This window comes from Schistocerca gregaria, chromosome X, assembly GCF_023897955.1.
Source record: "Schistocerca gregaria isolate iqSchGreg1 chromosome X, iqSchGreg1.2, whole genome shotgun sequence".
NCBI classification, from domain to species: domain Eukaryota; kingdom Metazoa; phylum Arthropoda; class Insecta; order Orthoptera; family Acrididae; genus Schistocerca; species Schistocerca gregaria.
Window position 1 is genome coordinate 182,796,019 of NC_064931.1, and position 72,089 is coordinate 182,868,107.

A 72,089-nucleotide genomic window follows, 5' to 3' on the forward strand; every position below is an offset into this window, starting at 1 on the left:
CGCCCTTTTCAGAAGTACTGCTGTGCGGTGTGGGATCCTCATCCGCTAGCATTGACGGAGGACACCGAAAAAGATCAAAGTGTTGTATTATCCCAAAATAAGGGAGAGAGCGCCACGGATGTGATACACGAATTAGGCTGGCAGTCATTAAAACAAAGGCGTTTTTCGTTGCGACAGGACCTCATGAAATTTCAATCACCAACTTTCGCCTCGGAGTGGAAAAATACTTTGTTGGCGCCTACCTACATAGGGAGGAATGATCATCATAATAAAGTAAGAGAAATCAGAGCTCGTACGGCAGGATTTAGTTCTTCGCTTTCTACACGGGCTGCTCGAGAGCAGAGCGATAGAGAAATAACTTGAAAGTGATTCGATAAACCCTCTGCCAGACACTTACATGTGAATTGCACAGAAATCACGTATATGTAGATGTACAAACTCCGGTTAGTACCAGTTGTTTAGCGTGATAACTACAGAAGAAGAACCGTTGTATGTCTTATGTAAGTCACTGGTAATCAATGCCAAATTAAAAATAAGTATATGGTTAAAACTTTGCCACTATGTAAGCCGAATAACCTGCCGAAACCTGCTACCACCTATCGCGTAACACCGAAAAGGAAAGATGGTGGATTTGGCCTTGGCATTTGTAAAACTAGTTCGGTACGACTGCCAAACGTGGACTGGGCTGGCAGCGTGCCCATAGAAAGTGCCATACACCAACAGCTCGCCAAAAGAAGAGCCCACGTTAATGATACCCTCACTGAATATATCTCCCTTGAGACGTACGTTTTCACTTTAGAGACACATAGCTACACTGCTTTAAAAGTGTCACAGAGAGACAGAATGTGTTAGTACGTGTCTTCTGAAAATTTACCGCTTTTGATGTTGCAAGAAGACTACGTTACTTTAGACTACTTATTTTAAATCATGTAGGGATGAGCACGCAATGGCTGTTACTTCTAGCTTTCTGTTATGTATATAATTTAATTATTTTGCCCACGTATTCAACTTCATCAGCAGCACGAGCTGTGGCTTAAGAATCAGATGGGAACTAGAGATCACCGAGCTCTCTGCCAAACAACAGCGAGCCTAAATTTTTTTGGCGTTTTGGGATACACTACTGAGTTAAGCAACAAACCCAATGATAGCAACCCCTCACAAGAATATTATCAACAACAAAACCCACAGGACAACACAAAATAACAAGAAGAAAAATCAGGCTACTAACAATTAAAATGGTATGTAGTCAGGGGAAATGACTACCATTGAGAGTTCAGTTTATGTGGAATCTAATCTTTACTCATAACATACTATCTAACGACAAATTACGGAAAATTAACAACAGTGCGACTTTTAATTACGAAATGGTTGCTCTTGAAGATGCGGCAATTCAGAGATTTTAATCTCAGTGTACGTTTGGAGAAGATTGGTAGTCTTCGATAAGACCGCCTGAACGTGGAAATGATACGCTGTTGAGAAATTGTGATACTGGCATTTAGAAAAGAGCTTTCTTGTTAGAACGGCTGACCACATAGCCACATATACTGCTATTCGTAGTCCAGTATGAGCACCATACAATCAAATGCCAGAAGTACCAGCAAATTGTTGAACATATTAGTTCAGCTTCCTTAACCAGTTTAATGAAATTGTGTTTAGTGTGAAAGGGTTATTTCTTGTAACATATATATGTATTGCATGATAGTGTATGCAGTATACAATAAATTCAAGATGTTTGTGTTATTTAGAAATATGTTGTCTTTCTCCAATAAGACACTGGTATGACAAGCGCGATACGCTTTGTAATCCGTGATAAGCCTGTCAACAGCTGCAGCCGAAAGTTGAATGTTTTAGACTTGATGCAATTTCATTACGAACTACACAAATGAAGGAAGCAAAGAACCTCTCGTTAGAGTGATATGACAGTCGAGTCACTGAGATACTACACGAACTGCAGCAAATATGAGCACCGAAATCACGCTTGTGAAAGCTAATAGTGCTGTAGCAGAGACACCCGATACAAGTGAACAGAGGCAGACATGAGAATGCACTCACGACTGAAACCTCCTGAAAGGTGAAAGGACTGAATAAAGTACCCGAGGCCTAGTGTTTGTTGAAGCTAAGTGAAAGACATGTACGAAATGGTTTGCTTAGAGAGAGAGTGACTTAATCAATACGGTCATGGCGACTGCCAACGGAACGCATTGGCTGTTACACCCTGAATCTCTGTGGCCGATCTTACATCGTTGCCATTTTCCGTATGTAAGCTGCATGCAGGACTTGAGTAGTAGCAAGTTTCTGTGTGGTAAATTGCGGTGGGTTTTCATTCATCATGGCGCAGTCGGTATTAATGCTTCAACAGTTGCGTGTCTTTTTGATAACATGCATTTCGACAGTGAAAAGGTAGCGATTGGTAGTAAAAATCGGACGTATGTGACGAGTGCGTTGAAAACTTAATTAACTCCACATGATTTAACAGTACTTAAACAGAGATCATTTACTGCAGCGAAAATCTTCTAATGTTAGAACGTTTTCTACCAAACTGCAAACCATTTCTGTATAAGTATCTATAGTTTCTAAACACGACGACTTTTTTTGTTTCTGTTAAAAAAAATAGCAGGATAAACGAATACTTTTGGGTTTTCGGACCACAAACGAAATATGGGAGTCCTGAATTACTTCAGAAGTTGAACAATGTTAGTGTCTGAGTCTAAGAAATTTGTATTGTTTTACAAATCCATTTGTAGCACATAGAGATTGCTATCACAAAAATAAAATTATGGAAGTGTTGTGTACATTCCCGTTTCGTGTTCTCTACCAATTACTGCTCCAGTAAATCACTCCTTTACCATCGGCATAATTGTGGGTATTTGAAGATTAAATAGCTGATACAGCTGACATAGGAAGCGCAGTGTAGTGATGTATTAGTATTGTTATAGAGGGAAGGAGGGAGAAGGGCGAAAACCTGTGCCGGCATATAAACCATTCCCTCTAAGAGTACTAAGTAGGCTGCCGAGCTTAACGACACCATCCGTCGTACGGATTGTCATCAACAGTGACACGTGTCATCATTTCCTGAGACACTGCAGGCAGCACTGGAACTTGATTCATGATATTTGGAAAAATTTTGGTAATCAGGACCATGACAACAATCAAAATAATATGCTTTACAGGTGCTATGGCTTCTGCTCATATTAATAACGTTCTTTGAGAGGCACCATCATGACAAATTGACAAGCAGACATAGACCAGTTCCTATTCCTGGTCATTCCCGTGACCTCAGTGCTTTGGATTTCTGTCTGCACGAACATCTGAAGGAATTTCAATTGTATAAATACAGAATCTGCGTGTCATGGAATCTTACAGAATTATCCGACACTATTTCAAGATAATTGAAAGCGTGCGACAGCCTTTTATCTGTTTCAACCGTAAAGCAAGTGGACGATATCTTGAAAACTATCTATAATCTTATCATATTGCAAAGAGATGATTTGTTTTTATACAGTATTCTTTCAATAACGAAGCTTTTGTGGAGTTACGTGCGCATTACACTATTTTTTTTATTTCGATTTAATGAAAATGCTTATCCAAGTATTTCTGACACAGTATGTACATTAGAGGAACAGAAAGGCCAGCACGATAGCACACCAGAATTTCTATTGACTACAAGTGGGATGCTCTCGGCCGTAGCCTGAGTTACTTTACCCACTCCACGATGCCAGCTACAGTTGAGAAATATTCTCGAAAACAATGGACGTAGGTATCTGTTACACTGCTCCAAATTTTTACTTAAGGCAGGTTGCGTTGTCGTGAGCCACAGTACTGGATGATTAGTTGTTTATCTGCCTTTTGATTACATTTTTGTTCAGTTTACACTTCGCTTTCTTCAGATATCAGGCTCAAAAAATGTTTCTCATCTAAAAACGTTATCTAATATTAAACGTGCATAGTATTAATTTAATGATAACACATGAAGTGCAGTAGAAATTGTTGTGTTTCTTTTCCACGGATTTGTATTTGTTCCATAGTCACTGATAAAAATAACAGCAGATCAACCAGATAAAACGTGTGAACTTATTTTGTGTCTTTGTATCCAGGCAACAAAGGACAAGATGCAAAAGAAATCTAATGTGGACTGCAGTTGCAATCCAGACGCTTTTATTCTACGTTCTCAGAACGGACATGCTATAAAACTGTTATAGGAGCGACTATAATAACAAATTAAATAAAATTCACAAAATTCTGATGAATGTTCTAATATCATTCGAACTGTTTTCAACAACTGCTATGCAGCATGAATAAAAAAAGTTTTGGACTGTTAGACGCGTTCAAATGATGACGCAGTTTTCCACACAAATATTCAGGACACTACCAGATTCTTAGATGTACTGATGCCTAAATTTCGTAATTCTTTGAAATATTTTGCCCAAGAATGCTTTTCTTCTGAAACGTGAGACACATATGACGAAACATCTAGAGTGAATGCTGTATCGTAAATATGGAAGGCGTTTATACTCTGTGGAGTGATATCAAAGTTTCCCATAATAACGATCAATCAGAAACACAAATGCTAATAATGCATATGCTTCACTTATAGCCTGCCCTCAAGCACAAAGTTTTCTCGGTGCAACTTTTATATATTTTTCCTGATGTTTTTACGTTTATAAGAAAGATATTCGTGGACGTTATTCTGCATAGCGTGAGGAGGAGGATCTGGATCCATCAGACCCCTAAAAATCTCTATCAGATGGGAACTGAAAAGTAAGTCTCAAGTTGTCATAAACGTGCTATCAGTTAAGCAGTAAATTTTGATATAACAGGATCTTGAACAACATAGTTTGATAGGTAATCCGTTTTTATTTATTGTCCCCAGTACAACACTGACTGCTGTTTTTCCTACGTCGAAATACATTACCCCACACGTCGCCTCGTTAAATGTCAAGCCACCTAGTCGAATCAATTAAGCAAAATTAGGAGCAAAAAAGTCGCATCGTCGTAATTTTTCTAACAGTGTGGGTAGGGGGTTCGGTCGAGTTCCATGAACAACATATTAAAAACACTGACTGGTGTGCTGTCAGCGTAGGTGTGAGTGTGTGGAGGGGGTGGGGGGGCATGGGCGTTTACAGGTCACCTTTTTAGATTTTTCTTGAATAACTTTAGTTCTTGAATAACTTTGTTTCCTAGGACAAAATTGAATTACATGAAATTTCCAAAAAAAAAGATTCTATTGAGTTTTTCTCTCGGAGTAATAGTTTCAGGTTAACAGTGGGTGTAAAAATAGCAGAATAATAAAAAATGTATTAATGGATAAAAGTACTGTTCATTTTTAAACAAATGGGGTTAAGAGCAAATATTAAACGTGTGTACCACGTCTAAGTGCAGTAGAGCCATATTAAGAGATAAATTGTGTTCTGGGAGTGTATCAGGTTGGAGACGGGACGAGGGTGGAGGGTAGGAGCACAAGGGAGCGTAGGTGGCTGGATTGTGGTCATAAACGTCATTTCTTCATAATCTGCAAACTGAAAAACGACCAGGTAATTCCCCACTCTATCTATCCCACTACGTCACAAGAAGAAACTACACAGCGTATCACAAACTTAAACCTGCTCTTCCGCAGCCTACCTTATGAATCACTGACGATGCGGTGCAAGATGCCTGATGCATTAGGAAGGAATTAGACTCGCAAGAACACCGAAACTGTGGGCGTCTTACACTTCTCTCTTTTATAACGGTCTTCCAATAGCTTAGATTGCTGAAATACGCCCCAAGGCGAATCGTTTTTAGATAGTGGATGAAATGTCAACAAGTGAATATTCCACGAACTTTATCAGTAACAAAGCTACAAAATTAAATTGATTCAAATGACCGTAGTCAAAATCTCCAGAGAATCAAGTGTTTGGGATGCTTTAGAAAGTACGGTCTTTTGATTGTACAAGGATTTTGTGATTATTGTTAGAATGATTCATGTTTAATAGATTCAAAGACTGTTTTATAATAATTCTCCGTGTTGCAGATGTACTACTCTTCGCCGAGCGGAGTGGCCGTGCGGTTTAAGGCGCCATGTGACGGATTGCGCGGCCCCTCCCGGCGGAGGTTCGAGTCCTCCCTCGGGCATGGGTGTGTGTGTTGTTCTTAGTATAAGTTAGTTTAAGTAGTGTGTACGTCTAGGGAGCGATGACCTAAGCAGCTTGGTCCCTTAGGAATTCACACATGTTTGAACATTTTTTGTACTACTCTTTGACATAGTTTCAGCGACATGGAGATCAGCTTTGTCACTCTATTTTGCAATAGCGACATAAATCCCAATATTTTTCTTAGTTCTGTAATCCAATAACTTCAAATCAGCAGATACATGAAACAGTAACCTTTGAAGGTTGGAAAATTTCCAGACATGTGCTTTTCTCTGTTGTGACTTCTTGACGTATATATCTCGTAGTTTATTTCTGCTACTACTCCTACAAATCAAATCAGTTCTTGTGCGATTCTTTCTTGGGTATATATGGTGAACCAGAACTCCATCGACAAGCTTTCAGAGATGGTCGTGTGGGTCAATACAAGAAAAATTTTCGAGGAAACATGGGCTTTAAAATGCGTACATTTAGAGCTATGAGCACTTGTTCATCTTCGACACTGTGAAACATCTTTTCTACTGCAAGTTCTTTGCTTTCCATGTTTTAGGAGGTAGTACACAACAAAACAAAACAAGCCTAGTTAATTGTATGTGCAGCTGTACAGTAGAAGTGTTCCACTGTAGCAAACTCTTCAGGCGAGCATTTTAGAGCACACGTTTTATAGCCTTTTTCTCTTGTTTTATTTCATACTACCACCGCTGAAAGTTTGTCGTTGGCGTTCTGGTCCACCCTGTATCTTGCAAATAAATGCAATGTGGCAAATTGAGTGCTCAGTGTTGTACATCAGTCTAGGAAAGACTCAGCCGTTCTCATGACAATTAATATGCGCCTGTCAATGAGAACAGTGGAATTAAAGCATCAGACTTCAACAGATAAGGGCGTTCACCATATGAGAGCTTTTATATTACAATAGTTGTTGTCGTATAACAGTACAGGGAAACAAAGAGCCCTTTGCACTTACTTTGTACCCGCAGTGTCTCTAACGTTTTAGGCACGAGCCATATAAATTCCCCTTTTCCTGCTGCAAGAAATATAAAGTAATAGAACTTATTTATCAAGGGCTCTGTAATTTCCTAGTATTTTCTTTTTCTCACTTACTTATGTGATGGGTGTCGTTTTTTCAAATAGATTTCTAAAATTGCTATGTACATACAGAACGGCACGTTCCGAATTCGTATCTCCTCGGCACAAACACTTTCAAAACAGGTCCGGCATGCAAACCTACAAACAGTACATGGCACATAAATAATGAACATATGTAACCAGCTAATAGTAAGCGCATCTATAACTAGCTCTTTCCACTTGTTTTTTTTAAGTACTGATGTTATAGGACACAACGTCGCAAAGTGATGTTTGTTTGTACAGATCCTGTAAAGGAAACATTCATTTATGGCCATACTCATATTTTGAACTGTGAAGATGTAAGATAGTACCATTGGCAAGTAATAAAAGGAAAATTTATTAAATAAACAAGGCATGAATGGCTGTATATTGTTTATATTTTATTTAGGAAAATGTACATCTTGTTGCTTCAAACAGACAATTTCATAAAAATCTCGTACTTAATATAGAAGGAAATATCTCTATATTGATATATCTGCTACAATTCAGTTTAATAATTGATTTAGGCGCATCAGTCAAAAAATGTAGAGCCTTATTAGTATTTCGCTCAAGATTGAACGGGCTTTCACGCCTTATAAATGTCTCTCAGTTCTTTTACTTCTGTAAAAATATGGTTGTGATTGGAATCATTGCACAAATAGAAATCGAACGATTTCTTTCACAGTATATTTCTTGTTGCTGTTTAACTTTATGTAACTCAAGAGGCAGTCAGGTCACTTTCAGTAAACACTGACGGTTCTCCCGAGAGTGGGAACCATGGCTCTGTTTCCTTCAGTTCTCACATTCACTCACTTTGCCCAGTCCGCTTCTGACTCGTCGTTTTTGCAATGCTGAATGTTGAAGTTTGAAGGCTGGTGAATATCTCGAGACCCGATAGCCCATTACAGAAACTATTTACAAGTGGGTTCCCACAGCAGATGTGCTGAAGATTTATGACTTCTTGGGCTTCGGCTTCACGTCTGGACTGTCCTTGTACCAGTCCTCGCTGTAAAACAAGAACCATAGTCTTATTAATCAGTTTCAGTCTACACAGAATCATTCAAGTGTTATTTTCAAGGATATGAACAGCTTTTAGAGATAATGGCAAATCGTAACAAAACAGGTGGAATTATATGTGTGAACTTATGTCTGTTTTCAAATACTGATTATGGTGAACTAACTATCCAAGATTTCTATGTAAGACAATAACTGCACTCCATAAAAGCAGACTTGACACTGTATATATACGTCACACACAAAGTATCTGAAGAAATGACGCTAGTGATCAGCAAAAATACAGTTTGCAGTGCTGTGAAGTCACAGTTTTTTACAGTATCATTAGTCAAGTACCTGTTTTAAGGTCTTCCTTGCCAACAGAGAGCTTGAACCCAGTTCCGACCAGGCAGATCATGTTTAACCAAGTTTAATTTTTCGTGATTCTTAACTAAGGACTACGCTACGCTTCAAAGTGAGAAGTGTAACCTTGGTCTAAATGAAGCTGCTTATAACTACAAGAAGTTCCTCAAAACCTCATGTTGTGCTCGAATCAGATAAAAATACGTCAAAAAAAGTTGTGTCACACTATTTGCAACACTGCCATTAGCGTTTCTGAAAAATTTCCATTGAATTCATAAAGAAAATTTCTCATTGATCAGTTTCAAACACAGTACTAGCATTAGTATAAGTTCCCAATTTATTAGATAATATAACATCACACAAAAGCTACTGCATACTACTAACATATCATAGTATAGTTCGCATTATTCGTCGTTGTGGAGTACTCTTGGTACAGCGTACAATTTGAAATAAGTAAGGACAGAGGAACTGAAATAATGTCATAAACAACAGTCTTAGTAATTCGCTTTTATCTAGCATGAACTGAACACAAAAGATGCAGACGTACAGAGTATAAAGTGACTACTGCTTGTCATTTATAAAATTCACTTTCAACATGTGTTCCAACTTTAATTCTTTTTTCTTACGCATTGCAGGTACTTCATCACTTCGGAAGTCTCGATAGTGATCACCAGAGAGTGAATAACTATCTTTCTAAAGTATTTTGTAGGTACCTTATAGGATGATGAGGATGTTAGTCCGTTCTACTAAAAATTTCGGAGAAAAACATAAATTTATTTCTGAATAACGTGCGAATGTCCTTTAAATAGGAACGGCAATCCCTAGAGGGAAGACGACGATCTTTTTGTGAGACACTTCGAGAAAATTTAGAGAACCGTCACTTGAACGATTCTAACACCACCAACGTAAAGACCACGAAGATAAGATACGTTGCGACTCGTACAGAGGCATACTGACAATCGTTTTTCTCTCGCTCTGTTAACGAGTGAAACAGGAAAGTAAATGACTAGTAACGGTACAAGGCACCTCCTGCCATGCATCATACGGTGGTTTGCGGGGCATTTAAAAAAGAAATCCATCACTATTGTATCATGGAAGTTGCTTTTCAGCTATCTCTATTACTAACTATACAAAAAAGTGTTTCATTACGAGACTCCCTTGGACGTCTTGAACGTATCTTAGAGCTCACATTTGCTTTGCTCTTTTGTCTAAATTCCTGCTTCAAAGGCGTTCATTTTCAGTGCAAATTTTGTTTGTGATACAAGAAAATTACAAGTTTCGCAAGGTGCTGGTCACACTAGAAAGGATTCACGCAAGAAACAGTGAAGATAAAATATTATTAGTGGAGTGTATGCATTCAGTTCAGAAAGTAAAATGTTGTACTTCTATAGTAGCTGAGCTTTTTTGTCATGCGTAACTGTAAAAAATATTGTAGGATTTGTAAATAAAAGGAAAATAGTTTCAGAAGCGGAAAAAATTATTGACTATAAATTTTGTAACCAAGAGAAAAATACACTCAAACACACAAACTCTCTCTCTCTCTCTCTCTCTCTCTCTCTCTCTCTCTCTCTCTCTCTCTCTCACACACACACACACACACACACACACACAAGCGAAGCTGTAAGCGATCATCTTTTATATCAGATTACATTCAGGCTATGAAACAAATACGAGTATAATGTAACTAATTTGAAAACAACAGACTAGTTTTCTTGATTGTCCGTTTTGGTGGAACAGCGTTATATTGCACTCAAACGCACACTTTGTTTGACAACAAACTTTTTATTGGAAGGCGATTTATGTTTTGAGTTATGAGTAAAGATATTTCTGGAATACGCTAGTGTGAATTTGAGAAAAGATCGAGAATTCTGTGCTGCAGTTAAGCCTTGACATCGACAAGATATTTTTCAAATTCCTTTGCAGAGGTCTAGGGATTATAGAGGGTGAGTCAGTAGGAAAGGTTCATGTTTTGAGGGGTGATAGCGATTCTGAACAAAAAACGTCATATGAACATATGTCCTGTTCATAAGAGTTTCCAAGGAAACTAATAAAACCGATGGAGAACAGGACAGATGCAATCGAAACATTTCGATCTAATGTTTTGGTTAGCTTTGTACAAATAATGTTCAAAAAGTACAACGTTAACTATAATGCAATTTGCAGCTCTTGTAGACAATGTCTACAAGACAGCTGATCTGAGCTCATTCGTACGGTCTTTACTAGCACACGCGCATGTGAAATACGAACCAGGCGTTTCTTCTTCATGTCCACTCTGTGGTTGTAGACTTTGTTCTTAAGCCAATCCCACAACCAGTAATCTAATGGAGTAAGATCGAGTGACCTCGATGGCCGAGAAATGACTCCACGGCGACCGGTCCAACGCCCAGGATACGTTTCAGTGAGATACTGTGTCACTGGCAGCGCGTAATGTGCGCACTGAAATTGTCAGTAAAAACAATACTCGTACTCTAATGTCGCTTTTATTGTACTCGGATTTTAGTGTTGGTGAAGAAGAAAATGCGACTGACGCCCGTGATTTTCAAACAGCTGTATGTCGGATAAGGCTACGAAAATGGCATGCACTGATAAGCCAAAACATATGACCACTGCCCGCCTCGATGCTGGATGCGGTCTGGTGACGTTGCGGTCACGTGACGCGCTATGACAAGTATGTAAGCGTAGCAGAAATACATGGGGATAACCCTTGCCAAGATATGGGCTGCAAATGGGGAAAAACATTGAGATTAGTGACTTTGACAAAGGGCAGATTGTTATTACGCAGTGCCTGTGAACGAGCATCTCGAAAACGGCGAAGCTGGTGGAATGTCCACGTGCTACTGTCGTGAGCATCTACGGAAAGAGGTAACAGGACAGGGAAACTCTCACTAGGCGCGAAATCGTTGGACGTCCACGGCCCTTCACGGAACGAGGGGTTCGGTGGTTTGTCTGCCATGTAAAGTGGGACAGATGGTGATCTGTGGCATCTCCGCTGAAAGAGTACAGTGCTGGTGAACGAACAAGTGTTTCGAAGCACACCGTTCGACGTACATTGTTGAACATGAAGCTTCGCACAGACCACCCCTACTTGTTCACATGTTGACCTAATGGCAGCGACAGTTACGATTGCAGTGGGCACGGGACCATCCTCATTCGACCGTCTATCAATGGAAATGTGTGGGATTTTCGGGTGAATCACGTTTTTGCCAAACTAGGTCGATGGTTGTCTCGGCAAACGCCGTCATCGTGGTAAACGGCGGCTTGAAACGCGCAGCATGCCACGGACATAGGCTGGTTGGAGCGGTATTATGTCATGGGAGACATTCTGCTGCACTAGCATGGGACCTGTGGTAGTACTCGGAGACACGCTGACAGATCGAACCACCTGAATCCCGTATGCTTGATGTCTAACCCGACGACGGTGTCATATTTCAGCAGTATAATTGTCCGTGTCTCGGAGCCAGAACCGTGCTACAGTGGTTTGAAGAGCATTATAGTGAACTCACGTTAATGTCTCGGCGAGCAAATTCGCCTCATGTACATCCTGTGGACTCTTCCTGGGACGCTGTCGGGCGCAATCACAGCGTACTAAAATCAGCGGCTCGCTATTTACGCAAACAACATGACCAGCACGCAGACGTCTAATGTCACATATCTCCACAAACCAACCAACAAACTGTCGTATCCTTGATACACAGAATCAGTGATGTATTTCGTTCCAATGGCGGACAAATCAGCTATTAAGCAGATAGTCATAATGTTTTGGCTCATCAGTGTATGTCCATTTGCAGTTCTTTTGTTCGGAATCACCAATATTGTCTCCCCTCCAAGCATGTACCTTTCCTCCTGACCCACCCTGTAGAGAGGACTTTATTGCACAAAGTTTTGATAAAAAACGCATGTCCGGAAATTTACTATTTGGACATAAATTGAGTTTTTAAATTGGATCACTGCCAAATCTTCCGCTTCACGGTACGCACTGGGAAGAGGGTGCAGTCATCAGTCCCTGAAGTATGTGCCCTCTGTTTATACTCACAACTTCAGCGTTCTGCTCAATTTTATTTAATCGTATGGCTAGGGCCCCCGGTCGGGCAGGCCGTTCGCCGGGTGCCGGTCTTTCAATCTGACACCACTTCGGCGACCTGCAGTCGATGTGGATGATAGATAGAACGATGATGAGGACAGCACAACACCCAGTCCCTGGGAGGAGAAAATTGCCCGACCCAGCCGGGAATCGAACCCGGGCCCAGAGGGCTGACAATCCGCCACGCTGACCATTCAAATACCGGGGGCACACTGGTCAATCATCAGACCGTCACTGAGCAGTAACAACGACCGAAACAGTACAGCATGGTGGAATACAAGTATGAAGAGTACGGTGAAATGTTGCTAAGTTACGGTGAAGTTGTATGTAATGGTAGAGCTGCACAACGCCCGTATAGAGAATGGTCTCGGTTTACCACATATAATTTTTTTCCGCTTACAACAAAGGCTGCGAGAAACTAGTACGTTAGCAGCTAGGAGGGTCCACTGAGGTGCTCCACGTTCGCGCCGCACCCTCGACTTTGACGAGGACGTCATTCGTCACGTAGAAAACAACCTGACGGCGAATACTAGAAACAATGCCCATGCCATGGACGTCAGAGCTCATTGTCTCCAGGGTGTGCGAACCGTGAAGCGGGAAATCTGAAAGTGATCCGATCTTCAAATGGCTCTGAGCACTATGGGACTTAACACCTGAGGTCATCAGTCCCATAGAACTTAGAACTACTTAAACCTAACTAAGCAACGGGCATCACACACATCCATGCCCGAAGCAGGATTCGAACCTGCGACCGTAGCGGTCGCGCGGTTCCAGACTGTAGCGCCTAGAACCGCTCGGCCACTCTGGCAGGCTGATCCGATCTTCAAATTTCTTTTACATCCGAGTGGTACATTTCCGAACATGGGTTCATAATGACAAATTTGTATACTAAGTCCATTCTACGAGCCGTAGAAGCCTGTCATATCAATTACAAAACAACCTTACATGATTCAATTTCATGGGACCTTACAGTTCAACTTAAGTTAATATACCATCACAGAACGTAGTGCCTTTCCTCTAATGGACAACAAACTGATGGAATACCATTTTTGTTCTCAACTGTAGCATAAAATGGTCCCTGACGCGAAACTTAGGCCATCTGTTAATAAAACATTTGTTTGTTAAACGAAAATAGAACTTAGGAATATTTTAATGTGATCAAAATAGTTACTGAGATCAGAAAAAGAATAAGGGAGACAACTCGAGTTTAACAGAAACTACGCGTAGTCTGCTGGTATGAAAATAGTAACAGTGTTCTTTCTTAACCACTGTGCCTGCAGAGGCCCAGGGACAATGTTTCTTTTACTATCAGAATTCAAAATATTACCGTGGATTAGAAGTATACGAAATGACCTAACGATAATAAGTTGCCATGAAAGGTGCAGTAACAATACAAACGTTTGTAGTTCTTTCAGTCAACGACTAGTGCATGTTAGAAAACATAGTCTCGCATGAACATGTCTACGTGAAGTGAATTATGGAGGTATGGACAGGAGATATTGTTGTGTAATTTAACATTACTCAATACGTAGTGTCAAAATTATAGCGGAGGTATCTCCCCGAAGGCATTACTTCTTATCACTAATTTCACAGTTGAAAACAAATTCAGATTAAGGATCATCACGTCCCAGCGCAACAATATTTAATCAAGATTTACGTTGGTAAGGGTGTATATAACAGTTCCCTCAAGTAATGTGCAGTAAGGATCTTTAAAAGACTGCAGCTCTGCCATGCAGTGAGTGGTTTGCGGATGGTTTGAATGCTTTACTGTAACTGAACCAAGCATTCAGTGCAGTTTTCTGTAATCCACTGCTAAATGATCATCTACTCGCCTTTATACACTTCGTAATCTCAGTTAACGTGACATGCTCCAGTGTGACAGGGCGTTTTTTTGGTCAGGTTGTAGTAGTGGAAATCCCTGTATCACCATTTTAATTCCGATTTTCTGCGTTTTCTCTGCATCACCTAAACTCGGTCTCGATCCATTTCCCTAACCATCCTTCTTCAACCGGAAAATATGCTCCGTTTCTAACGACCTCGATATGAAAGAGCCGTTAAATTCCAACGCACTTTCCTCTTCTCCTTACCCAACACATGAAAAATGCTCGGAGCCTTATCAAACAATTTCAGTGAGTGATTTGGGCACCCAAAACCATCTAAGTTTGATTTAATTTGATTTGATTTTAACAGGGAAACTAAAACAGCTTAGGTCTAACCCGCCACTGCCCGCGCCGAAACTAAGTTTATTGTGCGGTATCGCTCCATGTATAGCTAGTAAAGCCAACCAATGCCCTTAAATAGTGCAAGGAGTCCCTCTACCAGTTTTTTGTTAGACAAAATTTCTTCAGGTCTAGTTGTCATGAAGAGTCTGTATCTTTTACTCTCCAATGCCATGCATTCGAAGATTACGTAGTAGTAGTAGTAGTTTTATTCATCCGTAGATCTCTTTTTACAAGGATATAGGACATGTCAAAGTATTTACAAGCTTAGATCAATTTACAATAAGCTAATTCGTATACACATATATTTACAGACTTCTAGTTAGAGACAATCATCAGATTTTACTCCTGGTATACAATAATTTATTTACAAATAACTCATTAAATAATGTAATGCCACACTATTCACTCATATTTCCCTATCAGTCACTGCACACACTATACACACATTGTTTCATAACACTTCACTCACTACATACACACACACACACACACACACACACACACAGGTGATCCTTGGGCCATTTTCTGTACTGCAAGTTCCCATTTGCTATCCTGAAAAACTGAGTCAGCATCCCTTCATAATGAGTGAGATGTTGAGCTCAGAAAGAGGAAGAGGTGTTAGTATTGTGCTATGCATAGCTTGAGGGGAGAGTGTCTCTAGAAAGGAAAAAAGAAGAAAAATAATAAAGTGAAGGTGTTATGTGGAATATTGGATGTTTTATAATCATCATTATTATTATTATTTGTTTGTATAACATTTTTTTATCAAACCCCTACTCTGCTTTATCTAAGTAATCCTTCAATGTATAAAATGTATTGCATAACAGGTACTTTTTAGCTGCCTTCTTAAATAAGTGTATTTTTGAAATTTCTTTAATCTCTTTTGGTAATTTATTGTACAGTTTTATTCCTTGGTAGAAAATGCTGTTTTGTGTTTTATGTTTATTTTTTCTTGGTAAATGTAAGTTGAGTCTATCTCTTGTTGCATGGTCATGGACAGAGCTGTTTGTGCAGTAATTGCCAATGTTGCTTTTGATGTGTACAACTGACTGGTAAATGTGTTCACATGGAGCAGTTAAAATTCCCAGTGTTTTGAACAGATCTTTACAATGAGCTCGACTACTATTTCTGGTTATTATTCTTATGGCTCTTTTCTGGAGTTTGAAAATTGTGTTCATATTTTGTGGATTTGTTCCCCAAAAAAGAATGCCATAGCTAAGAATTGAGTGTACATATGAATAATATGTAACTAAAAGACACTGCATGTTACACACAGATGATAGAATTCTAAGGGCATAACATGCTGATGACATTCTGTTTGCAAGTACCTTTGTGTGTTCGCACCACTTCAGCTGAGAGTCAATATTCATTCCTAGAAATTTTGCATTTGTTACACAGTCTATAGAGGTGCCATCTACATTTAATTTAACATTGTCATTTTTCCTCTTCAAACTGAAGTTCATGGCATTAGTTTTCTTTATGTTTAATGTCAATTTGTTGCTTATTGACCAATCGTAAACTTCCTTGAGAGTTTCATTTGCTTTCTCGGTAAGGAGTTCTCTTGTTCTCTCAGTGACTATAATATTGCTGTCATCAGCGAAGAGAAATTTCTCACCATGAGTAACACTACTGGGAAAGTCATTGATGTATATCAGGAATAGTATTGGTCCTAATATGCTACCTTGTGGAACCCCTATATTAATATGTTTTGGTTCTGATAAGTATTTTACTAAATGTTTAGATCTATTTGAAGTATGTGTTATCTCTACTCTTTGTACCCTATCTGTTAGGTATGATCGAAACCAGTCATTAGCTACCCCTCTTATTCCTAATGCTTCTAATTTATTTAATAGAATCTTGTGGTCGACTGTATCAAAAGCCTTAGAAAGATCCAAAAATATGCCTGTGACACACTCATCTTTATCAAGAGCATTAAGTACAACTTTTGTGAATTCTACTATGGCTGACTCCGTATTTTTGCCACTTCGAAAACCAAACTGTGATTTGCTTAAAAGATTGTATTTATTCAGATAATTCATTAATCTGTCTTTCATAATTGCTTCTATTATTTTTGAGAATGCTGACAGCAGGGAAATGGGCCGGTAATTTTCTATGTCTTCTGCATTACCTTTCTTAAGCAAAGGTACAACTCTTGCCTGTTTTAGCTGCTCTGGAAATGTCCCTGATGTGAAGGATTCATTTATTATATTTGTTAATGGGCCTTGTATAATCCCTATGCATTGTTTCAGTACACACATTGGTACATCATCTAAGCCTTCTGACTTTTTATTTTTTAGCTTTTGAACAGTTTTATTGACTTCATTCTCTGTGGTTGGAAGTAACATCATTGTATCTAGTGTGGTGCAGTTTCTTCACACTCATCACAGAGACTACATTTAGGTTCCTACCCATTGTGTGTAGGTGTTTTTTGAAGTTCCCATGGCCGGTCGTCAGTCTAGTCATGAGTTTGATCTCTTTCCTGTTCAATCCCAGGATTACAGACCTTCTTTTAAAACATGGCTTGGGCATCATTACCTTACCATGTTTTGTTTATGGAGCTTGGTCCATTATCCTACGTGCTGGTTCCTAAGCCAGTTCCGTAGTTCTAATCTGATCATAGCCTTGGTGATTGTCAGTACAGGTTCCGGTCCAAGAAATGGAGTTGTTGCCCCCATCGTTGCCCATCTGTCGTGTTCATTGCCACAAATCCCTCAGTGGCCAGGGATCCACACTAGGTTTACCCTATTGCTTCCCCCTAGCTCCACCAGAGCCCTGTGGCATTCTGCAACAATCTTAGATCTTGTTGCAGGAGCTTCCAATGATTCCAGGGCTGCCTGTCTGTCTGAATAGATGTTAATGCTATTGTCCTTGTAGCACCTACGCATATTCTCCTCCACACATGCCCTGATTACAGTAATTTCAGCTTGGAATACAGAGGCCAGTTTTCCTAGAGAAATGATGCCCTCCAGTCTTGGCTGAACCTCGTACACCCCTGCCCCAAGGCCTTGGTCTATTTTCGACCCATTAGTGAACCAAACAATGTCTCCCTACGGTGTCGAACTTTTTTTTTCCCACCGGCCGGTGTGGCCGAGCGGTTCTAGGCGCTTCAGCCTGGAATCGCGCGACCGCTACGGTCGCAGGTTTGAATCGTGCCTCGGGCATGGATGTGTGTGATGTCCTTAAAAATGGTTCAAATGCCTCTGAGCACTATGGGACTTAACATCTATGGTCATCAGTCCCCTAGAACTTACAACTACTTAAACCTAACTAACCTAAGGACAGCACACAACACCCAGTTATCACGAGGCAGAGAAAATCCCTGACCCCGCCGGGAATCGAACCCGGGGACCCGGGCGTGGGAAGCGAGAACGCTACCGCACGACCACGAGCTGCGGTCTGATGTCCTTAGGTTAGTTAGGCTTAAGTAGTTCTAAGTTCTAGGGGACTGATGACCTAAGATGTTAAGTCCCATACTGCTCAGAGCCATTTGAACCACTTTTTGTTTTTGTTTTTTCCCACTGCTATCTGCTTCCAATTATTATATTGTAAGGCTTGTCGAAGCAGTTGGGAATTATTATATAGTCGGTAGGCATTTCCTCAGCCATTCCTATATTTACCTCATTCACTATGTTAGAGTGTGATTCTGGATATCCCAATGAGACCCCTAGTCGTATCTTTTGGACGCAAGAAAGTATTTAACTTATCCTCTAAATCACACACTTCACTAAGCAAGGAGCTTTAGGAGGCTATCAAACAGAGTCTATATCTCCCAGAGACTTCCTTCGAGTTTTGAATCCCAGGTCACATTGAGCTACAGTACTTGTAGCGGATAGACGACTTGCTACAAGACACTAGGTAGAAACGACGTGACTTGGGAGAAAGCCACTGCAGGAAGCAGATTTGTAGCTACTGACCATCCAGGCACGTTGTCGGGCTGGTCGCACTTCTGGTCCTCGTCATTGTAGACCTCTCCGACAGAGCAGCCCAGCTCTCGGGGGTCGACGCCGTTGAGGCAGACGTAGAACTTCTGGCAGTCCGTGGGATGCGCGTACTTGGGGTGCGCCACCGCCTGTCCGTTGCCGTCAGCCTGCGCCTCCTTGGGGCACGTGAAGCCGTCCTTCAGCTTCTCTGTAACAAAACGTGCGCATTAACACACTGCTAGACTTTCATCGATATACACTGAAGCCGTCACCACTGTAATGTGAAAATACTTTTACAGTAAAACACTAGCGCAGTTAAACAACGTATGGAACAGTTTAAAAGAATCAACTGCAATAGGAGTGAAGTAAAGTACGTGGTGTCCATAAAATATCTTTGCAAAATTAGACATTTATAGCTTTAAAACTATACTAGATAACAGCAACTGGCTTTCAACGTGTGACAAGATAATTCAGAAAGCTTTTTTTACTTTTCCAGATCCCTCAGAACTGACGAAAAATGTGGACGTCACAGGAAATCTCATTATGTCATCGGGCTCGCAGAGACGAAATCATATTCACAAGTGTAACGAATACTTCTGGAACACTATGGAAGGGGATATCAAGGTACCGTCGAACTATTAGGGCTTGGCATACGTAATTCATGAAAACAGTTAGTGTTCTATATAAACAGGGGGCAGGTCGTCGGTCTGTTACAGACGCCAATTTGAACGAAATGAAGGTACATCTGCTTCAGGCATTAAAGCCGAGGGACAAACCTCAGTGCGAAGTGTTTACCGTGGATAAGGTAGTCAAGACAGACGCAAACAATAACTTTTAGAAAAATATTTCCCTTGACTCAACTTCTCCTATATTCGGCAAAATGAACGGTCACAATGTTGACATATAAGGATTAGAGTGTCCTCATGTTACACATGAAATGTCGGTGCGTGGACTTATGCAGAACTGTATCATTGGTCCATTATTTTTTAGCTAGTCTACTGACAACATCGATGTTTATCTGCACATATTACGTGAGTCAGTGTACCACAATTGGGAAACATTAACCGGCAATCTTATTCCAGCAGGATGGGACACCACCTCATTGATCCACAAACTTTGCCAGTTCTGGATGAAAAGTGTCCGAATAGGTGGATCGGAAGAGATGGTCCATTTCGGTCATTACTGCCATCACCTGACCTCACACAGCTATAGAGGATCAGGTGCACCGAACCATATTTACAGACCTACATCAATTGAAGACACACATTCGCAATTTATATGAACATGCCACCGTGTTCCTACAGCGTACATACAGAGAAATTAAATACCGAATGGACGTTGTCCGTGCCACTATGTGTGCACGAAGTTGTAAGGTGTCAGGCAAACCCTACACCTTCCATGAAAACCCTGACATGATAGCAAATCCGGCAATATGTCACATAGCTCCGAATAAATCCCGACATTAAATTAACCAACGTAATAGGATCAACGAGTGAGCAAATGGAATACCACAGACTAACACAAGAACGCCTAAATGCATGTCATACCTTCCTACAGTGAAACAGACGCAGTTCCGAGGGGAGAAACGAGAACAGAAGCCGAGAGCAAAGCCGTGTGGGCTATAAGGCCCTATGATAAGAGTGGGACAATGGGACACCCACATCGCTGGCCGATTGCCGGGAGGTCCAGCCCCAGCCCATGTTAAAGGATAGAGACCTCCAGAAGAACAGTATGATCTTACGATAACACTAAAAGGGCCACACCAGGTGCAAGTTTTAGCGTAAGAGGATACGCGTCTCTGTTACGTATCAAACATTAAAAACATTGCCCCACCACGAAAAATATAACGTTTCTCATTGGATAGACAGATTTTTTTAGGTGGAGCTTAATGTTAACATTGAGACCCTGATTGGTCGCGCGAAAGTGGTAGGGAGACACGACTTAGAACAGACAGACACCACGCAGAATGTTAGAAAGTGACCCATTTGGACGGGGAAAAGAAATTTTGAGTGCCAGCTTGTCACATGCAGAAATACACTCGTTATACTTAGCACAGTTTTAAAGTTATTGAAGTTTAACGTTGTAAAGACAATTTATGGAAACACTGTAAAATCTACCGAAAAGAAAAGAAAATACACATTAACAGTGAAATCATAAACCCAGTTTGGAAGCTTTCTTATTTTGGTGAGTTGAACTTTTACACAGAAGAGTAAAAATGTTCTCACGGGGTTTTGGTAACGTACAGTCAGTGTGTTCTACAAGTGTCTATACATGTCCGTGACATACAGACTTTTAATGCGAAAAATATTCAAATGTCGATGGTAACTGAACGAGAAATGGAAAAAATACATACTGACAGTAGAAAAGAGAGCAAAAAAATATTGGACCAGGGAACGCTCTGGCATGGAATACTTAAATATGACTGCAATGATAATGAAATGAAAATAGGTGGCTGTGCGAGTAGACTTCAGATGATAAAGACAGCTCTTTGGTCGACTCCAGTAAATAAGAAAATACTAAGACAATGTTATGGAGGGCGTACAGTCAGTTAAAAGACACATTGGAGCAACGTAAATACTTATCACTGAAGGTTCTAAGGACAAAGGTCGAGAGGAGGTTTATGCAGCAAAAGATGCCTATTGGCTTATAATGACAGTAGGGCAAGGAGAAATGTTTTCGCTCTGACACAGACACAGAATTGATTTAGATGAAAAATTTTAATTTTTTTAAACTTATACATTTTTTACAATAACATAAAATAAGTGGTATCTTGATTTGGAGAAAAAAATTATTTTTACTTTTTACTCTTCTGCTCTGTGCGTTTCTTTCAAATAGAACTGGAATATCGTTCCACCATAAAATTCTATGTTTTGTAGGTTTGTCGCCAATACAACTTATTCAAAGTCACTGAAGGGTTATAAGGTGTCTGATACTTTATTATCAACAGTTAATAAGTTGAAAGGTAGTTGTAAGTTTAAACATGTTTCATTATAATAGAAATTTGTGGTATTAACGTTTTGCCGGCTTAAAGCAGACGCTAAACACGATAGAGTTTCATACTATTATGGACCAATTTATGCTCATTTCTGTCCCTTTGTTTGTTAATCCCCCTTCTTAGAGTTTCTTTCGCGAAGTTTCTTTCTGTTTGAAAACTGGAAATTCCCCGACTTACCAGATGGACGGGTCAACTTGTGCCAGACTTGTGAATGGGGGTGTTTATTTTGGTTTGTGACATGACGTGAAGTAATGTAGGCTTCCACCAGTTTGCAGTCAGCTGATGATGTCGTTGGCGGAAATACTCTCCTATGGGAATAGTAACTGAAATGGGGGTGTGGATAGGGCCTCCCGTCGAGTAGACCAGTAGCCTGGTGCAAGTCTTTTTAGTTGACGTCATTTCGGCGACTTGCATGTCGATGAAGATGAAATGATGATGACAACACAACACCTCGTCCCTGAACGGCGAAAATCTCCGACCCGGCCGGGAATCGAACCGGGGCATCTCGCATGGCTTCCTGCGGCGCTGACCATTCAGCTGTGGAAGCGAAGTTCTGTGAGTAGTTAGACGAGCAGACGCAGCCATCGTCAAGTGGGGTCGACACCATGCAACAGGAACTTCAGGTTTCCATCCAGTTTCAGCTATGTAATCCGAAAAGTAAACATAGATACGAGAGGTTCAATTGTTACTGCCGCGATATAGTTCTCCGATTACCTAGTGGAGCTTATAATTTTTGTAGGAAAAAGTCGTTTCATATGTGGGGGGATGACTAACTTCAGTTCGTCGACAAATATTTTGACCGATACGTGAGACAATTAAGTGCAACTCCATGTTCATGGAATGAACGCTGTAAGTTGTTTCTGTTCCTATTATATACGAGAGATTTGCACAAATTCAAATTTAATGTTATTCAAATCGACAGAAAACGATTATTTCAAATTGTCTTGTGCGACAAAGGTCAGTTATGTTAATATCATTCTACATTCATCTGCGTCTGTTACGCATATGACTATCATTACATGTCTTACAAGTTTTAATGAAGGGAGATAAAATGAAAAATTACATTTGAATAAGATCCGAGCTTGAATTTACTGTGAAATTTGGTGTGAGTGTTCTGAGATCACATTGGCAATTATATTCAAGTAACACCCAATAAGTCAGAGAATTTTTACAGTTTGTGATACTGTAAGGATAGTGTTTCATGGGATATTGTGATTAATAATTCTTTTCTTATGCGCTTGTATCATATCTGATATCATATGACAAGAGTAAAATAATGTAACATGTGCTCTGCCTGTCAAAACTGTGGAAATAGCAATTTGTACTATACCCTTTTGTCTCACATTGCCCTTGCACTTTCCATTTAGATAGATAAAATCTGCTGAAGTTTTGAAGTAAAGCATGACCCACGTGTGCAGTGAGATTTTCCTACTAAGATTAAAAATTCCACTAGCTAATCGGAAAACTAAATAATGGAATGAGAAGTAAATCTGTCGTAAACAGCAGATATATCTATACCCCGCTAATTACATAGCTGAAACAAGATGGAAAAGCTTACTAAATTTCCTGCTGCATGCTGCCGATCGCACTCGACGATGGCTCCATCAATCCGCCTAATTTCTCCCAAAAGGGCCTTTCCACCAAAGACACAGAAAGTGGTAAAACTAGAGGAAGTGCGCATGACATCACATCATGTGAAATATGAAAACAATAATCTGAATTCAGAAAATTGGCTTGGGATGTCCCGTCCTTTTTGTAAGTCTGAGATGTTCCAGATTTCCAAAGAGAATGCTTACTTGTCGAAAGCAGCTGTAATAGTAACAGAAGGATGTGGATCGAAAATGAAAGAGACTGAATACGCATGCCGTGTTCTATGCAGACATCGATCATTGCTACGTTTGTCTTCTACTCCAAGTAGACAGACAATGTTCTATATTTCTGTTATGATGAGAAATTGCGGAATTAACAACCATTTTCAAACTATGTTTCTAGATTCAAACACAAAAGTGAGGCTGTGGAAGATGATCGATGAGAAGGGCATCAGGAAACTACCACAAAAGATGAAAAAACAGAAAAGGTACACAATTTGAGGTATTTGATGGTCGAAATTGTAAGATACGGTATATTTTACATGAAGAGTCAATTACAAAAAATGGTTATGGAAGATGTGAACCGCATTTCAGGATTCTTCACAATGATCTAGACACTGTCAAGTGACTGTAAAAAATGTTTTCATTGGGACAATGTATTATGTAATTATGTGTGTGGAAACAGCAAGTCAAGAAGGTTTTATTCCAGTGATCTCCAGTAATATGGCTGTCAAACTAACGGAGCAGACATTTTGCGTAATTCAAGCAGCAATTGTAAGAGGACATCGATAATTTAATTTTCCAACAGGATGACACTCCACTGTACTTCCACAAGGATGATCGTGTGTTTTTGGATACTGAGCTACGACGACGATGGGATGGACGTCCGTCGGCTGGCAATCTCTAGTTGCTGGGGTGGTCCTGTGATTTTTACTTCTGGGATTACATTAAAGACACTGTTTTCGCACGTCCCCTTCCCTCCAACATCGCTGTCTTATGAGGACGTCTAGGGCAGCTGTGACTAACATCGATGCGCACGCTTCAGGGCTTGTAGGCCTAAACAGATCATTAGATTAGATTAGAATAGATTAGATTTAATTTTAGTTGGACAGACAGAAAAATGAGGTGATTTCCGTGGATGTTGCGCATGTCAGAAAGTATAACATACATAACAAAGAACTCACGTCCCTTATCGTTTGTCAGCACATTGTCGAGATAGGTGAATATATTACAGTAAACTGGAACTTCTAATATGTACAGAATTAATATACTGTCAGAATGAAACCTAGTTATACACTTTAATAAATTTATCATACACAAAGTACCTGATGTTGACTGTGCTGTTAAAATTGAAATCTAACATATTTTTACTTAAGCTGGTCCAACAGTCCCTATTAAGATACCACCACCACCACCACCATCAACAACCGACGGTATAGCATTGCAAATCTCATATTGTACTTTTAATCTTTAAACTAAGGTGGCCAGACCTCAATTCATGCTTTGTCCTCAATTCCTTTATTTTTTCTCCTCAATTTCTTAAATATCCCAAAATAATTGAAATAGGAAATACGTGCTGAATACCTCAAAATCTAGGACTCAATATAGCAGTGCTACCAAATTTTGCATCAATTATTTATTTTATTTAATTGCAAGAACATGGACTAATAAAGGCTTGGAACGATTTCCTGGAGAGACTGAATTTTTCCTTGAATTTAGAAATTAAACTATATTGATGGAACATATGCCGAAGCATCAAACTACGCCATCTGGTGGTGTTTTTTCGTTTCTGTTTTAGATGAAATACTTTTCGAATGAGGAATAAATCTGAACTATTTCAATATCCACTTTCACCAAAGTAAGTAAATACTTATTAAGTAACTGTTCCATGTATTTTGTGACCAATTCGGTGTTTTAATTTTTCCTCTTTTTCCTATTTTTCTCCTAATTTGCTCAGATTTTTCGCTTTTCAATTCGAAATTAATTTTTCTGCCCTTTGCGACCCCTAAAATGTTGCCGCCCTACATCTACATCTACGCTATGCTCCGCGAGCTACCTAATGGTGGGTGGAGGAGGGTACGTTTGTACCATTAACTGAGCCCTCCAACCCTGTTACACTCCTAGATAGGTGGGAAGAATGATTGTCGGTAAGCATCTGTATTGGCTGCAATTTCTCTATTTTTCTCCTCGTGCTCATTACGCGAGACGTGTGTAGGGGGAAGTAATATGTTGTCCGACTCTTCACGGAAAGCGAAAGATCTCGAAATTTCAGTAGTAAATCTCTCCGTGGTGCACAGCGCCATAGGCGGCTCCTTAGTCATGCCTAATGGTACAAACAGCCCTGTACTTGGATGATTTGTTGGACATTACCACAGCCAACTTGGTTCTCCTCCCTTCTCTGTGAAGCATGCCGTGTGCCTTGGGAAATAAGAGTTGTGCCAGCAGGACTCACTCTCAGAAGCGCCACAGCCCGTTCTGCCGGCGGTGTCTGGCCACACGCAGATCCCCTGGTATTCGTCGAAGTGCAGGCCCGGCGTGCACGCGATCTCTGTGTACTCGCCCTCGATGCAGTTGTAGAACACGTTACAGATGGACGGGTCCGGGTGCGCGAAGAAGCCGTTCCTCCTCGGGCAGTTTGCGTTCGACTTGGGCGGTTCTGGAACGTAATACGGCTTACATTAGTCTCAGTTACATCACATTAAATTTTCTTACCTTACCTTAGCTAGATACTTAGGACGTAAAAATGAAAAGCATAGTCACGTCTTGCAGGAGCGAGTTTAAAGCCCCCGAAGGGTTTGATAAACAGCAGGATAACAGAAGACTCCCTTCCAGACAGGTACTAGAAATGTAACTGATTTCCATTTCACAAGTACATTGCTGAGCGTAAAGCAGCACAAATTACCAGTTCTGAATCATATTACATCTGTGTTTAACTAATGACCAGTCCTAACTTCGCATGTATAGCTGGGCGACTTACCTGACGTAGTGCCGAGAACTTATACATACAAACCTTCCTCGTGAATCAATCTAGCTATCAGTGGAAACCACTCCCCTACTGTAGTTTCTGCGAGCCTTCACAAACAGACAGTAAAACGCCGATGGATACTTAAATTTTAAATATGCTTATATGTGTATATATACATGCAATGCTCGACAATAATTCGTCTGTGATGTTGAGATCCGTATCAGCTCCTCCACAAAGTCTAGAGAGTTCTGTTGCGTCGCGGCCACTAGAACTGTCATTCAGATTCTTGTGTTCAAACATTTTTCATGCCTCAGTCTTGACAATTGTTCGTCTGAAGAAACGAGTGTTTTGAATTCTCTTTCTCGTTTCCACGGCACAATATGTCTGTAAAATCTAGCAAACATTCTTTGATTCCTTGAATATATGACAGAATATTTAGTAATTTTCTTTTATTTATAGCATAAATTGGCTTTGACAGTGCTGTGATGCTGCCTCCTTTGCTTGTTGAACATTGCTGCTTGATATACGATGTATTTTCCAAATTGTGCGTTCAGTCTTTTCATAGCTGATTATCAATTTTTTTTTTGTCATTTGTACGTTTCGACTTAAAGAGTGTCTTCATGTTGTAGTCAGCTTATGGACATGTCTTTGTCGTGAAGCATACATTCTGGCAAGCCTTTAATAGGACCAAATAAAAAATTTGATGCTTATGGTTTCCAGAATCTGTTTTCGCTTTCTTCACATATACTGAACGATGAAAAACGATAAAGCACCCAGAAGGGGAAGGAGAAACGAGATGGAAATTTCACTGGTCGAGAGAATATGTGGTGCTATTTGAGTGACTGCAAAAATCAAGTAAATTTACAAATAAATTGGTAGTATGAGCCCAATTATCAGCAAGACGTTGACCTCCTCTAGCCAGGATGCAGCTAGACTGCTGCTAGACTCCAATGAATGGTGCGATATGACACAGAATGTTATAGAGAGTATATTACTTGTTCTCTGATGGCAGGCGCAGAGGTGAAAGAGTCATTATGTGTTTGGTGCGTAGTACAGCGATCCTTCCCTGTGGGGGTCAGACATGGTCAATCGGTTCCTTGACGAGAGTATGTCTGCCCTCACGTTCCCACACAATCCAACATCAGACCGCTGTCACATCCAAATATCCCTCAAATCTGGATATTTCACGATTCGAACACCGTCTAAGTGGAAAACGATAATGAGGCCATTTTCTAACTCTGTCATGCGCTTTCAAGATTGTCTCACACGAATAAGCGGCACCTCCAAGATTCTTCACAGTGATTACTCAATATCTGACTCCGTTCGCGCCCATTATATACCCCAACAAGCATGGTAACAAAACTAAAGATGAAAAACGTAACTGTACTTTGGTGGGTGGTCTAGCTGTCACAAAGCACAGCAACTCTAATGATCTACATACCAATCGAAAGTGCATTGAAATCAATACGATGTCTTGCGAGTACTTGACTTTTTTTGTCAGATAGCATAAAACCTCAAATTGACCAGAATTTTGTAAGAAATACTACCAAACACAGCCGACTCCCACACCACAGGTTCTGCATTTATGAGTTTGGATGGGAAATATTGAGGTAAGAAAGAAAAAAAATCGTGGTCTGGCAGATTCTGTCCGTGAAGTGTGTTATTAAAAGTTCTGTAGAATACCCGTCTACAACTGCTTTAACCTCTTCATTGCAACCAAAATAACAGCAAATTTCTAAGAGAACTCAGAGAATGTCAAACCTGATTATCAGGTAACTGTCCCCACAACTAATTTTCAAATAGCGTCAGTTTTTCCGTTGCCAAAACACTATTCTAGGTAGTTGCATTGTCATAAAATATGAAACTTTGGCTTAGAACAGAAGCCACTCCTCGTGTATTCGTCGTGTCCTGTTTTATCCTTGCATTCCAAAAACATTTGCCGTCAGATGTCCGGTAGAGAAAGTGAACTTCATCTTTTTTGGTGTCGAATCGTAGGTTTCCACAAACTATTTTGATTGCAGTTTCTTTTCTGTTGTGATATGATGGATTCATCTCCCGTTCATATTAACAATGGACACAAAAATTTCTTTTAATTCTTGTTAAATGCTGCAAAACGTAGCAGGGATAATTTTTTTCGCATTTTTCTCATATTTTCGTCATAAAACCAAACAGGGACCAAACTTTCACTAAACTTTCCCATAGTTAATCCTCCATTCCACATGTGTGTCTATGGCGTCAGCGTCTGTCGACCAGTACCATATTGGCTGGCTGGTTGGCTGGCTGGTTGATTGGGAGTTAAGGGACTAAACAGCAACGTCATCAGTCCCTCAGTCAAGAGACACTTCCTCTGGAGGTATTGATGTTAATCGAATTATGAAAGTATGCAGGAGAGGTAAAATCTGTACACTGAAAGCAATACTAATGCCAGAGCTAAGAAACTATTTAAAGAGAAGTGAAAGTACATGAGTCAGATCAGTACTTATGTCAGAGAGGACATTAGGAGTCCCCAGAGGCTCATCTGTGACGAGAGAAACGCTGTCAACCCTATTAAAGGCAAAGACAATTACAGAGTAAAGAATGCCTTCTATTCGGAAGATTCGGAATAGTAAAAGTGAGAAGGCTAAAAACGCAGTGGATGTCAGTTGAAATGGTAATAATAAAGTGAGGTGAGAGAAATGATTAGATCAGTAGGTGAGTGGGACAAGGTGAATGTCCCCTGAGGCTCTGCATTCGATGGAGGCAATTCCTCCCATAACAATCCCACACATAGTTCATCAAAGTGCTACACCTAGAAAGAAAAAAAATAGCGTGTGGCAGAGAAAAAGGGCAAACTGTGCCTAAATGCAACTAAAACAGAGTAAAACGGGGACGTTCAAATAACCAACGCAGTTAGCAGGTAGGGTCGAGGGGCCCCAGACCCAGCATGCTGCAGGAGACACACCAGCCCCAACTGCCCTACCCCACCCCGATAACAAAGGGAAACATGGGGAACTCAGGGGGTCGATGCCCCTTGTATCCAAAAGAATCTAAAAAGTTTGATGTTTAGGAAATCACATCACTGCGGTAAATCGTGAATTTGGGACCGAGTTTGCCTTGACAAAACCAAGAATGATTGCTCCAGTGTCAACCTTTTTGTCTGGCGGTCCTCGTCGTACGCGACACACGAAATGGATCTTATGCTTGTGCAAATAATTGTATAATTCTTCACTCGACTGCAGCGTTAAGTCCTGGTGAAAAATGGTACCCTGTACCGTGTCTACAACCTTATGGGGTGTTACAGCAACAGCTACATCACCAAGCTGTTTCAACAGAGTAACGCACGAGACTGAGTATGATGCGCCGGTTTAATTGAGATGAGACCACTTCGTAATTTATTAAGCGAAGAGATTTTGCTGAACACATTTTAAATATTCTCCACAAAGAGAGAACGTAACTCATATTAGCCCGAGTGCAAACCAGGAACTGATGGGAAGTTTCTGCTAGCCGCTCTGTTTTGTTTCCCTCTCGTGACGTGACCATGTAGAGAAAATTACCATGGTCGTAGCGATCAACACTGAATTTCAGTCTATCTGTCGAGAATGCCTGTGCTTCGCAGCCACGGGCTGATGACTTTTGTCGTTTCATGACGCAAAACAGTCTCCATGACGCCACCTACTCCGAACGAGGGCTCCCTGTTCTCCAGCAATCACCACCTGGCTTGATGACCATCACTACCCGAGACCCAGTGCCCCGAAATGGACGGGCATCTACTCCTCGACGGGCGTAAGGAGGTAACACCTCGGGCATCAATAGAGCGTTCCCCACCATATAGGTACCCGACACCCCCTCGTCACCCCCTCCCCAACCCCACAAACGCTGGCTACCTCGTTGGGGGTTGGGGGACGCACCCCTCATGGCCCACACTTCTGAAAAAAAATTGAAAAAGTCGAGGTCAAGCCCAGGCATGGGAACTGAAATTAAGTTAATCGAAGTACATGGTGTAAAATAATGAAACGAAGTGGGAAAAGACTTCATAGACATCCTTACGAGCAAGCTAGGTAGAAAAAGGGAATGCACCCTAGAGATAAATTCGAGAAGGAAATTAGTGAGAGAGCTTTAAAAAGTCTTAAAGGACATAATTATTCATCAAATCTAGTTGACACTTGGCTTACGTTATTGCGCAACATAGTAAAACCTAAATTTCATTCATATCAACTCAATCACGGTGTCCCTACGGGTAATTTCTTCGTTGTCCAATATGTGCAATGAAATGTGACTCCTGGTTCGTGTTACATCTCACACTAGCGAACAGTTGAGGTTTCTGTTCACATATCACGTGCATCCACTGTTTAACTACAGCACTAGCCCGACGTCTAAAGTATGAGGAAGACAACAAACCTTCAAACCGCATTTAAACTGTGTCAGAATGGCTAGATGACATTCCACATAAATGCGTGTCTTCGGAACAAAACTAATCTTTATCTAGCTAAGCACAGCTAGTACACTGAAGAGGAATTTTGTGCCTTTAATCCTGGCCTATTTTCGTGGCCTTTGGGCAGTAATTGTGTGATTGTGCGTGTGTGTATATTCCTAACCCTGAAGTGTGACAGTGATGAAAGAAGGAGTTACTACGGAAGTGTCCCTCACTTAATTGCACATTACCTAACGACTTTTAGAATGTCTTTGCATAAATCTGTCAAATCCCTACTCTTCCTTGCTGTTTGCAAAGCACTGATTATGTCATAGCGCTATCCTTGGAGTCTTATTTAGACTATGTATAGGAAGCAAAACTTTGTCTTTCGTCTTAATGTTTCCTTATGACTAATGTTATTTACTAAAAACACAATGTATCGTGACTTGTCTATACGTACGTTATCATCAACAATTCTAACTTCGCCCTCTTGGCGCTTTCTTCTTATAATCGTACGGGTACCCTGACACTGAGGTAAAGAAAAAAAACAGGTGAATAAGTTATGCAAACTGGGGAGGTGACGTCTTAATGACAATAAAACACTTGAGGTTCATGTAACGAGATTCATTGTAGTAAACTTATCATCATTTGTAACTGTTACTGGAGGCGAATTTTCGTAGAGCCCTAACACACCTAGTCATGAACAAAACATCTTACTGCCTGAAAGCGAATTGCATAAGATAATACTTGTACATAAGGGTGGTATAGTCTCAGAGATTCTACACAAGACCTCCACAGTTGCAGAGAAAACTGCATATTTGTTAAGGCATATAACAATAAAATGTTTTGTTTACCTTTTCGATATCTCAAGATGAGTACCAGTGCATCCAAATGGATAGGTACTTAACAAATATGCAACTTACCCAGTTGCAGTGTGACTTGATGCGGGTCGGTGTATATGACTTCCACTGAGGTTCTCCTCTCATGAAATGAATCAGGAGACTGCTCCGTTTTGCAGAATAGCTTAACATAATGAAAAATCGCAACAGCTTCTTAATTACAAACTTTGCGTCACCTTACTGAGCAAATTATGCTGGACTGTGATGTCAAGCGTACCAAACATTTGCTTTCGTCGTCGCGTACCGAATTCGAAGCGAGCCACGTTATTACCAGTTGGCGAGTCGTAACACGCGGCGAGGAGAACGGATTGGAAGACGTAAAAAGCGCCGACATGCTCCATCACTTGGCGAACGCTTTCTCTTTCCTTCCTCCGCTGCAGGTCGCGTCTGGCGGCAAAAATGAAGCGCCGCGGCTACTGCGCCGTCTACTGGCTTCTTCCCGCTACCTGAATTTCTCGGCCTGCCTGCTCACAAAAACGCTTCCGCCCACCCGCAGAGGTTCATTGTCGGCTTTCTATGCGAGCTTATCTGGGAAGAGAGTAGATGCTTTTTGGTCCTGCCATTCAGAGTGAAACACAATAGAAAGTACGATACACTGTGTAATAAACAAAACAATTCCACATCTCGCAGGAGCGACATAATATGTTTGCTGGTGCAGAAGAACTGATTTTCAAACTGTACAGATTTGGTATAAAAAGGTCTATCACTGTACTTGTAACAGCCATCCAGTGTCTAACATCAAATGTAAAGCGCAGCTATACAAAGACCCACTACAGTTATGCCCTAGGTCCTTAACTTCTCGATAAATAATCTCTATCTGAGCTACGGAGTGTTGTCCGCTCTCTCTATTTGCTCCTTATATTTTCAAGTAGAGTTAATTAAAGAACTATTTTAAAGCTCACTTCCCTGACTCCGCAACAAGTAACACGTTTTATGTTCAGTGTTATCGCGAGAACCCACAACACAACAATATTGTATTGTCTCTTCCCACAGAAGAGAAAATTTTACCGTGTTTCGTGCAATAAACTGTAAAGAGTGCACTCATAGACAGTCGATCCCGATATGTAACTCTCTTACACTTTGGAGGATGCCTAAAAGCTGTACTTTATTGAAAAGTTTTCATCTCTTGAAGTTAGCGAAAGAGCTGCCTCACTTTGCTTTCGTAATTCCTCCTGACACTACCTCATGGACGAAATTTTTGTCACAAGAACAGTTTGCCGCAGTTTCAGTTACATGTTACTGGAATGATGTCTTTTTCCATAATTTTATTATCTCGTACATTTTTCGAGTGGGAGAATATTTTGGCATGTACGCCTCCTTCCCATGTCTCCTCTTTTCTCCCCCGCCACTTTTCGCGCCCATTGCTAGGACTATTCATCGCATTTCCTCATTTTAGGAGTCTCCGTTGGTCGAATATCATCGTTGCATCATTTAACGGGTGCAACGATAACAGTAAATTGTAACTAGGTTGGAGGAATCGAAGTTCAGTCGAAGACAACCAACGGCTGTCACTTTAGCTGCAGAACGTTAATTATTATTTTGTATTCGGGGGAACAGTATTGCAGGCCCACCTCACCTTTCTTAAACATTGCAAGAACGATTCAATAGAGTGCTGTGTACAAAAGTCTTTTTCGTATTCAGTATATAGCGAGTCCGCAGCTCGTGGTCGTGCTGTAGCGTTCTCGCTTCCCGCGCCCCGGTTCCTGGGTTCGATTCCCGGCGGGGTTAGGGATTTTCTCTGCCTCGTGATGACTGGGAGTTGTGTGATGTCCTTAGGTTAGTTAGGTTTAAGTAGTTCTAAGTTCTAGGGGACAGATGACCACAGATGTTAAGTCCCATAGTGCTCAGAGCCAGCCAGTATATAGCGAAACCGGCCTGCTCCCTGTGTACGCCTTACCTTCCATCACAGCAGCGTTTACAGTGGACACGTCAGTATCCAATCTGGATCGTGTATCAGTGGTAAACCGTTCACTACACGGACACCTCCCGGTTTAGTTTCCAAACTGACTTTACTTCTATCTATACGAGGCGGCTCGCCAGAACCTGGTATCACTTACCTAATTTACATCAACTGGAAACCTTCTCGGGAGGCACTGTCTGTGTGCGAGTTATTCTTAGATGGACTCATAGACATCCAAGTCTCATCACGTAGTATTGCGCCTGCGTAAAGATGACATACATTATGCTTATCTATGCCTTTCTGCCTACAGGATGATAAATCTTACAAGGAGATGTCCACAGCGAACTGAATGACTTTTTGAAACCATCTGTACGATGATGTAGGTTAAGACCCTAGGTATCACTGTCTGCAGCCAATCATTTGGTAGGCTCTCGTTTGCAAGTAATCAATTTCAGGAATTCACTGAAATTTTTTTGTCGATTAATTACAAACGAGGGCCCACAAGGGGTTCAGGGTGTGATACCTTATAGATGTTTTCTAAAAGTACACTACTGGCCATTAAAATTGCTACACCACGAAGATGACGTGCTACAGCACTAGCAGTCGAGATGACAGGCACCTTATCCGCATGGCTGTAACGGATCGTGCAGCCACGTCTCGGTCCCTGAGTCAACAGATGCGGACATTTGCAAGACAACAACCACGAACAGTTCGACGACGTTTGCTGCAGAGGCATGGCTGCGGTTATCCTTGTCGCTGCATCACAGACAGGAGAGCCTGCGATGGTGTACTCAACGACGAACCTGGGTGCACGAATGGCAAAACGTCATTTTTTTGGATGAATCCAGGTTCTGTTTACAGCATCATGATGGTCGTGTCCGTGTTTGGTGACATCGCGGTGAGCGCACATGGGAAGCATGTATTCGTCATCGCCATACTGGCGTATCACCCGGCGTGATGGTATGGGGTACCATTGGTTACACGTTTCGGTCACCTCTTGTTCGCATCGACGGCACTTTGAACAGTGGACGTTACATTTCAGATGTGTTACGACAGGTGGCTTTACCCTTCATTCGATCCCTGCGAAACCCTACATTTCAGCAGGATAATGCACGACCGCATGTTGCAGGTCCTGTACGGGCTTTCTGGATACAGAAAGTGTTCGACTGCTGCCCTGGCCAGCACATTCTCCAGATCTGAAAACGTCTGGTCAATGGTGACCGAGCAACTTGCTCGTCACAATACGCCAGCCACTACTCTTGATGAACTGTGGTACCGTGTTGAAGCTGCATTGGCAGCTGTACCTGTACACGCCATCCAAGGTCTGTTTGACTCAATGCCCAGGCATATCAAGGCCGTTATTGTGGCCACAGGTGGTTGTTCTCGGTACTGATTCCTCAGGATCTATGCACCCAATATGCGTGAAAATCTAATAAGATGTCAGTTCTAGTATAATATATTTGTCCAATGAATAACCGCTTGTCACCTGCATTTCTTATTGGTGTAGAAATTTTTAATGGCCAGCGGTGTAGATGGTTTTCAAAAGTCGATTCTACTCCTGGGGAGCTCTTCTTGTTAGCCATAGATGGTTCGTGTCGTTCACTAGTTCAGCGCATGAAGTAGCTACCTTAATCTCCTGGTTTTAAACTCATGGAGCACGTTTTCGGAATGCGAGGTGCTGCTCGCAGTACTTCTCTGCACACATGCAGCAGTGACAGCAACATTTCAATAATACTAGCATCCACTGACTACGCATGTCATAGGCACCATCATATAACGATGTATGTGTTCCATTTCTGCTCAAACTAACCACATTTCATAATGACATCATATGTGCCACACTAAACTGACACATAATACTTTTCTTTTTAAAGAAAGTATCATGTATTCCTACGGGAGGTATTACTGGTCAAGTATAGAAGAAACATTCCTATAATAACTTCGAGAAGCCTCTACCTGATGAGATAAAGGCCAATCTTTCCTCTCATTCCCATCTGTCTGTTGTTTGGAAGTAGCACTATAGGCAGCGCTGCAAATGGTTACCACACATCCTGACACATGCTTCACCCGTTCTTCGTTATGAATCAAGCACTCTTTCAAATACACCTGGCTCCATCTATATGGCGTCACATGAATGGCCACACGATCCTATAATGTCTGCACACTGTCGGTGGGTTGGGCACACACCTATGCCTTTAAATGTCGCAATAGTCATAAATCCAACGGATTCTAATGCGCTGAATGGGGAGCTCATGCAACCTGACATCCTCAACCAATCCATCACCCACCACACTTCGTGGTGTGGTACTGTCGCACCATCCGTTGTAAACGGAGTGGTGTCCCGTCGTGCATAACCCACAGTCGTCTATCTGCAAGGGTAACTTTCTCCAGTAGCACTGGTAATTTGTCACACAGAAATCAGTGATGCGAAGCACCTGTTAATCTATATGGTATATACTGATGCTGAAGCGATCCTAATGCCTCACATCCACGATTGCTCAAGGATTTACATCTGCACACATATTTATATTGTGGCAATTTATATGCCATCTCTTGTGAATCCTGCCTTCACCATCGACTGCTATACATTGCACCTCACAAGTAATATTGCTCATAACTAAAGAGGTATTGGTTTCTGGACATATAAGTATATAAACTTTTGTTCTAGTTTTAACTAATACTACCCCCAGTAAGAATAATTGACACCTTTACTAACTATCTGTATGTTTTGCTCATTTTAAATCTGCTGTGAGTTAGAAGATACATACTGAATTTTGGTCTGAGTTTTCACGTTTTACTGTTACCTCCATGGTATAAACGTAGATTAATTTGTGTTGCATTCGATACTTAAGTTTCTGAATTTGCCTTAAATTTGAAATTTTTTCCTCTTCCCCTCGCAGTGTAGCATTGCCCTCACACTGGAGGAGTCAGCATCGTAGTATGGGACCAACTTGATAGTTACAGTTTCTGTGGAACTTGTTCATTTAAATGTAGACCATTGTACTGCAAGAGAACAGTTTGTTAATCTGTGCATCGGGTGATACTTTAATAGTCTATAACAGTTGTAAACTATCATGCAATCTTTTAGCAAAGATCTGTGTCAAAACACCATCTCATCGAGCAATCAAAGAACCCACAGTTGTGGCCAGACCATTATAGTATAAGTTAGTCACAACTATTTTAACTAGTATTCGTTCATGAGAGAGCAAAAAGCAATTTCCAGTATGCTCATCGCCTTAAATATCATATGCATCCAGACTTTAACAAAGTGCATCGCTTCATATGTGAAACTAAGCAAGATGGCGCAACAGTGAAGGTATGAATCCCAAATTCGGGGGCTCAAATTCCCGTTCTTCTATCGAGATTTACCTTTCCCTAAATCTCCTGAAATTGCTGCCTCAATGGTTCCTTTAAAATGATTAATGTCAATTTACTAGTTCATCCTTATCCAGTTTCATCTTGTGCTCTATGTGTAATGATCTCATAAACGTATTTTCCTTCCTTCCGGTTATCAACACACGTGGCTGCCAGAGTGTTTCACAAGCTGAATGTATCACTTTTTTATGAACATCATAATTACTATTTCCATTTTAGTCTCATTACTTACTATCTACAAAGTAACGTAAAACGAGACTGACGAACGTCCAATGGCCGACTTGTCAACAAGAGTTTGTGTTAGTGTGAAAATATCGTAACAATTATTTGCTCTTTGCCAATTCACACAAATTCTTTGCAGTAATTCTGCTTAGAAAATTTCTACGTTAAAACTCAATACTGAAAACAAGTGTTTCTGCAATGATTTATGATAGGCTAAAAACTATTAAACAGAACAGAAGTAGATAAAGGGACATTACAACCACTTCTGTTCGTTTCCAGGGAATAGTTAAACAGAAATGGCAATAATATGTGAATCTTACGCAGTTCTATTCTGTCACCGCAGTCGACGTTGAAAGGCTGGTCGCACTTGTTGATCTTGCGGATGAGGGGGTCGAAGACGAGTCCGTCCGGACACAACTTCTCCGTGGCGACGCCGTCACGGCATTCGTAGAACTTGTCGCACTGGCGCGAGTCCTCGAACACGCCGTCTTTCTCCGGGCATTTGAAGTTGCTGGCCGCATCTGAAACATTTTTTGTTCGTTAATCCTCCTCCACCAACTGAGTATACTTCAGACACCATAGCTACAACACATTGTAACAATACTTGTCCTCAACCCAATGTGTCTATACCATTGCATAAAACTTCATTGTCAAAGCGTGTTTCACTGGGATCACTCAAATAAAAAAGGTAGAGGAAAAGTGATAAAGGTATTCTTAGACGAAGAGGATGGCAGAAACATAGGTTATGACCATTCATGTAAGACGTGCTAACACCAAACATATCTAACAAGACGTACTACTAAAACAGAAATCGCGCAAAGATTTTGTCTTTCTACATATACCATCAAGACCAGTAATTTACAGATTTTAGACTTTGCTGTTGAGTTAATATTGTCATTTTCTACCACAGACTATGATATCTGCCCCGTCAGAGGTTCGAGTCCTCACTCGGACATGGGTGTGTGTGTCGTCCTTAAACGTAAGTTAGTTGAAGTTGCATTAAGTAGTGTGTAAGCTTGGGGACCGATAATTTCAGCAGTTTGGTTCCATAAGATCTTACCACAAATTTCCAAATTTCCTATGACATCTGCTACAGAAAGGCATTAAGAAATCCAATGTTATGCATTCTAAGTTAAAAAAAAACGTGTTATGCAAATTAGTCACAAATTGACACTCATACAGGTATCAATGAAAAATTAAAAACTGTAGATTTTGGCGTCGACAAATGAATGTGCGGAGGTGCAGTGCAGTTTCACCACGCAGATTTGCGAGCACAGTAAATCGAGAACATGTCGCTACCACGGCATAAAATCTTTCCGGACTTCACACCGTGTGCTCAGCTGGACAGCAACTATTTCTCATAGACAGGCGTGTGAACAACATACGCAGATGAAACTTCCTGGAAGATTAAAACTGTGAGCCGGGCCAAGACTCGAACTCTGGACCTTTGCCTTTCGCGGGCAAGTGCTCTACCATCTGAGTTACCCAAGCACGACTCACGACCCGTCCTCACAGCTTCAATTCCGCCAGTACCTCGTCTACTGCCTTCCAAACTTCACAGAAGTTGTTCTGCGAACCTTGCAGAACTAGCACACCTGGAAGAAAGGATATTGCGGAGACATGGCTTAGCCACAGCCTGGGGGATGTTTCCAGAATGAGATTTTCACTGTGCAGAGGAGTGTGCGCTGATATGAAACTTCCTGGCAGATTAAAACTGTGTGCCAGACCGTGACTCTTGTTCCAGGAGTGCTAGTTCTGCAGAGAAGAGCTTCTGTGAAGTTTGGAAGGTAGGATACGAGGTACTGGCGGAATTGAAACTGTGAGGACGGGTCGTGAGTCGTGCTTCGGTAGCTCACATGGTGGAGCACTTGCCCGCGAAAGGCAAAGGTCCCGAGTTCGAGTCTCGGTCCGGCACACAGTTTTAATCGGCCAGTAAGTTTCATATCAGAGCACACTTCGCTGCAGACTGAAAATCTCATTCTGGTAATATACGCAGATGTCATCATTTGAGAGAGAACGCGTAGTTGGGCTCAAAGAAGTCTGTTGGAGTAATCGACGAATCTCTCGACATTTCAGTAGGAGCGATCCTACTGTTCTACGATATTCTCAGAAATAGGTGAGCCATGGCCGAACATAGCATCAAGAAGGAAACAGTAGACCTAGAGAGACGACAGAAAGTGGGAAACGAGCAGTCGTCAGAGAGGCACTCGGGGTCCCGGATTCATCATTATCATCGATCCGGCGTGCAACTGACGCTTCAGTGACCACAGCGATTATTAGTAGGTGACTCAGAGAAAGCGGGCTGAGCTCCTTGTGCTAACTACCATTGACCTCTGTGCACCAACAAGCTCACTTAGAGTGATGTTAGGCTCATTTGGCCTGGAATCTCGCCGACTGCAGTAGAATTCTCTCTCACGCTTCGAAGTGAGCCCAGATGACCAGAGGAGACATGTCTGGAGACGCCCCAGACAGCGGTGAGATTCCAGTCTCACTGTCCCCCAACGTGTAGCACGACAACCAGGAGTGAGGGTGTGTGGTGGTGTTTCGTTTCATAGCAGGACCCCTTTGGTTGTCATCCGCAAGATCCTTCCATTACAACGGGACGTCGACGGTATTGTACGCCCAGCTTTGTTGTCTTTCATGGCAAGTCATCCTGGGTTTACATTTCAGCAAGTTAATGACCTTCTGAACTAGGTAAGAGTTTGTACTGCTTGTCTTTGTGCTTGTCAAATCCTATTTTCACCAGCAAGGTCGCTGTATCTAACCCCAGTCAGGGCCCACCAACCATCTCGGGATTTTGTGGTTGGACTAGCCCAACTGGACAGAAACTCGCGTTTTTTTCTTGGAGTGTACTTGACTCAAACAGCTAATTGCATGAGCGGTCGCCGAACTCTGCATGCCAGGAAGCATGACGACATGAAATACTAAGGTGCCAGTATCGGGATACTGTACCTGAGCTTCTGGGACCGCATTATTTAGGAGCTGATCGATATTAAAGTATCGAGTAATTTCACGAAAGCGACGAACCCTTAATGATAAGAGGCGCAAGAGCTAGCAGTCGGGGAGGGATAAACCAATTTCGGCCATTGAAAACAAGATATTTCCGCTGAAATAAATACTGGAGAAAACTGGTGATAGGTGAGCACTGATTAGGAACAGTTTATAGGTAACTGAGTACGAGTAAAATTAGTGAATTAATAATCAATCTATGTTCAAACTAAAGTAAAAGATTCTACAGAGTATTTACGGCACAAAACTGACAATGCATTGTAGGGTGGTTTAATTAAACTTTCTCTACTTGAGAGGGCCCCCAAGAAAAACAAGTGATCGTAGGACAATGAAACTTTGTAGGGACATGCGGAAGAGGAATAACGAACAAACCATTGATAGCAACTCAACTTAATGCCCACATGAGAGCGTTCAGATCTGGTGATCCTGGTGGCTAGGAACGATGGGCTGGTGATTCGATCTTTTTTTCCAAAAGTGTTACAGAGTATCAGAGTGATCTCAGTGTGAGCTGGAGGTCCCTCATGCATCAAAAGAATTGAGTCCAAAGCACCTCTCTCCAGCAGAGCAGGGGTCTCCTGCTGGTGAAACAGAAAACAGTAACATGTGTCTTTCACGCTGCATATTCTTGGTCCTTGGGGTCCGAGTACCTAAAAGATAAATGGACCAATCATGAACTGCGGCGTGAAGCCACACCAAACAGTGACGCGTTCGCTATGTGGGGGAACTTCGTGGACGTTCGTTGGCGGTGACGATCGCCAAATGCGACAGTTGTGAGTGTTCACTCCCACAGTAAGCGTAGTGTGCTTCCTCACTCCACAAAATCTTCCAAAGTCACATATGGTCAACTTTCAAGAACCGCAAGAGCAAAGTCTACTCGAATGTCTGTACCACGTGGCAACAGTTGTTGAGCAACGTGAAGTTTCTACGGATACCATTGCACTACTGTTCGCAGCAGTTTTCTAACGGTAGACAGCGGAATGCTCAGCTCTCGTGCACAGCTTGAAAATCGCACATTGTGTTCAGCATTCTGAGCCCTGGCAGTATTAACTTCGCCAAGAGTCTGTGGCAATCGGGGGCAAACCGAATCACTGACCGATCGTTCCAAACTGCGTAACCACCAAGATCACCAGATTTGAACCCTCTTATGTGGAAATTTGTTTCTTTCAATGGTTTATTCGTTATTTCTCTTCCATGTGTCCTTACAAATGTCTCTACACAGTTTCATTGTCATACGATCATTCGTTATTCAATGGGGCCCTCCCAAGGAGCGACAGTTTAATTATAAATCACCCCCTATGTTTTAGGTTCCCTTTATACCTGCGAGTAATTTGATAGCTTACTTAATAATGCCCTAAATCTTCTTATCGTGAATCTTAAGAGTGTTACCTTACAGATCAGATAATTTCTGCTCTGTGTCGTTGCGCACACAAGAAAAGTAATTTTAAATCAAATTTCAGTATACCTAAGATGAACTGCATTATTAGGTAATTACATTGTTCTTCTTTTGTCATTCGGACTAGGTGTCAGGAGCTATTATTTCACTGCTTCTCAGAGAATTTCTTCGAAGTTTAGCTGAACCACGCGACGCTACTTAAATCTCAGCAATTTCCGGCACTCCGTTTTGAGTGTTTTTAGTGTATGGCAACGTTTCGTTCCTAAAAACCATTACAATTTATTCCGCTAAATTCTTTTTTTTTTCATAATGCATGCATCGAGTCCCTCCAACACTGACTGATAGACTTATCGTTTGCTCAGATTTTTGACAACAGGAAGACACACAAGTATTACACATACGCCCTTACATGCCTTCACGAACCCTGGCATTGAGCGTGATGGCTCAGTGGTTAGGAAATGGGACTCATATTCGGGAGGATTGGGGTCAAAATTCCATTCGGCAGTTACGAATGGATATCAAATATAAGTGAGTCATAATATGCAGTGTTTCTTGATGGTCTGTGTTGTCGGCCAACGAACATGAATAGTAATGAAGAGCACTCTGAGTGTATGTGAAAACATGAAGAACAAATAAGTGTTATTCGTTGGAGCAGGACGGTGGAAAAAAACTGTTTCAGGTGGTCATTTCACGGCAGCTCACTTGCAAACCGACATGTATATGTGTCTATGTATGTGTTTTTATAGAAGTTGTCTGACGATGAATGAGTAAATTCGAAACCGGCAACAGAGTTTTTTGGATACTGTTAACCAAAATAAAATTGTAGCTGGTTGTCTCTGTACATGACATTAAAAGTCTGCGGTAACTATGTTAATGGTGAGTGAACTTGATTCACTAGTCTAAAAATTAAAACTTGATAAATTAGAACTTTCTGATCTGGGATACAGTGCGGTGAAACCAGAATCTCAAGAATCTACGCCTCTCCTCCCCCACGCCCGTTGCACGAGATCATGGGAGGTGCGTAGATTCTGGTTTCAGGGAGGTTCGAGTATGCATAATGGTTTCATTTAATATAGGCACTTTATCAGCAATTTTTTAGAACAATAGTCATCTATAGTAACTGTCGTGGTTTGTTGTTACGTATCTCAGAGCCTGCTGGTGCCATCTGCTGAGTTCTGCGTGCACTAGTCTTAGGGGTCTTGTATGTTTTCATATCCAGTGTGATGTGTGCAACCAGAATATGCTCTAAGCCTCCGGCAAGTTTATGATAAGCTTTACTGTAGGCCTGATCCCGTTTGGTTCATATAGGACTGTGACACTTCCCGTAATAAGGTAACCTACCGCTTCCTTCTTATTTCCAGTGTGGGTTGTCAAATGTTCAAATGTGTGTGAAATCTTATGGGACTTAATCCAATCCAAAGCCCACAACCGCCTCCAACTCCTCAAACTCCTTTCTGGCCAGATATTGGGGTTGCACCCCTCTACCATCCTCCACACCTACAAATCCTTAATCTGTCCCATCCTCTGTTATGCCAGTCCAGCCCATGCACTCCGCTTTGTCTTCCGTATACGTCTCCCGTCCCCCATGCGGATCCTCTATGACCTTATTCCTTTCCCCCATCTGCTCCTGTTACTCGAACATATCCGCATACTCTACACCTCCCGCCGCCTTGATCCCCCTCACCCCCTAGTTGTTCCTCTCCTCTCCCATCCCCGCCCCCTGCCACACGTCTTCACTATTGTGTCCCCCCTACCCTCCATCTCTACACCCTTCATCTCCTTTCCCAAGGTGGCTTCCATCAACTCACCCTCCTGGATTATGCCCTCTCTCCCTCCATTTATCCCTCCTATCAACTCTGATCCTCACCCCCCCCCCCCCTCCTTTCCTCCATCCTTTTCTTGGGCTCCCTCTCCCCTGCTTCCATCCTCTTTTTTCCTCACCTATCCTCTCTCTACCCCCCTTCTCTCCCCCAAGTCCTTTTGCATTTCCCTCCTCTGCCTTTTCCCATTCCCTCTCGCATCTGCCCCGCCCCTCCCCCCTTATGGGTCCTCTTCCTCCTTTCGTTCCCTCCTTTTCGTTTTTCCTCTCCTCCCTCCTTGTTTTCCCCCTCATCTGTCCAGGTGCACCCTCCATCTGCGCTTGGCTATGGTGTGTCCTCTTTGTGCCGACATTTTAGTGCAGTGTTTACAGTGAGTGTTCAGTGTTGTGTGTCTTTTCCGAAGAGTTGCGAACGGCCATAATACTGTCGCTGGGTGTGATTTCATATCTCTTGCGAATAGAAACCAGACTGTCGCCATGTTTTTTAATTGTCTGTCTACTATATTACCTGTCTGCATCCCGTGTATTTTTATTCGCTTTGCCAACCCTTTGCTTTATGTTTTAACTTTCCCCAATTTTCCACCGATTTACAATTTAAGTCCCCGTTTTATCGCCTGCTTTTATTGTTTCTTAACTTCGCTTTACGTTTTAAAAAGTATGTAGGCTGCAGAGCAGCGTAATAAGCTGCTGCTAGCCCGCCCCCTTCGGTTGGAATCAAAATACAATAAAGGAAAAAAATGGGACTTAACTGCTAAGGTTATGGGTCCCTAAGCTTACACACTACTTAACCTAAATTATTCTAAGAACAAACACACACATACCCATGCCCGAGGGAGGATTAGAACCTCCGCCGGGACCAGCCGCACAGTCCATGACTGCAGCGCCTCAGACCGCTTCTCTTTTCTTTTCTTTTTTTTTTAAATCTCATGTTGTTCGTTTTCGTTCGTATTATCTGCTCGGTGCGGACGTCGAAAGACGCCCGTTTCAGTTCGTTGTTTGATCCATTAACTCAGTTTTTTTTATTACAGAGGGCAGATAACCCTCACACCGAACACGCTGAGTTACCATGCCGGCTTACCACTCGACTAATCCCGCGCGGCAGTGTGGGATGTCAGTTTAGGGACAAAGTAGGTTACCTTTTTTTTAACATCTTTCGGTCATCTTCTGTTTTCTTCTATCTATAGGACACCGAGCAGTGTTTGAGAATGTTGACTGGACTATACTCTTTGAAATTGTGAAGGTATCATGGATAAAATACGGTGTCGAAAGGTCTTTTACGACTTGTACCGAAGCCAGACTGCAGTTACACAGGTCGAAGGACATGAAAGGGAAGCTGTGGTTGAGAATGGAATGAGACAGTTTTTTAGCCTTTGCCAGAAGTTATTCAATCTATACCTTGAGGAAGCAGTAAAGGAAACCAAGGAGAGATTTGGAAAGGGAATTAAAGTTTGTCAGAGACGGCAAAGGATTTGGAAAGACCTCTGAATGGAATGAAGAGTGTCCTGAAAAGAGCGAAAGTAAAACAAGGGTAACAGGGTGTAGTCGAATTGCATCAGGCGATAATGATGGAATTAAATTAAGAAATGATAAAACAAAAGTAGTAGGTGAGTTTCGCTATTTGGGCAGTAAAATAAGTATGATGGCAGAGTAGAGGAGATATAAAATCAGACTGACAACAGCGAAAAAAGCATTTATATTTCTGAAAAGGAGGAATTTGTTTACAATTTCACAAAGTTGCATTGTTATGGAGATGTGGTCCTGTTAAATGAAGGAAAGAACAACATTTTATAAATAGAGCTCTGTTGCTATAACACTTCGTTCACATTAATGGAATCGCGCCCAGGAACTGAATGCGTGAGTTTAATGAGTTTAATAATTTCATAACTCGCATATGTCATAAGCTGCAATTTTAACAATCTCTAGATGGTTTAGCTGTGATATAGACCGCTATATAAGCAATATATAGACTCTAAAAATTTGCAGCATAACATCAGTTTGAGTTTGACAGCAGCAGGTAAGGAACTGTGCTCTTCCGGAATGTAAGAGACACTAACTTCTTGGCATTAGCAACTAAGATACTATCAGAGACGCTTGAGAAATTAATCAAATTAATCTAACGCTCAGCTGTCAGTATCTCGCTCACAGGCAGTAGAAAGGGTACCTTTCCTGGAAAAGTGGCAGTCCTCATAAACAATCAGGGTTAATATCCTGTTCTAACTGACAATATCATGTCGAAAATTTTAATGGAAGGAACTCATCAGGAATCCTTACGATAAACGAGCCAGACTTCATGCGAGTGCCAAAATCACAAGTGCTATCAAACGAAAGAAAAGAATATTGGCATGTAACGTTGCGTCAACGACGACCTCTTTAGAGACTGAGCGGAAGCTCATATCGGATAAGAATGAGGCAGGAAGCCGGCGGTGATTTAGGAGAACCACGGAAAACGTAAATGTAGATAGCTGTTCGGAGATTTTCAAACTTATACTTCCGAATACGAATCTAGTTTCTTAAAAATTACGCCACTTCGATCGGTACAAGTAATATACGATGACTTCTTGTTCTTCGTCCGTTCATATCGCTTAAAAGTTAAAGTATAAATGCGTTTGGAACAAAAGTGTCATGTCCTTATTCTGGTGCAAAAAATGAAAACAAATTCTTTCTAGGTAATAAGCCTTGCAAATATTCTCCGGTCCTCTTGGTGGACACGCAGGCAAATTTATGCTTAACATGTCCTATGGTCAGTATGTTCTTGAAATCTTCTCGTGGCGTACATCGTAGACTTAGAATAACATTTCTCAAGCCAAAGGAAACGCTTCACGACTCCTGAAAAAGATGACAAAGGTGACAACATGTGGATCGAAGACATCCATAAATCAGCACTCGCGGAACAAGGAAAAGAAACCTTCGGTGAGACAAAGGACAACCGAACCTGAACATCGTAGAAAAAGTTCCGTGTATAGACTGGATAAAGTGTGAAACTGTGCAGAGGAAGCGAAAGGTTTGCTATGCAATCAAGTGATTGTAACTGTCCGCTGACGCACCAAGGTCGAAGCCGGGAATGGCGAGTCGTTCGCACGTGTCCTTCGTACTGCGATCCGTTCGCAGACGTGCACTGCCTGCTTAGCAGCTTCGCCTGCATCGCCATATATTGAGCTTCGTTTCATATTGCTAAACTGTTTACCCCAAAAATCGAAATTAATTAGTATTTTCTTCACATCCGATGAGATATAATCGTTCTTAGCTAAAGGTGCATGCTAAATTCTTCACTAATTCTCTACGTCTCTGCCGCGTGATGACAATGTGCCATGATATTCGAGAAATAATATTCATAAAATATGAGATAACCTCATTGGTAATTGCTTTTGAGTTATTCCCGTCCCTTATGAGAAATGTACTAATGTCTGAATAGCTGCCAAATAATAATTCCGCTAAAATGAAATTTTCACTCTACAGCGGAGTGTGCCCTGATATGAAACTTCCTGGCAGATTAAAACTGTGTGCCGGACCGAGACTCGAAGTCGGGACTTTCGCCTTTCGCGCGTAAGTGCTCTACCAACTGAGCCACCCAAGCACGACTCACTCCCCGTCCTCACAGCTTTAATTCCGCCAGTACCTCGTCTCCTGCCTTCCAAACTTCACAGAAGCTCTTCTGCGAACCAAGAGCACGAATGGCAAAGGTCCCGAGTTCGAGTCTTGGTCCGGCACACAGTTTTAATCTGCCAGGAAGTTTCAATAATTCCGCTATTATAGTTTTTCCCCACTTTTCAGGTAAAATTGGCTTCTTTTTTCTGATTTAGTAACATCTTCTCCTCCAATCTCCCAATTTTTCCATGTAAATATCGTTCTGGAAAATGGGAGAATTTCTGTAGACTATCATAGTAACTGGAAGAAGGGAATGCGAGAAACTACAGAAAAGCGAAATCAAATTTGGATTTGGAAGTGAATCGGTATCCTCTAGAATTTAAACTGAGAGGGGTAACTTGCGAAGTATGTCTGGATTCGGTTGAGTGAAGTACACTTTCACGGTACGAAAATATATGAACGACAAAGAACCAGGAAACCAGGAACGTAATCATCTGCATGGTTTTGAAAAGTGAACACATTACAAATCCAGCGTATGTCCCCGTTTCCTGACCAGACGATTCAGTCTATGTCTACGATTTTTATCTCCTACTTTCGCTTCTTTTTCTTCCTTTTTTTCTCAGTTTTCACGTACTTCTTCCTCTTCTTTTTCTTTTTTCTTTTCCAGAGCTAGATGGTAGAGTGGTCAATATAGGTCAAATAATAGCCCGGCTATCCAGAGCTCGGTATTCCGCAGTTTGCCTACATTGTTTGAGGCGAGTGAGGGGTAGGTTTCTTTGGAAATGACACTATTTTATTCTCCATCTGATCCTTTCAGATCTCTTCCCCTTGTAACACAGATTCCCCGGGAGCAGTAGAAACTCATCCCTTAAAAATATAGAAACGGTTTTGTGCGACACGCCTGGGAATCAGACTATTTATTGTGTTTTATCCATTTGTTCAGTTTCATTGGAAAAGAAATGTTTGCTTTAACGATTTAAAAATCGTAAAAACCTACGATCATTATTACTTGTCACGCTTCGTCTCTGTTATAGATAAAGAATTGAAACCCCTCTACTTGTGCTGCCGAAAGCTGGCCCGCATCTCGTGGTCGTGCGGTAGCGTTCTCGATTCCCGGCGGGGTCAGGGATTTTCTCTGCCTCGTGATGGCTGGGTGTTGTGTGGTGTCCTTAGGTTAGTTAGGTTTAAGTAGTTCTGGGGGACTGATGACCATAGATGTTAAGTCCCATACTGCTCAGAGCCAGCCAGCCGAAAGCTGGTTTATTTTAGTAGGAAGTTAATAAGCAAGGGAAAACTTGTGAATTCTTTTTTTATGCGTATTTCTCGGTCTTCCACTTAGCTACACGAGAGAGGCGAATGTTGTATGAAGAACAATTTAAGATTGTGCTCACGTCAAGAAGGGAAAAACAAGTACAACCGTAGAATGTCCGAGTGGTGTAGTTGCATAAGATGACGACGCCGGGAGTCCCGTTTTCCGGGGTCAAGCTGTTATGTAGAGGCCTTGGCATTTAAACGGGTCTCATCCTCACTTTCACGCTAAAGGACAACACGAAACGTCGTTAGTTTGTGGCAGGGGGAAAGGTGGAAAACAAGCTTAGGAGAAGATGTTACTGGGACGGTGGAGGTCGTCTTAAACACTGTAGAAGAGTGCGATGCGGTAAGCGATATTCAGCCAGATAGCTGGGTGGGCCAAATTTAATCCGTATGCCGAGTTAGTGAGTTTCCAGGGAGACGTTGTGTGAGTGTGATTGCAAAGCTTTTTGTCACACCCCTTTAGTCTAATGCAAGGTTCCCTAAATGCACCGAATATATACAACACTCGAGCAACAAAAATATGAAATTCGGATGGCAGCGTCTTTACGGACCGCAGAAGAGATGATTAAATTATGCCGGTCTAGTATAAGCGGTGGCGATGTAGCAACAGGAGCGTTATCTGGTCGCCACATACTGTGATTTGCGCCTACTAGTGAATTCTCAGGCCGCACAATGAAATCGGAGCAACGGAGGGAACAGTATACAAATAAATAAATAAATAAATAACTCGTTTTCATCTGCACCCCGTTACAACATTGAAGAGATGACAATTTGAGAGCTGAACCATTGCATTCGGGTATGTCTTCCGGCTGTCCATCCTGTGGACAACAACGTTTAGAAGAAGTGAGAGTATGCCCAGGGGTAATTTGCCGTTAGTTACTTAAGATATTACAGTAACTACGGTTATATTAAGTACAACAACGATCTCAACAGTTGAGAAGCCTTCTAAAGAGGCGTGCAGTGCTATACAACTAGTTAATGTTTGCGGTGAACCGTTCCGTAGAAATAGCCATTAAATACTCTAAATCTGATTGCCAAGCTGCTCTCAAAATGCCACCACTGCCATCATTAACTAATTTTATTTCATTTAACACCATTGTTCAAGAGTTCTTAAACGCCACCAGAAAATTACAAGGTTCCATTAAGAAATGCTGCTGTACCTACGTTCGCCGCTAAGTTGCAGACAATAATCATGCAGTATTGATCTCACGCATTTGCATACTATATGTTAACGAGTTCCTTTTTCCCTACCTTTAAAAGTTTCTAAAATACTAATAACGTCCATCTTACGTGGTACACCCTGTATTTCTAATACAATTACACATAGATTTACAAGAGATATCGATTATCTGTTAAGAAGCTACTCCCTTTGTCCTCGTTCCAAGTGGCCATCATCAGGGTATTCAAGAATGAAGAAAAATATTGTTATATAAAATTTCCAAGTGTTACACATAATATACTGTATAGGACAGGGAGTTCATACTCTTCCAACAGACCCGCAAAACGTACAAAATCCGTGATGTTAAAAGTATCGTAAACGAAACATATTATTCAAAACAAAAGTCTTAGTTTCAGATATTTGCACAATTGAAAGAGACTAATGATCAGGATTTCATCGTCAGGGCTCTTAATTATTTTCTGGCGAAGAAATCCTCATGTTACGTGGAAACAGAAAAAGTAGCGTGTTTGAAGGATCGATTGCTGAAGAAAAAAAATTACCTTTTATTTAATTGCTCACATTATCGCATCTCAGAATCAGAATTGCTTCCGCGTAATGCCAAAGGCCACAGAACACTACAGCGAAATCACCTAAGAAAAGACTTTCGTGCGTCACCAAGGCCCAGACTGCGTGTGTTTCTGGTGAACAAGCTCGTTACAGTTAGCAAATCACGTCGCGTCTACGGTACCCGAGCGGCCCACTAAGGTCGCCCTGTGGCTGCAATTGCATCCGCATTTCCAACGACTGGCAGAGGTCAGCTGAACCTCGAACTCTTCCTGAATCCTTGGGCTGTGAAACCTGCAGGCACTGCCATTTGAACGCCTTCAGTCTGCAGTCTTGTACCTAGCATATATCAGAGTGTCTAGATATGCGCTCTCGAAACCTGCAGCGAAGATCTGACGCGAGAGCCCTTCTGCGCACGAGACTGGAGCGTGTAGCGCGGCGCAGCTGTCGGGACACGCCCAGCGGTGTGGCAACCGCATTAACCTGCAAGCGAGCTCCTTTCCAACTCACCACCACTCTCGCTTCACGGAAGTCTCCTTCAGCTAACCTCTTATAGCATATTCTGGCCCACCTTTCAAGACCCAGCTCGTTATTTCTCAGTTGGCGCGCTCTACGCTCCAGTCAGGATACAACTGAACGACGTAAGTAAGCCATATCCACAGATTAACGAGAATTGGTAAAGCATTGTTTTTTCATTTTTTTTCCATGTAGCGTCAAGGTTTGATATACGGGAGACACTAACCGGTTTAAAAACAAGTACTTCCATTATCAAAAGCATACGTCGTGACTACATATGTTCCACTAGTAGTCTACCAAAGCAAATCTGTTGCTCTGAAACCGATTATCCTCCAACAAATAAGGCAATAGAGGTAGTGACTGCCACACATACAAGTTTAAACAGCTGTGGATTCGCGCCATTCTAACGTCAAGATGAAGAAACTAAAGCGTTATGATGGGTGTTGGTCAATAAAAACTGTTCTGCAACTGATCCTCAACTGACCCGAAGACAGAAATGAATCAATCGATATCCAGTTTGGTTGATAGTGGATCTACAAGTTAGATTCAGTTGCGAAACTTGATCTCGGAGGCGTATTTAAGCTTGAGACTCCGTCAGGAGTACAGGCATGGTTGGGGAAGAAATTGCAGCAGTTCATACGTCGGCTAACAATAAACGAGTTCAAAATGAGTGTGACCGACTGCAGTTTTTCCCAAAACATCTTTCACCTACACAAACTTAGTGTGCGGTGTCTAGAATGTATGAAGTGTATCAGTCACTCTGATCTGTCAAGGGTACTAGTAGAAAAACATCTAAGAGGAAGAAGTTTTAAGACCATAATTCCTGTATTTCACAATATCATAAGGGGCGATCAAAAAATTTCCTTTCGAATGCTACACTAACCCCTTACCTACATGTCGGTGCTCATATACCCACATCGGAGTCACTCGGTTTCACATGGGCTGCAGCAACGCCCTCAAATACAAATTTTTTATCGCCCCCCTTGTAACTTATTTACCACATAGAACATCTATCTTTCGTAGCTGTTGACGGGGAACGTTCTCGATATTTCTATTCCGTCTACTATGTTTAGGGGAGCATAAATACTAGTCGCTCCACTACTTACAATATCTGTGAGGTAATGTGTCTCTGAGTAATATTGTCGGAAAGGGCAATTACACACAAGATTTCGTAGCCGTTTCTTTATACCACACATTTTCAAAGAAAAGACCAACCATACTGACTTAGGTTTTCTACGATTTCCATACATCGCTTAAGGCAAATGCCTGGACGATTCTATTTAAAAGGATTGATTTACACTACCATACGTCCCAATCCAAGCTTCAGCTCCGGCTGTAATGTTGCCTCTGAGAAATTTTCCTCCTTTTCTTCTAGACAATCAGACATGAACTACTTAGCGACTTCCGTTCGGAAGTGACTGAAAGGTTTGTTTTTGGCCCCTTACAGAGAGAAATTTTATCCTTCCTCCTTTTCTTCTAGACAATCAGACATGAACTGCTTAGCGACTTCCATTCGGGAGTGACTGAAAGGTTTGTTTTTGGCCCCTTACAGAGAGAGTAATTAAATCCAAGCAAAGTGAGTGGAAAGGCAGCCCAGGCGGACAAGGCAGCTGCTTTGTGCAGCAACCTCGGTTACAGACGTGGGCGGAGCAGATAGTTACCGCTACTCTGAATACATTACAGCCTTGACTGTCTTAGAAATTACAGTGTGCCGTTTGCACGCACGGATTGATGTTTCATGAATGTTGCTCTGACTAACAAAATCTTGGAATAGTTTGCGAGAAACTGTAAGTAACCAGTAACGACTACTCTTTTCTGCTGACTGTTAACTGAGCATATTTTATAGCAAACTCTGTAGGTATAGTTCCTCTTGAAAGCACTTTGCATATCATGGAAGATAGGGTGAATACAGACGGAATATGTCTTTAGCATAGTAGTCTATGACTTAATAGATATTCGTGTAACGTTATGCATCTCAGTTACATTCTCCTCAACGAAAAAACATTAGAGACTGTCAAATCAAATGACTTCAACTTATTCGTTATGGATGGCGTAATGCTGGAGGTTCTAGTAAGTTTCGGTTTTCGTACACTAATAATAATACTAGACTTCAGCCGATCAACAATCCTGTGCTGGAACATGTCAGCTGGCGTGAAACAAAGGAAGCAAACTGTAAGTCACTCGAAGGCGCTTTCCAGTTTTACAGACATTCGTACAAAAATAATTTTCAATCAAAAAGAATTCTCGTAATGTAATATATGTATTAGCATCATTAGGTATTAGATATTACATTCGTAATGTATAAATGACAACTTTTGAAGCATTTTCATTTATATTCTCAGACTATATTCGTCTTGTAAATCTGTCCGAATATATTGTGATGCCGCGCGGGATTAGCCGAGCGGTCAGAGGCACTGCAGTCATGGACTGTGCGGCTGGTCCCGGCGGAGGTTCAAGTCCTCCCTCGGGCATGGGTGTGTCTGTTTGTCTTTAGGATAATATAGGTTAAGTAGTGTGTAAGCTTAGGGAGTGATGACCTTAGCAGTTACGTCTCATAAGATTTCACACACACATTTTTATGTTGTGATATGGTGAATAAATTCTAAATTTTACCTTATTTACACAATAATTCCCATTTGCTGTAAAGTTCAGTAGATAATTAACGCAACGGTAAGTTGAACATAGGTACGTATGCCAAATAAATTTCCCTGCAAGGCATCTAGTACGCTGCAGACAACGCCAAGGCAGGAGAAGAAGCAGGTAACGCAAGTGGGACAGGTCGCCCCGTAACACTGTGACTTCATCGGCGCGCAGAAGCCAGTAACGCGTGTTACGTGAAGAACTGGACGGGCAGGGTTTCCTATTCGCCTGGACTCCAAGTCGGAGTCGACATGAACGAAGAAATAAATCCCTTCGCCTCCGTTAACACTAACGATTATCTCTAAATATGCACGCGGTACAGCCTGCCCTTTTCCACTTTTAGTTCAAATTTATCTCGACGTTTTTCCGATGCATATAAAAAATAGTTCCGTTTCGAAGAATTTCGCAGGGAGGTAACGTCGAATATTTTAATCAGCCGTATCAGGCAGTTTCGATGTTTTCACGTAATCTCTTGTTTTATTACTTTTTTGCGTTATTACCCAAAAGAGCAAAACTAATATAAAGTACGTTCTACAAATCGTACAAAAACAGGGAGGTGTGTATTGCAAAAAACACTAATTTAGCACATCTTACGAGTCTTAAATCTCATGTTCATACTCTCAATGCAGTTTATGGCAAAGAAGTGTTTCGACATCAACAACCCTTGCGTGACTCCAGTATCATTTAGCTTGATCAAGCACCCGATTTCGCCGAATAAGTATCTGAAACCAAACTAAATTGTACTTTATTTCCGAAGGATTCATACAGCAAATCATTTGTCTTTGAAAAGTTGGTTCAAATGGCTCTGAGCACTACGGGACTTAACTTCTTGAGGTCATCAGTCCCCTGTAACTTAGAAGTACTTAAACCTAACTAACCTAAGGACGTCACACACATCCATGCCCGAGGCAGGATTCGAACCTGCGACCGTAGCGGTGGCGCGGTTCCAGACTGTAGCGCCCAGAACCGCTCGGCCACCCCGGCCGGCCTTTGAAAAGTGTCATATAGAATATACAGTTGTCTCTGTCGTGTTAGACTAGGACGACATTCTCTAAAACAAAATCTCGTTTTGGCGGCCCTTCGCTTGCGGCGGCAGAATACACGGGGACCAGAAATTTTGTTCGTTCGAGCCATGGTGGAATATCTATGCACGTATAGCAGCTGCTCTATTGCGACCTCTTTGCGAGTTGATGAAAGAAAGCGCCGGGTTCCATGCGTTGGTCTAGATATAAACCGATATCTCCAGCAATTAAATCCTTCGCTAAACGAATTTCCGCAGCTTCTTTCTGAGAATGACGAAGCCGACAATTTCGGCACTGTCATACAGCACAGTGCCGCGGTCTCCGTGTGTAAAGTAACGAGTACGGGCGCTGTATAGCTTCAGTGCATTAGCTCACTCGCATGGTGGAAGAAAGGTATACGGCTGAAATGCCAGTCGAAGAATTGGAGTTTCTGCGGCTGCATGCCCGATCGGTCTATACGCCGCGAAAATATGAGGATGCATCTCGTACGGATAGTTCGTAAAGCTAATATAGTCCCGGACAGTAAGAATGGTCTCGAGGGATGAAGAAATGAAGACGGTGGTGTTGCGAGAACGTGTTACCGATCGGCGGTGAAGGAAAGCAGCGTGGGGAGGGCCAGGTATTGCGTTGTGTGAGAGAGGCAAGGTGCGCCGGGGCTGGAAAGCGCGCGCTGTGCTGGAGACTCACGGGCGGCGACGAGCAGCAGCGCGAGGCAGCAGCAGCGAGCGGCGGAGGCGGCCATGGCGGACTGAGGCCTGCGCGACTTGCGCGCGCCCGCACCACGGCTCGCTTTCTCGCCGGCGCCCCACTACCACCCCGCGCCGAGCTTTCTCTCGCCGAGTGGCCCTCCGCGACATTCAAAGGCCACGGCCAAAAGTTGACGCTTTCTCTTTCACTTCTTTCGGCAGCATCCCCGCTGCTTCATCGCCACCACCACCAGCAACGCTCCCCCCCCCCCCTCCCCCGCAAGCGGTAGGCGGGAAGAACCCGGTAGTCGCGACAGCGGTACGACACCAAAAATTATGTGTTCTACTAAGTTCGTTTGCTCGTTCTGCACGTTTCCATTATTTCGAGAAAGCTTACAATAAAGGACTAAACTTTCGCGTACCAGTGAGATATTCCATTAGCAGACGTTGCTCACGTCTTCGAAAACGATGCATCAGTCACTTCTGTAAACCTCATGGGGGTTTTACACTCACACGGAATAAAAATTTCTCATTCTGATGGAAACGTCATACTGATACAAGTCGTGGACCCAGGGTTCAGTTCTGGGTGGGTCCAGTTTGTTACTGACGCTCCTAATACCATAACTACTACCTTCCGCTACCCACATTTTCAACATGCCACGCCTCCTCTCATTTTTAACTGTATATATTAAAAATTGATATAATATATTATATATAATATATTAAAAAGTTATATAATTTTTGCCGGCCGCAATGGCCACGCGGATCTAGGCACTTCAGTCTGGAACCGCGCGACTGCTACGGTCGCAGGTTCGAATCCTGCTTCGGGCATGGATGGGTGTGATGTCCTTAGGTTAGTTAGGTTTAAGTACACTCCTGGAAATTGAAATAAGAACACCGTGAATTCATTGTCCCAGGAAGGGGAAACTTTATTGACACATTCCTGGGGTCAGATACATCACATGATCACACTGACAGAACCACAGGCACATAGACACAGGCAACAGAGCATGCACAATGTCGGCACTAGTACAGTGTATATCCACCTTTCGCAGCAATGCAGGCTGCTATTCTCCCATGGAGACGATCGTAGAGATGCTGGATGTAGTCCTGTGGAACGGCTTGCCATGCCATTTCCACCTGGCGCCTCAGTTGGACCAGCGTTTGTGCTGGACGCGCAGATCGCCTGAGACGACGCTTCATCCAGTCCCAAAAATGCTCAATGGGGGACAGATCCGGAGATCTTGCTGGCCAGGGTAGTTGACTTACACCTTCTACAGCACGTTGGGTGGCACGGGATACATGCGGACGTACATTGTCCTGTTGGAACAGCAAGTTCCCTTGCCGGTCTAGGAATGGTAGAACGATGGGTTCGATGACGTTTGGATGTACCGTGCACTATTCAGTGTCCCCTCGACGATCACCAGAGGTGTACGGCCAGTGTAGGAGATCGCTCCCCACACCATGATGCCGGGTGTTGGCCCTGTGTGCCTCGGTCGTATGCAGTCCTGATTGTGGCGCTCACCTGCACGGCGCCAAACACGCATACGACCATCATTGGCACCAAGGCAGGAGCGACTCTCATCGCTGAAGACGACACGTCTCCATTCGTCCCTCCATTCACGCCTGTCGCGACACCACTGGAGGCGGGCTGCACGATGTTGGGGCGTGAGCGGAAGACGGCCTAACGGTGTGCGGGACCGTAGCCCAGCTTCATGGAGACGGTTGCGAATGGTCCTCGCCGATACCCCAGGAGCAACAGTGTCCCTAATTTGCTGGGAAGTGGCGGTGCTGTCCCCTACGGCACTGCGTAGGATCCTACGGTCTTGGCGTGCATCCGTGCGTCGCTGCGGTCCGGTCCCAGGTCGACGGGCACGTGCACCTTCCGCCGACCACTGGCGACAACATCGATGTACTGTGGAGACCTCACGCCCCACGTGTTGAGCAATTCATGCAGAACTAGCACTCCTGAAAGAAAGGATATTGCGGAGACATGGCTTAGCCACAGCCTGGGGCATGTTTCCAGAATGAGATTTTCACTCTGCAGCGTAGTGTGCGCTGATATGAAACTTTCTGGCAGTTTAAAGCTTTGTGCCGGACCAAGACTCGAACTTGGGACCTTTGCCTTTCACGGGCAAGTGCTCTACCACTGAGCTACCCAAGCACGACTCACGCCCCGTCCTCACAGCTTTACTTCTGCCAGTACCTCGCCTCCTACCTTCCAAACTTTACAGAAGCTCTCCTGCGAACCTTGCAGAAGTAGCACTCCTGAAAGAAAGGATATTGCGGAGACATGGCTTAGCCACAGCCTAGGAGCTTCTGTAAAGTTTGGAAGGTAGGAGACGAGGTACTGGCAGAAGTAAAGCTGTGAGGACGGGGCGTGAGTCATGCTTGGGTAGCTCAGTGGTAGAGTACTTGCCCGCGAAAGGCAAAGGTCCAGTGTTCGAGTCTCGGTCCGGCACACAGTTTTAATCTGCTAGGAAGTTTCAATAATAATAATAATAATAATAATAACTGGATTGCAGCCAGTACTTAGTGCATCACTTTAGAATAACATCCAAGAAATTGCAATTCAAAGGAACATATACTGTCCAGTCACATTAATGTGACCACCTGCCTGAAGAGAGCGAGACGTGCAGGAAGACTCAGCGAGGTTCTTAAAGGTATCGACATGGATGCTGAGTCCTGCCGATTCCAGTGCCGTGGCCAGATTACTAGGTTACTCGGTTGAGGATCCATGATGCGAACAGCCCGATCGAGATGATCCCACAGATTCCCGATCGGGATAAATTTGGGGAGTTTGGTGCCCAGGATAGTACGGTACACTCATTCTGGTGCTCTTAGAACCATGCACGTGCACTGCCAGCTGTGTGACACGTTACATTGTCCAGCTTGTAGATGCTACCGTGCCGAAGAAAAACAACTGCATGTAAGGGAGGACATGGTCCCATCGGATAGATGAATATTTGTTTTGATTCACTGTGCCTTTCGTATTGACTAGGTAAGTCAGGGAATGCCACGAAAATATTCCCCAGAACATAATGCTCCGTCCTGGTTGTTTGCTTTCAGACGTTTCACGCTGTTCGCGCCAACAGCCATCTCTCCGATGGAGCATAAAACGCCACTCATCTGAAAAAGTGTTCGCTCCCGGTGGCTGAGTGATCAGCGCGACAGAGTGTCTATTCTAAGGGCCCGGGTTAGACTCCCGGCTGGGACGGAGATTTTCTCCGCTTAGAGACTGGATGTTGTGTTGTCCTAATCATCATCATTTCATCCCCACCGACGCGCAAGTCGCCGAAATGGCGTCAAATCGAAAGACTTGCACCCGGTGAACGGTTTGCCTGACGAGAGGCCCTAGTCACCCGACATTCATTTATCTGAGAAAGTCACCTACCGCCACCCCAGCTGCGGCATTGGTGTGCAAATTCCAGCCATCGTCGCCAGTGAGCAGCATTTAGCATGGGTGTATGAACCAGGCGCCTGAGGCAGCAACTTTCAGTGAACGGTCGTTGAGAAGACACTGCTGTTAGCCCTCCTGTTCCTTTGCTCATCTGGATGTTCAGTTGTTCAACAGTTGCACGTCTATTCTCCTGTACACATCTCCGCAGCCATTGTTCATCCTTGTTAGCTATGGCCCGTGGTACACCACACTCGTCTCAGCGCCGGTTCTGAATAGCGCCGTTTTCCCATTTACGGTATATTCTGACTACGACGGCAAGCTAACGGTTTACAAGTTTCGGAAATTCTTGCGCCCTTGACCCAAAATCCAATGATTATGTCCTTTTGGCCGTCAGATAAATCGCTCCGCCTCCTCATTACGATAACAACTGCAGTGTTGTCCACGTCCCCCTGACATGCTTTATATGCCGTGCACTGCTAGTGCTGCCACCTGCCGTCTATGAGTGGTTATTACATGTTGTCGTCGAACATATCCGGCGGTCACATTAATGTGACGGGACTGTGTAACATTCGAAAGGCATTCGCTGGAGAACTTTAAGAATATGTGCCACACACTTAATTTGACAACTATAAAAAAAGGAACTGTCAAAATTTTTATGACTTCATTAATTATTTTATACAAAATCTAAGTGTGCACTTACCATTATCACAGTGAACGTAGGTCAATCTACGAGTAAATCCTACTCAATAAACAATGGGCTCCCACAGGGATCAGTGTTGGCTCCCATTCTCTTCAACCTATGCACGAGTGACATGCCAGCAACTAAATCGCAAAATTCTGCTATGCAGATTACATTGCAATAGCCACTCAGAGCAAGACATTTGAAGAGGGGGAAGCTACTCTGTCAACGGACCTTCAACTTCTTAACCATTATTATGCGAATTGGAGACTCTGCCCAAATCCAAATAAAACTGAGGTAAGCGAATTCCACCTGAACAATCATGAGGCGCGACGAGAGTTACAAGTAACATTATGCAATGAGTGACTGACGCACAACAGCCATCCAAAATAACTAGGAATCACTCTTGACCGGTCACTAACCTATAAAAAAACACCTATAAATAATCAGTCAAAAGATAAAAAATCGAAATAACATATTAAGAAAGCTGACTGGAACCTCCTGCGGAGCTCAAGCTAACACCCTACGCTCCGCAGCACAATCTCTTGTTTACTCGGTGGCAGAATACAGCGCCCCAGTCTGGTACAAGAGCACACACCCGAAGAAAATAGACGTCCAGCTTAATACCACCATGAGGATTGTCTCAGTAACTCAGCAATCAACTCCACTTCCCTGGCTTCATGCCCTTTGCAATATAGCTCCTCCCTCCCTCAGACGGCAACAAGCAGCTATCCGAGAATGGAAGAAAATTAATGACACCTCTGTCTCTGAAGATACACCTATCCGAAAAATATTGGACCATCTACCAAATACCCACCTAAAATCCAGGAAACCTATATGAGAAGACGAAGTCCTCAAATTCCCAGAAAGGTACGACATAGCAAGGGAATGGAGGCAATACTCGTCGCTGAATAATCACCATCCTCTCATCACAGATTTTGGTCCTTCGATACCGGTGGAAGGAATGCAAATGCCCAGAAGAACTTGATGCAGACTTAATCGTGTGCGGACTAACGACGGAAGATTCTCCACAAATGGAAACTCACTGATGACCCACGAGGCGACTGTGGTGCAGAAGAACAAACAATCCCTCACGTGATCTTCGAATGTCCTGCAAGGATGTTTGAAGGAGAATGGAGGGATATCATGAACGCTGTTCCACGTGCTGTTCAGTGGATGACCTGTTTAGATGTGGACTGTCTCCCTAATCTTTCGCATATTGTTGTTTGCAATAGATCATTTAATAATATATTTGTAATTCGTTTATTACATTAATTAATAGTATCTGTGCAATTTTACTCTGTAGATGCCACACGCTAAATAAATAAATAAACCATTATCTGAAGTCCACTTAGCGCTACGATTGTGATCACAGGCCTGAAGGCTATGGCAATGTGAGCGTGTTAGGAAGCAAATACCGTTTCTTTCGGTAATTTCCTCCCACCTTAGGGAAGTGAGTTTTTTTTATTATTTTTTCCTTTGTCTTTCCCTCTCTTCCTGTATTGTGGCGATTCCACCTATGGCCTTAAGAACTGTGTCGGATTTGTTTGGGCAGCAGATATCGTGAGGCTGTGAATGGGTGCCTTTACCTGGCTGGAATGTTCTCCACGCCCATCCATGTGGACCAGAAGCTGAAAACTATTCTGTGTTAATCATAACAAGTTGTTGGTAGCAGGTATGATCGGCCTGGTGATGTACACTTTCACCTGGCGACGATGTTACCGCTCAGGTAGTGACACCCAGCTCATGATTCTTTTTTCAGTTTATTAGGATTCTTTATTTAATTTTAACAGCGACTGAAACATCGGGTGTGTTTATTATCTGATGGTGCTGTTGAAATGTATGTCGAGGTTCATGATGATTAATTAAAACAATTAGATTGTTACCAAAATTACAGGAAATTGTTTGAAAAAATTCACACCTTTATCGCCCACTTCACAGGTTTCGTTCAAACACGCCATTTCCTACGCCGTACACTGTAAGATTCATTTACAAATACTGATAAACCGAGAAATAAAACGCCTTAAAGACGTTATCGGGATAAAATGTGGCCGATGATACAAATGGCCAAAAGAGCACTCGGTGAACGACTAAATTTTCATGTCAATAGAACGAAATCACAAATATCGTGTTCTGAGGCTGCCCCGATTGAAACAGAAGTGTCTACGTAACATGGAGTATAACTGAAATGACTTTTCGTTTGTTCCACACAAACAGGGTGTTTCAAAAATGACCGGTATATTTGAAACGGCAATACAAACTAAACGAGCAGCGATAGAAATACACCGTTTGTTGCAATATGCTTGGGACAACAGTACATTTTCAGGCAGTCAAACTTTCGAAATTACAGTAGTTACAATTGTCAACAACAGATGGCGCTGCAGTCTGGGAAACTCTATAGTACGATATTTTCCACATATCCACCATGCGTAGCAATAATATGGCGCAGTCTCTGAATGAAATTACCCGAAACCTTTGACAACGTGTCTGGCGGAATGGCTTCACATGCAGATGAGATGTACTGCTTCAGCTGTTTAATTGTTTCTGGATTCTGGCGGTACACCTGGTCTTTCAAGTGTCCCCACAGAAAGAAGTCACAGGGGTTCATGTCTGGCGAATTGGGAGGCCAATCTACGCCGCCTCCTGTATGTTTCGGATAGCCCAAAGCAATCACACCATCATCGAAATATTCATTCAGGAAATTAAAGACGTCGGCTGTGCGATGTGGCCGGGCACCATCTTTCATAAACCACGAGGTGTTCGCAGTGTCGTCTAAGGCAGTTTGTACCGCCACAAATTCACGAAGAATATCCAGATAGCGTGATGCAGTAATCGTTTCGGATCTGAAAAATGGGCCAACGATTCCTTTGGAACAAATGGCGGCCCAGACCAGTACTTTTTGAGGATGCAGGGACGATGGGACTGCAACATGGGGCTTTTCGGTTCCCCATATGCGCCAGTTCTGTTTATTGACGAAGCCGTCCAGGTAAAAATAAGCTTCGTCAGTAAACCAAATGCTGCCCACATGCATATCGCCGTCATCAATCCTGTGCACTGTATCGTTAGCGAATGTCTCTCGTGCAGCAATGGTAGCGGTGCTGAGGGGTTGCCGCGTTTGAATTTTGTATGGATAGAGGTGTAAACTCTGGCGCATGAGACGATACGTGGACGTTGGCGTCATTTGGACCGCAGCTGCAACACGGCGAACGGAAACCCGAGGCCGCTGTTGGATCACCTGCTGCACTAGCTGCGCGTTGCCCTCTGTGGTTGCCGTACGCGGTCGCCCTACCTTTCCAGCACGTTCATCCGTCACGTTCCCAGCCCGTTGAAATTTTTCAAACCGATCCTTTATTGTATCGCTTTTCGGTCCTTTGGTTACATTAAACCTCCGTTGAAAACTTCGTCTTGTTGCAACAACACTGTGTTCTAGGCGGTGGAATTCCAACACCAGAAAAATCCTCTGTTCTAAGGAATAAACCATGTTGTCCACAGCACACTTGCACGTTGTGAACAGCACACGCTTACAGCCGAAAGACGACGTACAGAATGGCGCACCCACAGACTGCGTTGTCTTCTATATCTTTCACATCACTTGCAGCGCCATCTGTTGTTGAAAATTGTAACTACTGTAATTTCGAAAGTTTGTCCACCTGAAAATGTGCTGTTGTCCCAAGCATATTGCAAGAAACGGTGTATTTCTATCGCTGCTCGTTTAGTTTTTATTGCCGTTTCAAATATACCGGTCATTTTTGAAATACCCTGTACTTCCCGCCGAGCTGAATCATCCAAGTGCCACCCTTCATTACCTGAGACGGTTGACCAGCCAGCTGCTGAGTGACCATGTTCCGTTAACGTCCAGTTGGTTTATCAGAACCCCGGCAACTGAGGTCTAAAAAAGCATCGTGGCGCACGACAGTTAGTCTGAGGAACAGTAACTTCAAAACGCAAGAAGCCTGAAACAATCAGTGGAAGGAGCAAACTTCCATGAAGCGGTGCCAGTTAATCAAAACTCCTTGCGAGTGACTAACAGGGGTTCATCTACCACGACGACACTGGTGTGTATTGGATCGGATCATTACTCACCGGGGCAGATGTGCAGCATAGGTGCACCAGTGGACACGGAAGCCCTCCCTTAAATGCGACTGCGGTGAAGAGTGGCTAACACTATATCATGTAACATTGTAATGTTCCCTCAGTGTATTCAAAGGAACAGTTTAAGACCTTCACAATTTGTCTGCAGAAGCTTCTGACTGGATTTCCAACCTGAACTTCTAGCTATGAACCCATTACGAACTTGAAATAGCATGTATCTCTATAGAAATTTGTAAAATTGTTGTAAATAGTTGTCTATATTCCCGTTTCATCATCCGATAAATAAATAAAATGTCCTGTTGGTGGCATGCCACGTAAACAGGCAGACCAAGGAATGAGCGTTTCTACCCTGTTACGAAGAAGACGTGGAAATTGCATCATGAGGTTATGACACATCTCGTTGGAATCAAGCGTTTGCTGAAGGAAAGGTATATTTAAGCCTTTAAACTTCCTAGTAATAGTGGTTACTCTTGAAAGTACCGGCAATCTGTGGAAGTCGTCATCGTCGATGCCCACGCAAACCGCTGCCGGGCACCACGCCAACTCTTGTTCGGTATAACGATTCAGGATGCTCGCTGGGATATGGCCCTGAACTTCCGATAGCTTTGACTGCAAATGGCGCATGCATAGTCAATGGCGTGTGGCTTGGCAATAGGTTGCGTTGTCCCGATAGTGTCGCTATCTGTGATGTGAAGGATAACCACGCAAACACCACTTGCCTGCTATCTTTCTACATACAGTTATATAGTCATATTTGATAAATGACAACTCTTACATCATGCATTTTAGAGGGTATGTTTACTGGGCTTTTTTGCTTTGAATGATCGTTCCTGTCAGACCCACGCTTATTGACCATTTCTCTTGGGACAACGTGTACATTCATGGCAGAAAAAAATAATAACTCATGAAACTGCACCTTCTCATTGTTTAAATATTAAAGATAGTAACGAGAGACAAACAGTTTGAATATTACAAAATGTTCTAGAAATGTCAATCGCAGCCACAGAAGTGAACCCGAAACTGCTGCTGCCTCTCGTAGAGGAACAGTAATGGAAACTGCAGGAAGCAGTATAACACAGGATGTGACCGCCGCACCCCAGGCCTTTGTGTTAGCAGTGGGCGTTCACCAGAACGAAACAAAAAATTTCCCTTTCAATTTACTCGAGCATAAATAACTCCCCTTTTGCTTGGAGAGTCAAGTGAAACAGTGGCATTCATAGGTAGCATTGATAAACTGTAGTCTTATTCTACGTAACCTTTATTTTGTAGGAAAGAAAGATTCTGGTTCTGCTGACACTTTCGTCACTTCTCAATGATCCCTTTGAATCTGACAGTGTTTCATTTTTCCACAGGGGTTCGTGGTGGCCTTTCCTCCATACGGTTTTGTACTTCACTAAATCAATAGTTCTCCAAACTACTATCAAAAATTGGTTCAAATGGCTCTGAGCACTATGGGACGTAACATCAGAGGTCATCAGTCCCCTAGAACTTAGAGCTACTTAAACCTAACTAACCTTCCCATTTGAATTCCCGAAGCATCTCCTTAACACTGACGTGTTGTTCGAACTTACCGGAAATAAACCTAACAGCTCGCCTCTGAATTGCTTCGATGTCTTTCTTCAATCCGACCTGGTACGGATCCCAAACACTCGAGCGGTACTCAAGAACAGGTCGCACCAGCGTCCTATATGCGGTGTCCTTTACAGGTGAACCATTCTTTCCTAAAATTCTGTCAGTAAACCGAAGTCGATCATTCGCCTTCTCTACCACGGTTCTCACATGCTCGTTTCCATCTCATATCGCGTTACACCGTTACGCCCAGATATTTAACGAAGTGACTGTCAAGCAGGACATTAGTAATACTGTATTCAAACATTACAGGTTTGTTCTTCCTACTTACCCGAATTAACTTACATTTTTGCACATTTAGGTCCATCTGCTACTCATCACACGAACTGAAAATTTTTTTCTGAGTTGTCTCGTATCTTCTTACAGCCACTCAAATTCGACACCTTACCGTACACCACGGCATCATCAGCAAACAATCGCAGACTGCTGCCCATTCTGTTCGACAGATTAGTTATGTATATAGAAAACAACAGAGGTTCTATCACACGTCCTTGAAGCACTCCTGACAATACCCTTGTCTCCGATGAACACTCGCCGTCGAGGAAAACATAGCGTAGCTACAAGGACGCTGTATGGTATGGTGCAAATGTAAGTTCTCTATATAGTGCTCTTACATGTAATTTGCTGACAGTAGACGCAGATTTTTGTGCATGGACGAAGTGAAATATGGGGAGTAAGCTAATGAAAGGAAGGTTAAAGTTTAACGCCCTGTACACCAGGGAGCAAGCCAAGATCGCCTGAACGAAAATGGGAAATCTGCCAGAACGTGAGAAGCATTGGAATCCGTCGTAATCAAATCCATAGACGCTGCACTCTTGGAGCTGACAGGGGTGGATATAGTCTTCGGTACACGCGTTCTCCGAACTGTCAAATTACAATTGCTTTTTTTCTTTATCACATATCATTCACACTTTCTGTGCATTTAGACTCACAAACAGTCACCGGTTTCAACCGCAAACAAAATAAGTGTGACAAGGATCTGCGAATATAAATAATATTTGCTGCCTTATAACCACTGAATTATAGTTCTGTGACTTAATGATTGGACTTGACGTCAAAATGCCGATTCAAAACCCATTTCACTAACCTCTAGCATTTAAAGCAACTATTTCTCTCTAGACATGCTCGTGATCGTGATCGTGATCAGATAGTACGCTTGTACTTTTTTAGTTTATTTTATTTGTTTTCTGCTGATTGCTGCATGTTTCTCAACTACACTAAAGAGCGAAAGAAACTGGTATACCTGTCTAATATCGTGCAGGGCCCCCATGAGCACGCAGAAGTGCTGGAACACGACGTGGCATGGTCTCTTTTAATGTCCAAAGTAGTGCCGGAGGGAACTGTCACCATGGATTTTGCAGGGATGTCCATAAATCCATAAGAATACGAGGAGGTGGAGATCTCTTCTGAACAGCACGTTGCAAGGCATCCCAGATATGCTCCGTAGTGTTCATGTCTGGGAAGTTTCGTGGCCAGCAGAAGTGTTTAAATTCATACGAGTGTTCCAGGAGCCACTCTGTAGCAATTCTGGAAGTGTGGGGTGTCGCATTGTTCTGCTGTAATTGCCAAAGTCCGTTGGAATGCACAATGGAAAGGAATGGATGCAGGTGATCAGCCAGGATGCTTACGCACGTGTCACCTATCAGAGTCGTATCTAGACTTATCAGGGGTCCCATGAAGGGTGCATGGATTCATGAGGTTGTCCCCATATCCGTATCAGTGCATCCACTCAATACAATCTGAAACGAGACTCGTCTGAGCAGGCAACATTTTTCCAGTCATCAACAATCCAATGTCGGTGTTGACGGGCCCTGGCGAGGCTTAAAGCAGAGTGTCGTGCAGTCATCAAGGGTACACAAGTGGGCCTTCGGCTCCGAAAGCCCATATCGATGATGTTTCGTTGAATGGTTCGTACGCTGACTCTTGTTGATGGACAGCCTTAAAATCTACAGCAATTTGTGGAAATGTTACACTTTTGTCACGTTGAACGATTTTCTTCAGTCGTCGTTGGTCCGGTTCTTGCAGGTTCTTTTTCCGGCCACAGCGATGTCAGATATTTTGTTTTACGGGATTCCTGATATTCACGGTAGACTCGGTAAATGGTCATACGGGGAAATCCCCACTTCATCTCTACCTCGAAGATGCTGTGTCCCATCGCTCGTGCGCCGAGTATAGCACAACGTTCAAACTCACTTAAATCTTGATAACCTGCCATTGTAGCAGCAGTAACTGATCTGAAAACTGCGGCAGACACTTGTCTTATATAGGCGTTGCCGACAACATCGCCGTATTGTGCCTGTTTACATATCTCTGTATTTGAGTATGCATGCCTATATCAGTTTCTTTGGCGCTTCAGTGTAGCAGACTGTTACGTAACACACTATACCAACATAAAATTTTGTAATGTGGTTGTATGTAATTCTGATTTGTTGACCATTAGGTCCACCAGTACAGGAATCTGGTAGTTTTTTATCCTTTTCACGTACTGGTACACATTTGGTACTCACATTTCCGTGTTATTTCTTTAATAATATGTAACAACAAAATGCATCCCTAACTAGATATAAATTACTTCCTACGCCTGACACACGGTTTCCACAACTATTAACTGAGACCGCAAAGAAAATTGTGAATACTGACTGATTAAAATTCAATAGGCTACACATTTATTTATTATTTGTAATGCGTTTTAATTGTATAATGCTTTATAATACTTTCACTTCCATAATATTTTTCCAATTTTCTTACCTGCTTTACCATTCCAGCTCATTGGGCCTTGACATAATGAGTGTTCCTCAGATGCATGCGATAAATGATCCTTTAGACAACTTAGAACTTTAACATCTTTGATTAACTAACTGTAATGTACATTGTACATCCTACTGATAGTTGGCTCCTACCTTGGGCAATAACGCGTTCTCTGGAAAGTTATTTAACTGAAATCGAGATAAAGCGCACCCAATATGTAAATCCTTTTGCTATTCATTTCAAACTCTCGTACATGGATTTGTGTCTGTCGGAGAGTAATAATATTTTGTTAGCGGGAAGACTTGTTAGTGCAGATTGATTAAATGCAGGAAATGAAAGAACGACTTAATAGACTTAAAGTTGTCAATCCAGGGAAGACCTCAGTAGCAATATGGTTAGGACATTGAACGACACATGTTACGATTACACTATCTCTGGTCAGCTGCTACAATTGTCATCTATCTACTCGTCTGACAGTCCTAGGGTATAAGCCATGACCCGAGAGAAAATTTAGTAAACCATTCAATTTCAGACTAAACCTGAATTGTTGAATATGCAACAGGTTCCACATCTACATCTACATCCACATGATTACTCTGCAATTCACATTTAATTGCTTGGCAGAGGGTTCATCGAACCAGAATCATACCATCTCCCTACCATTCCACTCCCGAACAGCGCGCGGGAAAAACGAACACCTAAACCTTTCTGTTCGAGCTCTGATTTCTCTTATTTTACTTTGATGATCATTCCTACCTATGTAGGTAGGGCTCAAAAAAATATTTTTTTCATTCGGAAGAGAAGTTTGGTGACTGAAATTTCGTAAATAGATCTCGCCGCGACGAAAAACGTCTTTGCTTTAATGACTTCCATCCCAACTCGCGTATCATATCTGCCACACTCTCTCCCCTATTACGTGATAATACAAAACGAGCTGCCCTTTTTTGCACCTTTTCGATGTCCTCCGTCAATCCCACCTGGTAAGGATGCCACACCGCGCAGCAATATTCTAACAGAGGACGAACAAGTGTAGTGTAAGCTGTCTCTTTAGTGGACTTGTTGCATCTTCTAAGTGTCCTGGCAATGAAACGCAACCTTCGCCTTCCCCACAATATTATCTATTTGGTCTTTCCAACTGATGTTGTTCGTAATTTTTACACCCAGGTACTTAGTTGAATTGATAGCCTTGAGAATTGTACTATTTATCGAGTAATCGAATTCCAACGGATTTCTTTTGGAACTCATGTAGATCACCTCACACTTTTCGTTATTTAGCGTCAACTGCCACCTGCCACACCATACAGCAATCTTTTCTAAGTCGCTTTGCAACTGATACTGGTCTTCGGATGACCTTACTAGACGGTAAATTACAGCATCATCTGCGAACAACCTAAGAGAACTGCTCAGATTGTCACCCAGGTCATTTATACAATCAGCAACAACAGAGGTCCCAGGACGCTTCCCTGGGGAACACCTGCTATCACTTCAGTTTTACTTGATGATTTGCCGTCTATTACTACGAGCTGCTACCTTCCTGACACGAAATCACGAATCCAGTTGCACAACTGAGGCGATACCCCATAGGCTCGCAGCTTGATTAGAAGTCGCTTTTGAGGAACGGTGTCAAAAGCTTTCCGGAAATGTAGAAATACGGAATCAACTTGAGATCCCCTGTCGATAGCGGCTATTACTTCGCGCGAATAAAGAGCTAGCTGCGTTGCACAAGAGCGGTGTTTTCTGAAACCATGCTGATTACGTATCAATAGATCGTTCCCTTCGAGGAGATTCATAATGTTTGAATACAGAAACCGACGTCAATGAGATATGTCTGTAGTTCGATGGATTACTGCTACTACCCTTCTTAAACACTGGTGCGACCTGCGCAACTTTCCAACCTGCAGGTACAGATCTATCGGTGAGCGAGCAGTTGTATATGAGTCTAAGTAGGGATTTATTGTATCGGCGTAATCTGGAAGGATCCTATTCAGTATACAGTCTGGACTTGAAGACTTGCCCATATCAAGCGATTTGAGTTGCTTCGCAACCCCTAAGGTATCTACTTCTAAGAAACTCATGCTAGAAGCTGTTCGTGTTTCAAATTCTGGAATATTCCATTCGTCTTCCCTGGTGAAGGAATTTCGGAAAACTGCGTTCAATAACTCCGCTTTAGCGGCACAGTCGTCAGTAACAGTACCATCGGCACTGCGCAGCGAAGGTATTGACTGCGTCTTGCCGCTTGTGTACTTTACATACGACCAGAATTTCTTCGGATTTTCTACCAAATTTCTAGACAATATTTCGTTGTGGAACCTATTAAAGACATCTCGCATTGAAGTACGTGCCACATTTCGCGCGTCTGTAAATTTTAGCCAATCTTCGGGATTTCGCGTTCTTGTGAACTTCGCATGCCTCTGCAACAGCGTTCGGAACTGTTTTGTGTACCATGGGGGATCAGTTCCAATCTCTTACCAATTTATGAGGTATGAATCTCTCAATTGATGTTGCTACTATATCTTTGAATTTGAGCCACATCTCGTCTACATTGGCATAGTCAGTTCGGAAGGAATGGAGATTGTCTCTTAGGAAGGCTTCAAGTGACACTTTATCCGCTTTTTTAAATAAAATTATTTTGCGTTTGTTTCTGGTGCATTTGGAAGAAACGGTATTGAGCCTAGCTATAACGACCTTGTGATCACTAATCCCTGTATCAGTCATGATGCTCTCTATTAGCTCTGGATTGTTTGTGGCTAAGAGGTCAAGTGTGTTTTCTCAACCATTTACAATTCGCGTGGGTTCATGGACTATCTGCTCGAAATAATTTTCGGAGAAAGCATTTAGGACAATCTCGGAAGATGTTTTCTGCCTACCACCGGTTTTGGACAAGTATTTTTGACAATATATCGAGGGAAGGTTGAAGTCCCCACCAACTATAACCGTATGAGAGGGGTATTTATTTGTTAGGAGACTCAAGATTTCTCTGAACTGTTCAGCAACTACATCATAGGAGTCTAGGGGTCGGTAGAAGGAGCCAATTATTAACTTAGCTCGGCTGTTAAGTATAACCTCCACCCATACCAATTCGCACGGAGTATCTACTTCGACTTCACTACAAGATAAACCACTACTGACAGACACAAACACTCCACCACCAATTCTGGATAATCTATCTTTCCTGAACACCGTCTGAGACTTCATAAAAATTTCTGCAGAACTTATTTCAGGCTTTAGCCAGCTTTCTGTACGTATAACGATTTCAGCTTTTGTGCTTTCTATTAGCGCTTGAAGCTCAGGGACTTTCCCATCACATTTACAACAATTTACAAATACAATTCCGACTGTTCCTTGATCCAAGCACGTCGTGTATTTGCCATGCATCCTTTGAGATTGCAGCCCACCCCATACTTTCCCAAGGCCTTCTAACCTAAAAAAACCGCCCAGTCCACGCCACACAGCCTCCGCTACCCGTGTAGCCGCCAGCTGAGAGTAGTGAACTCTTGACCAGCGGAACCCGAAACCCCACCACCCTATGGCGCAAGTCAAGTAATCTGCAGCCAACACGATTGCAAAACCGTCTGAGCCTCTGATTCAGACCCTCCACCCGGCTCTGCACCAAAGGTCTGTAGTGGGTTCTGTCAACAATGCTGCAGATGGTGAGCTCTGCCTTCATCTCGTAAGCAAGACCGGCAGCCTTCACCAAATCAGATAGCCGCTGGAATCAAGAGAGAATTTCGTCAGACCCAAAGCGACACACGTCATTAGTGCCGACATGTGCCACCACCTGCAGCTGGCAGCACCCTGTGCTCTTCATGGCATCCGGAAGGACCCTTTCCACATCAGGAATGACTCCACCCGGAATGCACATGGAGTGCATACTGGATTTATTCCCCTCCTTTGCTGCCATATCCCTAAGGGGCTCCATTACACGCCTGACATTAGAGCTCCCAACTACCAATAAGCCCACCCTCTGCGATTGCCCAGACCTTGAAGGCTGAGAATCATCCTCTGAAACAGGCTGCTTGCATCTGGCTCAGCCATAGACAGCACCTGAAACCTGTTAGTCAGACGCACCAGGGAGGCTTTCTGATCAGCCTCTGAGGACATCTTTCGCTGCCTGCCACGCCTTGGAACGACCTCCCAATCAACCACAGTCGAGGGCTCAGCCCCACTGCGGGCAGCAACCGGGGCAACCACAGCGGCAGACCGATCTGGGGACAGACGGGACGAGGTTGACATCCCTGTGATACCCAAGTCTGGCTTCCCACAGTGGTGCCCATTGGCAACAGCCTCAAGCTGCACGACCAAAGTCAGCGCCGCCTGCAGCTGTGAGCGAAGGGATGCCAACTCAGCCCTCATCCGAACACAGCAATCACAGTCCCTGTCTATTTCTGATTACCCAAAGTCTCTTACTATATCCCTCATTTTATTCCTTTTTCTACTTCACTCACATCTCTATCTTTCCATTTTTAGTCATTTTAACCAGAAACAGGCTGTTTTCTGTGTTATACTTATAGAGAAAAACCTTAACCCGTTTACATCAGAAGTAAAGTTTTCAGGTGTATAAACATACATTGACTTATACTCTTCTTACTATCAAGGTGTTCCCAACAAGGCTCTGGATGCATACGTTGAAACAAAGATTCACTGCACACCACTTTTGATGCTATCATTTACATCAATTTGGAATGTGTGAG

General features: G+C 42.6%; 1 protein-coding gene across 1 annotated transcript; it reads right to left on the reverse strand.

The window, feature by feature from the left end:
- Window positions 1-7,609: 7,609 nt before the first annotated feature.
- LOC126298682 (protein obstructor-E-like) lies at window positions 7,610-54,958 on the reverse strand. The gene is made up of 5 exons (XM_049990118.1): window positions 54,852-54,958; window positions 37,464-37,664; window positions 25,845-26,048; window positions 18,803-19,016; window positions 7,610-8,235 (listed from the first exon to the last, which is right to left on the reverse strand). The coding sequence occupies exons 1-5, from the start codon at window positions 54,904-54,906 to the stop codon at window positions 8,181-8,183; spliced, it is 729 nt and encodes a 242-aa protein (XP_049846075.1). The 5' UTR covers window positions 54,907-54,958; the 3' UTR covers window positions 7,610-8,180.
- Between the last annotated feature and the right edge of the window lie 17,131 nt (window positions 54,959-72,089).

Coding starts and splice junctions, on each gene's coding strand:
- LOC126298682 (XM_049990118.1), bottom strand. CDS start 54,906: ATGGCCGCCTCCGCCGCTCGCTGCTGCTGCCTCGCGCTGCTGCTCGTC. Junction 26,049..37,463: donor CGGTGACAGAATAGAACTGC/GTAAGATTCACA, acceptor ATTACGTTCCAG/AACCGCCCAAGTCGAACGCA. Junction 8,236..18,802: donor CCCGACAACGTGCCTGGATG/GTCAGTAGCTAC, acceptor CTTGTTTTACAG/CGAGGACTGGTACAAGGACA.